Source organism: Lissotriton vulgaris, chromosome 4_1 (assembly GCF_964263255.1).
Source record: "Lissotriton vulgaris chromosome 4_1, aLisVul1.2, whole genome shotgun sequence".
NCBI lineage: Eukaryota > Metazoa > Chordata > Amphibia > Caudata > Salamandridae > Lissotriton > Lissotriton vulgaris.
The window spans coordinates 146391295-146463383 of record NC_141691.1 but is presented as its reverse complement, the minus strand read 5'-3'; positions in this window follow the sequence as shown (position 1 = coordinate 146463383).

The window sequence follows — 72089 nt, the reverse complement described above, 5'->3', positions numbered from 1 at the left end:
GTCATCTCTGGCTGATAACAGTGCTCTGGAGACCAAAAATGCTGCCCCTAAGAAACCAAGTAACACTCCAAACCAGGGCGGCACCAAAGTTAAGCCCTCTGTAACAGACCAAGCTCAGAAAACAACCAAAATTAACCCAACCCCTCAGGTTACATTGAGCGATTGCACCCCACAGGCCTCAAATCTTGATGCACCCGCCAGAGCCAAGGGCGCGGTTCGCAGAAATATCCATCTCCCTCCTGATGCTTGTCCCTATGTGGTTATTCTTACCGGCGTTACTGAAATCCCTCCATCAGAAGTAGAATCTTATCAGGCTCTAAAAAACAAAGTATGCCACTGGTTATCCAAAAACCATCCCCTTCCGCCAAACATACCAAGTAACATTTTAATGGTAGAGAGAACTCCGTGGGTGGGAGGTAACAGAAAAAATCTACAAGGGGACTGCGTAGTGGTCACCTTCGAGAATACGGAAGTTGTAGATTTTATATGTAGCAGTGGAGCCCCTAGATATCAGGCAAGCACTGCGACTGCTAGACCTCTTTCCTACTTCTATCCACCAGTAAATCAAGCCGATAACCGATGGAGCTGGTTAAAGGGACCACATGACTTTAAACCTAGGCAGAGATTCACCCCCCCATGGGAAATACAACCTCATGGATGGGAGGAGGGGGGGGACGCGGAATGGAATCTGGTAAGGAGAAGAAGAGGTAGACCGCGCCAAGGAGGTCCCTTTGTCGGCCCACATCACACCCAAGCTCACTATTACCACCAGTTTGTAAATGGGCAAGCCAATCTTTACCACTTTCCAATGGCTAATCGCTACGAATGTCTGTCAACCACAGATTGGGTTGACTGACAAACACAGGATTCCCCAATCGGTTGGAGCTATCAGATCACCTTTATTCAACCACGAAAGGATATTATTACGAAGGACCCGCAAAAATTAAATTTGTCTCCAATGTCTGACAAAGGCCCTGCTGCTGGCGAGACCAGGGGAACACTTACCCTGCCCAATCATGTCTCACCATACTGCAAAATTCTTACCTGGAATGTGGCGGGATTAACTGCTAAGGCTTCAGACCCCATATGGCAGGGGCTTGTAAAACAATACGACATCCTGGCCCTCCAAGAAACACAGGATACAACTACAAGCTTCTCATTGGATGGTTTTTGTAGCTTTTTTACTCCAGCAGTCTCGGGCGCAAGAGGGAGAGCCAAGGGTGGCCTACTCACATTGTGTTCTCTGAATTTGGTGGGGGTTTTTAAAAAATTTGATTCTGCACCCATGAACACGTTAGTTGTGGAGTGGACTATTTCGGATTCACATATTCTATTGCTTATTAATTTTTATAATTCCAAGGAGGTTTCCTTTGTAAATGAGCATCTGACCTCCCTGTTAGATTTCCTGTCAGTCTATAGACAAGATTGCACTTCCGTCCCAGAGATGGTTATCCTGGGTGATTTTAATATTCACCCCTGCGAGGGGGACTGTTATAATGATAGATATGGGGGATTACCGGCCGAAGGCATTCCCCGCTTTGAACATACGAAGGAGGGTGAGGGCCTTGACACCTTCCTTGCGAATTTAAATCTATTCGAACCAGACCAGGGAAAAAACGAGCCTAGAGCGCCTACTTTCATCGGGAGAGACGCTAACACCGTCATAGACTATATTTTTGTATCAACAGGGGTCTTAGTTAAGGCACGTGAGTATAGGGTTGTAACTGCTAGCTTTAGCGATCATCACCCTGTCCTCCTAATGCTGGACCTAGACTGCTTCCGGACTGGTAGAACGACAGGTGTGGCAGCTTCTAGAGATCTGTCGACTAAGGACCAGGGAAGGCGACTAAAATGGGAGAAGATTGTTCCCGACCAATTCTTCCAAATATTAGCACAAGAGACTGAGGCAAACATGGCAGTTTGCTTAGATCCAACCTCCCTGGGCTCTGACGTAGTGGCCGCCTATGTGGATATATGTGCAAGGATTTCTAAGAACCTGGAGTCAAGGTCTGGTGCGCAAGGCAGTAAGAAAATCCATAAATGGTTTAACAAGGAATGCTCGCTAAAGCACAGTGCCTTGTTGAAAGCACTAAAACAGAGACCCAGAGATAGGTCATTAGTGGCAAACCTAAGAAAAGAATATAAAACTGCAGTTATCAAACGCAAGACCCAAATTAAGGAGGAAGCCTGGGACAGTTTACTAGCCATCGATGTATTGAGAGACAGCAAAAAGTTTTGGGCCATTGTTAACCAGCCTTTTTTTCCGAGGATGGGAAAACTGACATGGACTGTGCGATTGAAGACGATAGATGGCTTTGCCACTTCAAACAGATTTATTAATCCACGGTACCAATTTCCCCAGTTAGTGCCCACATTCCAACCAACTTGGTTATGGAATTCAACACCACTGAGGTAGAAAGGGCGATAAAAAACACAAGTAAACATAAGGCCCCAGAACCAGATGGGGTTCCTGCCGATCTCTACATTCAGTATCCGCAATTCTGGTCAAAAATATTAACAAATGTCTTTAATGCGATACCCTCAGCTGGTTTCCCTTCTTCCTGGTCCACCTCCATTATTGTTCCCATTTTTAAGAAGGGGAACAGGGGGGACCCTGCCTGCTATAGGCCAATCTCCTTGTTGGACTCTGCCGTTAAGATCTTGGGCAGAGTCATCTTCCAAAGACTTGGGGATTGGCTTGAGGAGAGCGGGGTTCTCTCTGATTTGCAGTATGGTTTTAGAGCACATAGGGGGACCATGGACCAAAGCTTAAACCTTCACCTTATTATCAGTAAATACACTGTGGTGAAGGGGGGGCTTCTTTATTTAGGTTTCATGGACTTATCTTCTGCTTTTGATTTGGTTAATCGTTCAAAACTTTGGATTATTTTACGAGATCTGGGTTTGGACACCACTTTGGTTAATTTTTTGCACGACCTCCATCAAAATTTGTTTGCCTCTGTCAGGGTAACAAGGGAAGGAAGATGTACTGCGAAGTTCAGGTCAGGGAGAGGGGTTAGACAAGGCTGCATTCTGGCCCCTCTCCTTTTCACACATTACATCAACTCCCTGGGGAAATCCCTGAACTCCGCTACTTTGGACGTGCCGCGTATGGATGGGTCACCTATCCCGGTCCTCCTATACGCGGACGATGCCGTCCTCATAGCTCGCACAGGCACGGGCCTGCAAAGACTATTAGATCACTTCGGAGGATTTATGGAAGCCCTGGATCTAAAGATTAATACAGCAAAATCTCATGTCATGGTCACGGGTTCACGGAAGAAAAACATGAAGCTTAGAACCTTTAGTTGCAACAATTCTTCAATCTCGAGGGTACCATTCTTTTGTTATTTAGGTGTCACCTTTGACGAAAGAGGAACTTGGGGTGCCCAGCTGAAACTAAAGGAAAACGGAGTTAGTAGATCTACCACAGCTCTCATGCATTTTTCCAAAAGACTTGGTTCGAGACCTATGGAGGCCATGACTCGCATCTATAGATCCAAATGTGTGGCAATTGCATCTTACGGGGCAGATATTTGGGGCTATGTCTCAGCCCCAGGTATCCAAATTATAGAAAATAACTTTATACGAGCCCTGTTGTTACTCCCGAAATCATCTCCCACATATTCAATCCATAATGAAATGGGCTTGGGATACATCACTGACCTCCTAAAAATGTCTCCATTGTTATGCTGGATTAAAACTTGGACAAATGAGGAGATAACATTGAATCACCGCATTCTCAAAGACTGTATGGCTCTGGATAAAGCGGACAGCATACCCTGGTTGGCGTATATTAGAGCGGCATGCGCGAGGCTAGGGCGTCCGGACATGTACTCTTTACCACAGAGCCTCAAAAAAGAGGATGTAGGGTGGGTCAAGCAGCATTTTCGAAATGTGTTGGAGACAGAGAGGGAAGCGGTTGAGCTTAGCAAGCCAATGGTGAGGTCAATATACCAACTTTCGTCGTCCATGGCTATGGAACCCTATCTAAAATATGTAACCAAACCATACCACCGTTTTCTTTTAATAAGGTTCAGGTTCAACCTGATACATCTTGTGCTTGGCTCCTATACAAAGTGGGGTACTCCAGAAAATACCCCACCCTGCACCTGTGACTGCTTTTCCACACAGGATACTCTTCATTTAGTTATGCTTTGCGAACATTACCTGGTGGCCCGCAAAAAATTCCTGTTCCCAATTCTGAAAGACTTAAACTTTGCCCAGGTGAGGCCGGCCCTCTTATACCTCCAGATGCTTAATTCGGTGCAGGTCACATATGGTGTAGCTTGTTTTCTGGTAGCAGCTGCCAGACTAAATAAAACAAAACTCTCTCAGATAAACAACCACCAAATCTGACACTTTTTGGTAATATATGTTCTGGGGTAATGTGTTAAACATACTGGATAGTGGTGCTTTAGGCGTTTTTTAGGTTGTTTAGTATCCATTCTCTATATCTACTGTAGGAAGGTACATCCTGACTATGGTTGCCCCCAACTTTTTGCCCTGTGTTTTAGCTGATTCTTGACATAGTCGACCTGGGACCCTGCCAATCAGGACCCCAGGCCTACTGCTCTCTCTGTAAAATGGATTCCATGTACCTTAGGTACATCTCCAATTGGTACTGGGCCACCTTATCAGACCCTGTAACTCAGGGCATAGGTGTACCCAGGGCCTACCAGGGGCTGAAGCATGTATTATGCCACCCCTGGCTGGCCTCCTAAATTTGACACAACTGGCTGCATGACAGCTGGGGCAAAGTCGTGTAATCACCCTTTGCTGTAGATATAGTATACCTATATCTAACCCTAAAAATGGGCACACAGATTCCTATCAGTCACTCCTATGGCAGGCCTTGACAATCCTGAAGGCAGAGTGCTTGGAATCGTGTGAGATGGTGCTCTGGCATGAGCTGGGCCTGTCTGCAGCTTGCGGAACCAAGTCCTAATAGCTGTTCCATGATAACGCATACCATATACTCTTAAGTGCATTATAATCTTCGCGGTTAAATGCTATCTTTGGTATTGCTTTATCAAAACATGTCGAGTAAGGTGTCATACGAATTGGAATACTAACCCCTCGCCAATTCTGGCGACGGGGTTAGCATTCCACCCTTCTAGAGGGACACGACATGTATGTAACTGTGAACCCCGGTTAAAGTTAAGCGAAGCCTCAGCTCCACAAAATGGATGCTGCCACCACAGACACGAGTCTGACCTCCTGCTGCTGGGAGTCCTTCCAGCGAGGAGAGCTTGGACAAAGGGTTTCCTGTCCGGGGCGGTGCTAGCACCATCCCAGACAGGGTTTTGTGTATCCTGGGTAGGCAGGGCTTTACAGGAAGGTGACTGCTGAGTGTCACCCCGGTGCTCACTACGCATAGGCCGGTCAGAACCAGTTCCAGGGGCACACCAGCCCCTGGCCTGGGGAAAGTCCGGCATGGGAGAGGGGTGTAACCACCCCCCTCCTAGTCCCACCCATAGGCAGGACCTAGTCACCGGGTCAGCCCCTTTTCTTAGTATAAAGATAGGAGCGGGCCCCCTGTTCAAATTAGATCATCTTTGGAATCAAGACACGACTTTCTTCGAAAGGACTTCAAGATTTCTTCTTCAAGATTCTCCCTTGTGGCTAAGGAGTAGTCACCCTGCATCCGCAGGCACCATCTAAAGAACACCGCGGTCTGCTGCAAGTCCTTCCTCAGGAATCCGACGACACAGCTCGACGAGACCCGGCTTCCCTAGCACCTCTGACCTCTACTCACCTCTACAGCCAAGCTGAGAACCGTGAGTGCGACGAGACCTCGAGGGACCGGCTATCGCCAAGACTGCACGACTTCTTTACAGCACGCCCGCCGAGTGACCCTCTGGTGAGTGCTTTGGGGTCCGAGAAGCCCCGACCCTGAGCAGCTCCAGCACCGAAGTACAGCCTCCCAGCATCTCCACGATCTGCGTGGGGCCCTTCTGCTTTTTGCTGCTCACCGCTACTAGCCCGCTGGCTTGTGGCCTTCTTAACGACATCACTGCTGCTGGTCTGGTTGCTCCAGACTGGCCCTTGCTCCCTTCCAAGAGAGGAGCACCCCGGACCCTCCTGGTCCACTCCAGACGCCATTTTAAGTCCACCGCGTGGGCTTGAATTAGCCAAGGCTTTGTTGCCCAATCCTGGGTCCAGCGACGCCGACAGCTTCATCCATCGTGGGACAGCTCGCTCCTCCATCCTGGTCGCCGACAACGCCTCCTGGTCCGTGAGATCTGCAGAGCACAGCGTCGCCCACTCACCTAGTCGAGATGACTACCATCCGGTGCCCTCCTGGTGCCACCTGACTACTGGCTAGTAGTCACGAACTTGGTCCCCTCTGCTTTCAGGTGTCATCTGTCTTCAAGATCCAGGCTTGGATCACTTCGAACACTCTTCACTGGTCGCCTGCCAGCATCTTTCTTCCAGGCTCCTGGTCCGTCTACGAGGATTCCCGACGTCTTTAGAGACCTATGCAGCTGCAGCCCCTGGGCTAGGTAACTTCGGCATTTCGGTGCCCCAGCATAGCCTCACTATCCAAGGGTCAGAATCCACTTTCGTTTTCCTCCTACCAGGTCGGGTTCGCCCGAGAACCCTAACTTTGTCTTTACTAGCTACCATAGACTTTGTCCCGCATCCCGCGTGAGAGTGCACACTCTGCACCCGAGTCCCCTGGGTCTCCTAGAAGTAATCTAACGATTCTATAGTCAAGTCCTAGCGATTCCAAAGCCTATTAGTACTGTACTTACCTGCTAGTAATCCCGCATTCCACCTTCAGAGTATATGGTTTTCCGTGCCCCTCAGGCATTTGTATATACTGTGCTAACTTAAGTATTTTCGTAAGAGTTTTGTGTTGTGCTTAGTACCCTGTCCTCATAAAGAGTACAGGGCTGTTGTGATTTTAATAAATACACTGTTTATTTTCATAACGCTTGTGTGGTGTCCTTTCACTTGGTGTTCAAGGGGTATATGTGTGGTATAACAGCTGGCTTAACACGCCCTCTCGAGTCTTTAGCCTTAGACTGCTCGTATCCACGCTACTAGGATAGCTGGCTTGTGTGGCCCAGGCATGTCTCATTCCTTTCAGCCCTGTCCTACCTAATACACAAATACCTGTCTGGGGTGTGTGAGAAGTTGGCCTGATATGCAGTGCTCACTATTCTAGTGATCACTGTGTATCATACCAAACGACCCTTATTGATGATTGGTTGTAAGTCAACCTTATAGACCAGCTATCCTAGTAGCGTGGACAAATGCAGTCTTTAGGCTAAACTCTAGAGGGCGTGTTAAGCCAGCTATTATACCATCACATATACCCCTTGAACACCAAGTGAAAGGACACCACACAAGTTGTTATGAAAATAAAAGGATATTTATTTATAACAAGTCTACCCTGATCTCTTTATGAGTCAGGGAGCTAAGCACACAACAAAACTCTTAAGAAAATACTTTAAGTCGCACAATTTACACAAATGCCCGAGGGGCACGAAAAACCATATACACTAAAAGTGGAATGCGAAATACTAGCAGGTAAATAACAAGATTCAGAGGCTTCAGGATCGCTAGGACTACACTACTGAACCCTAAGGTTAGGAGCAGGAGGCCTAGGGAGATCGGGTGCAGAGTGTGCACTCTCACGCGGGATGCGGGACAAAGTCTATGGAGGCTAGTATCTCTAAAGTCACTGTTTCCGGACGAATCCGACTAGGTAGACTAAAAACGAAACAGGATCTGGACACTTAGGTAGTGAACCTACGTTGGAGCACCGAAATGCTCGGGTTACCTAGCCCAGGGGCCGCGGCTGCATAGGGTTCAAAAGACGTCGGGAATCCTCGTTGTAGTCTATGGAGCCTGAAAGAAGAAGTTGCTGGCAGGCGACCAGTGAAGATGTTCGGAGTGATCCAAGCCTGGATCGATGATGTAGATGACCTGAAAGCAGAGGGGACTCCGTTCTTAATCACTAGCCAGTGATTGTGTGGGCACCAGGATGGCACCGGATGAAGTCACCCCGACCAGGTGAGTGGGCGACACTGGACTCTGCTGTCCCTCAGACCAGGAGGCGTTGTCGGCGGCCAGGCTGGAGGTGCGAGTTGTCCCACGAAGGTGTCTGCTGTCGGCGATGCTGGAAGCAGGATGGGAGCAACAAGCCTTGGCAAAGGCAAGCCCACGCGGTGGAGTCAAGATGGCGTCTGGAGTGGACCAGGAGGGTCCGGGGTGCTCCTCTTTTGGGAGGGAGCAAGGGCCAGTCTGGAGCAACCAGACCAGTGGTGAAATCGTCGTGGTGCGTCATCAGGAGGGCCACTAGCCAGCAGGCAAGTGACCGGACAACGCGGTGAGCAGCAAAGACCAGAAGGGCCCCACGCAGATCTCGTGGATGCTGGGGGGGCTGGACTTCGGTGCTGGAGCTGCTCAGGGTTAGGGTTTCTCCAACCCCAAAGCACTCACTCGAGGATTCCTCGGCGGACGTGCTGGTTAAGCGTCGTGCAGTTTTGACGATGGCCGGTCCCTCAGGTCTCGTCACACCCACGAATCTCAGCTGGGCTGATGATGCAGGTAGAGGTCAGAGATGCCAGGGAATCCGGGTCTCGTCGAGCTGGGCAGTCTTGATCCGGAGGATGGACTTACAGCAAACCGCGATGCTTAGATGGTGCCTTCGGGTGCAGGGTGCAGTGTGGCTACTCCTTAGCCACAAGGGAGAGTCTTCAGAAGGTATCAAGAGCTCCTTTCGTGGAAATTAGTTCAAGATTCAGAATTATCTAATTTGGGAAGGGGGCCCGCTCCTACCTTTATTCTAAGAAAACGGGCTGGCACGCGACTAGGTCCTGCCCATGGGTGGAACCAGGAGGGGGGTGGTTACACCCCTCTCCCTTGTCCGTACTTTCCCCAGCTCAGGGGCTGGTGTGCCCCTGGAACTGGTTCAAGCCGGCATATGCACAGTGAGCACCGGGGTGCCACTTGCAGTCACCTTCCTCTCAACCCTGCCTACCTGGGAAACACAAAACCCTGTCTGGGATGGTGCTAGCACCGCCCCTGACAGGAAACCCTTTGTCTAAGCTCTCCTCGCTGGAAGGACTCCCAGCAGCAGGAGGTCAGACTTGTGTCTGTGGTGGCAGCATCCATTTTGTGATGCTGAGGCTCGAGTTAGCTTTAACCGGGGTTCTCAGTTACATACATGTCGTGTCCCTCTAGAAGGGTGGAATGCTAACCCCGTCGCCAGAATTGGCGAGGGGTTAGTATTCCAATTCGTATGACACCTTACTTGACATGTTTTGATAAAGCGATACCAAAGATAGCAAATTACCGCGAGGATTATAATGCACTTAAGAGTATATGGTACGTGTTATCATGGAACAGCTATTAGGACTTGGTTCCGCAAGCTGCAATATGGCTCAGCTCATGCCAGAGCACCATCTCACATAATTCCAAGCACTCTGCCTTCAGGATTGATAAGGCCTGCCATAGGAGTGACTGATAGGAATACATGTGTCCATTTTAGGGTTAGATATAGGAATACTATATCTAAAGCAAAGGGTGTTTACAAAACCTTGCCCCAGCTGTCGTGCAGCCAGTTGTGTCGGATTTGGGTGGCCAGCCAGGGGTGGCATAATACATGCTGCAGCCCCTGGTAGGCCCTGGGTACACCTATGCCCTGGGTACCTAAGGTACACTGTACAGGGACTGATAAGGTGACTCAGTATCCAATTAGATATGTACCTAAGGTACATGGAATCCATTTTACAGAGAGAGCAGTAGGCCTGGGGCCCTGAATAGCAGGGTCCCAGGTCAACAAAGTCGAAAAACCAGCAAAACACCAGGCAAAAAGTTGGGGGTAACCATAGTCAGATATCCACCTTCCTACATATGTTAGTTAATAAATAACTGTTTATTTTCATAACAACCTGTGTGGTGTCCTTTTCATTTGGTATTCAAAGGTTATATGTGGTAAAACAGCTGGCTTCACATGCCATTCAGAGTTTAGCCTAAAGACTGCTTTTGTCCACGCTACTAGGATAGCTGATCTATAAGGTTGACTTACAACCAATCACCATAAGGGTTGTTTGGACTGATACAAGGTGATCACTAGAACTAGTGAGCATCATATATCTGGCCAACTTCTCACAATGGTGCTCTGGCATGAGCTGAGCCCGTTTGCAGCTTGCGGAACCAAGTCCTAATAGCTGTTCCATGATAACGCTATACCATATACTCTTAAGTCCATTATGAACCTCGCTGTCAAATGCTAACTTTGGTATAGCATTATCAAAACATGCTGAGCAAGGTGTCATACGAATTGGAATACTACCCCCTCGCCAATTCTGGTGACGGGGTTAGCATTCTACCCTTCTAGAGGGACACGACATGTATGTAACTGTGAACCCCGGTTAAAGTTAACTCGAGCCTCAGCATCACAAAATGGATGCTGCCACCACAGACACAAGTCTGACCTCCTGCTGCTGGGAGTCCTTCCAGCGAGGGAGGCTCGGACAAAGGGTTTCCTGCCTTGGGAGGTGCTAGCACCACCCCAGACAGGATTTTGTGTATTAGGTAGGACAGGGCTGAAAGGAATGAGACATGCCTGGGGCACACAAGGTGTCCCTGTGCATACACCGGTCAGAACCAGTTCCTGGGGCACTCCAGCCTCAGAGCTGGCGCAAGACCGGACAAAGAAAGGGGGTGTAACCACCCCCCCTTCCTGGTCCCACCCAGAGGAGGGACCTAGTCGTAGTGCAGCCCCCATTAGCTGAATAAAGGTAGGAGCTTGTCCCATTCCAGATTAGATTAATCTTGACAACTTCCACGAAGAACTCTTGACCTTCGCCCTCCTGATTATCAGAAGACTGAACAATCTCCCCTATGGTCAGGGAGTGACCATCCTGCTCTGCAGGCACCATCAAGCTCCTGTGCGGTTTGCTGCAAGTCCTTCCTTCCTGGAACCCGACCACCCAGCTCGACGAAACCCAGACCTCCAGACTCCTCTGACCTCTACCCACATCCACAGCACAGCTGGGACCCGTGGGTGCGACAAGCAACTTGGAGACGGCCATCTTGAAGAAACCTGCACAGCGCTTCCAGCACGACCGCCGAGGGATCCTTGAGTGAATGCACTGGGGTCTGAGAAGCCCCACACCGACGCAGCTCCTGCATCAAAGACCAGCCCCCCTGCATCCACGTGATCTGCGTGTTGCCCTTTTGCCTGGTTGCCGCTTTTCCTGTTGCCTGGTCACTTGCCGGCTGGCTAGTGACCTCTGAGACGACGACCTGAAGATTTCACCACTGCTGGTCTGGTCCCCCAGACTGGCCCTTGCTTCCTTGTAAAAGAGAAGCACCCCGGACCCTCCTGGTCCGCACCAGACGCCATCTTTGTTCCACCGCGTGGCTTGCACTTGCCCAGGCCTGTTGACCAGATCGACGATCCAACACCGCCAACAGCAGCAGACTACGTGGGACAGCTCGTGCCTCCAGCCTGGTCGTAAAGAACAGCTCCTGGTCCGCGCAGCTACAGAGAGAAGTGTCCCTTCTTCCACCTGAATGCGGCGACAGCATCTGGTTCCCTCCTGGTTCCAGCACAGTCACTGGCTAGTGACCGAGACTCTGTCCCCTTCCCTTTCAGGACTTCTTCCTAGTTCCATCCTTGGAACCACCGGACTCCTCCATCTGGCCGCCTGCCAGCAACTACTTGTTTCAGGCATCATCAGGATCAACGCAGCAAACCCGACACCACTTCAGCCTTATGCAGCCTGTGGGTTAGGTAACTAAAGCTTCTAGGTGCCTAAGTCTGTGTTCACTATCCTAGTGTCCAGGTTCACTGTTGTTTTTCCTCCATCCGGCCGGGTTCGTCCGGAATCCGTACCTCTTTAAACTGTAGTATCCATAGACGTTGGTACGCATCTCGCGTGAGTTTTTCCACTCTGCACGTGAGTCCCGTGGGCCTCCTGCTCCTTACTTACCTAGTTTGTAGCGTAGTCCCAGCGATCCTCCAGCCTCTGGATCTCCTTACAGCATTTCCTTTCCTCGCATTCCATTGTTTCTAGTATATGGTTTGTCGTACCCCTAAGGCACACGTGTAAACATTGTGCTAACTCGTATTTCTTTCTTAGTATTGTCATGTGCTTAGGCCTCTGACCTCATAAAGAGTTCAGAGATGTATGTTAGTTAATAAATACTTGTTTATTTTCATACCAACCTGTGTGGTGTCCTTTCACTTGGTATTCAAGGGGTTATATGTGGTAAAACAGCTGGCTTCACATGCCAAAAGAGTTTAGCCTAAAGACTGCTTTTGTCCATGCTACCATTAGGATAGCTGGTCTATAAGGTTGACTTACAACCAATCACCATAAGGGTTGTTTGGACTGATACAAGGTGATCACTAGAACTAGTGAGCATCATATATCAGGCCAACTTCTCACACTACGCAAAAGTTTCCGGATCCAGTCTGACGCCTGGGGATATTCTAAGGTAAGGAATCTATCACTAACTAATGTCTCTTACAGATATATTGTTACGCAAGTAGTAACTTGTGCTTTAGGAAACTTCCGGTTGAGCTAGGAGGAAACAACTGGAGACTTAGACACTTGGATAGTCAATACCCTTGAGAGTACTCGTGTTACCTCACCCACGGACGCCGGGGGCATAGGTGTGAAGATGTGTTGGGTTTTGTCGTTGGAGCCTATGGAGCCCTGCAGAAAGATACTGCTGGCGACCAGGAGGAAGATGTCCGGGTGGATCCAAGCATGGATCGAGGATGAAGAGGACCTGAAAGCAGAGGGGACAGAATCTGGGTCACTAGCCAGTGACCGGGTGGAACCAGGAAGGAACCAGACGACGTCGAGGAGCAATCAGGTGCTGTCTTGAAGCTAGTCTTGATAGCCACGTGGACCAGGGGGCGTCGCCGACGATCATGTGCTGGAGACGGGCTGTCCCACGAAGGATCTCGCAGATGGAGGGGTCGACTTCCGGATTGGAGTAGACAAGCCTTGGCAAAGGCAACCCACGCAGGATACAACAAAGGCTGCTGGTGCAGATCAGCAAGGTCTGGGGTGCCTCGCCTTTGCAGGGAAGCAAGGGCTAGTCTGGAGCAACCAGACCAGCGATGTGTTTCAAAAGGATTGTCGTCACAGAGGCTACTAGCCAACGGGCCAGCAACCGGACAACGCGTCGAGCAGAACAAAAGCAGAAGGGCCCCACGCAGAACTTGTGGAGTGTGGGGGGCTGATCTTCATCGCAGATGGAGCTCGGGATCGGGGCTTCTCAATCCCCAGTGTACAGCTTCGAGGGTACCTCAGGAGCTGCACAGGTAGCAATTTGCAGGCTTTTCAAGATGTCCGGTCCCACGTGTCTCATCGCCTCCACGGATCTCAGCTATTCTGCAGTCGTGTAGAGAGGGTCAGAGAGGTCTGGAAGTCTAGGTCTTGTCAGGCTCTGTGCTCGGGTTCCGGCGGGAATGCCAACAAAGCAAGCCGTTGATTTTCTGGATGATGCCTGGTTGCCCAGGGTGGTCACTCCTTGGCCACAAGTGAGTTTCTTTAGTCTTCAGCTTCAGCAGAATGTCGAAGGTCCAGAGTTTCGTTTCGGGTTTCAGTCAGGATCTAATCTAAAGTCTCAGGACTCAGCTCCTACCTTTATACAACTAAAAGGGGCTGGATTACTGACTAGGTCCCTCCTGTGGGTGGGACCAGGAAGGGGGGTGGTTACACCCCCTCTCCTTTGTCCAGTTTCGCGCCAGAGCTGGGGCTGGAGTGCCCCAGCAACCGGTTTGAACTGGGGTATGCAGGAAGCACCTAGTGTGCCCCAGGCAGTGTCTCATTCTATTCAGCCGTCCCTGTCCCAATACACAAAGTCCTGTCTGGGGTGGTGCTCGCACCTCCCCAGGCAGGAAACCTATTGTCCAAATCTCTGTGACTGGAAGGACTCCAAGCAGCAGGAGGTGAGACTTGTGTCGATGGCAGCAGCGTCCATTTTGTGACGCTGGGGCTCTGGTTAACTTTAACTGGGATAGTCAGCAACAACATGTCTTCTCCCTCTAGAAGGGTGGAATGCTACCCCCGTCGCCAGAATTGGCGAGGGGGTAGTATTCCAAAGCGTATGACACCTTACACAACATGTTTGGATAAAGCCAAACCAAAGTTAGCATTAACCGCAAGGATTATAATGCACTTAAGTGTAGGAAGGTGGACATCTGACTATGGTTACCCCCAACTTTTTGGCTAGTGTTTAGCTGGTTTTCGACTTAGTTGACCTGGGACCCTGCTATTCAGGACCCCAGGCCCTCTGCTCTCTCTGTTAAAATGGACTCCATGTACTCTAGGTTCATACCAATTGGAACATGGATCACCTTGCGAGCCCCTGTACAGTGTACCCTAGATACCCAGGGCATAGGTGCATCCAAGGCCTACGAGGGGCTGCAGCACGTATTGTGCCACCCCTGGCCTGTCCTTACTATTTGACACAACTGGCTGATTAGCAGGCCCACAGCCATATCTAAGTCGAAAACCAGTAAAGCAAAGCAAAAAGTGGGGGTGACCATAGGAAGCAGACCCTACTCTCCTACACTAGGTACATCACATTTCCGTAGTCTAGTCTTGTTGTGACGAGAGCATGGGTCAGGGTTTTCCTAGCCGCCGTAGGTAGAATGTCTGGGGTTTTCCTTAATATTTTAAGGATTCCGAAACACCTGCCTGCAACTCTCTTGATCTGAGTCTCAAAGGAAAGTTTGGAGTCTATCCATAATCCCAAGTACTTTACCTCCGTTTTAGGGGTGGGGACCAGTCCTAAGATTGTTGGCCACCAGGCTGAAGACCAAATTGATTGTGTGTTCCCTACTTTCAGTATTTCCGATTTGTTGCCATTCAGTCTCAGGCAATAATCTATCATCCACCCGGTCAGTTCTTTCAAACAGTCTGCAAAGCTGCTGGCAGCTGATGCCGAATTCGGGGCCAGGGTCACCACTAACTACGTGTTGTCTGCGTATGACAATATTGTGACACCATGTTTTTCTACACGCCCGGCAACGGGGGCGACATATAGATCGAACAGGATAAGGCTCAAGATTGGACCCTATGGCTCCCCTTGTGCTAAATTAATGTGTTTAGCAGTATACGCAGATTGTGACACTTAAGCTCCGGCCACGCAGGTAAGAAACCAGCCAGTCCAGGGCAGCACCATCCACACACTCCCGCTCCTCCCCCCTCCTCTTCTCAGTTGGTGCACTACCAGCTCATGTGACACCATATCAAAGGCTGTGCTAAGGTCCAAAAGGACCAGCGGAGTAGTCAGCCCTTCATCCACTCTCTTACGTACTGTTTCTATAGCATAGAGCAATGCCATCTCTGGGATGTAGTAATTTGTATTTCTTTGTGTTCCCCCAGATTTACCACGTTTTCAGTTATTCTTGAAAGGTAAGGGAGCAAAGAGACTGGTCGCAAGTTCTCCAGTAGATTCCCATCAGCTGTAGTTTTTTTTTCCAGTGGGCGAACAATTGCTCACTTCCACATATTAGGTACCCGCCCTTCCCGAAAGAAGGTTACTAACAACTGTTGGATTTAGGGTAGTATAACCTCTGGTCCTCTGCAGATCACCTTTGATGTAGATGGGTCTTTTTTGGAGCCTGAGCTTATGCTTAGCGCTACCTTTTCCAACTCTTCTAGAGAATGCAGAGAAAATTGTGAAGTACTGTTTTCCCCCCAACTCCTGCGTTTGTTCATTGGGGTTTACATAGCCATTTCGCGCCTCGTCGGGAAGGTGTCATAGATTTTAGATACTTTTTCGGCGAAAAAGTTAGAAATTTGATTGCATAACTCATCCGAACAAGAAGCCGGTGCTACTGTTCTTTCTAGTGAGGATAGCTCTTTAAAGATACAAAAATGTTCCCAGGATGAGTTGTCTGCTATCTCAATTCTTTCTATCTGAAAGAAACAGGTTAGTATTAGATTCCTTACCTTAGAATATTCCCAGGCGTCAAACTGGATCCAGAAACCTTTGCATAGCAGTATCCTTGCGTGTCGGTAGGCGTCGTCTGCGGCTCCGTGTCCGTTGTTGGCGCCGGGATGACTTCGCCGGAGTACTTAGACGCCGCCCTTACGCGCTGACGTCAGTTCTTCTTTTTTCCGCACCAGCAAGCGCAGTTCCGGAGAAAGTTGTACCCTTAGTCAATTTTTGACCAACTTTTTCATCATTGATCATTTGATCATTTTTCGAAGTCTATCTACTCCGACGGTGCCGGTAGGGATGTCCGGGTTCAAACCCTGCGCTGACTGCAACCGACTGATGTCGGTTACCGACCCCCATCGCCGGTGCCTTCACTGTCTGGGCCCCGACCACGACGACAAGTCCTGCTCCGACTGCTGGGCCCTGACGTCCAAAGCGAGACTAGAGCGGTCCCGCAAGCGACACGAGCTCCGGCAGTCGGCCCCGCGCCGCTCGAGGTCCCGGTCCGCAAGGAAGTCTAGGGACCGGTCGCGGGGTCGGAGTCATCATAGCTCGGGGAGTTGTCACCAGTCTTCGGGCTCAAAGTCCTCAGGTAAGAGGCACAAGAAGTCGAAGAGGCGTCATCGCTCTTCTGACTCCCCCCAACGCTAGTGCGACGCAGGTTCGGGCAACACCGCCCCTGCGGCTCCGAGCCTGCTCCATACCCGCCGGTCCCTGGGCAGAACGCGACGCCGGAGGAGATGAGGTCACTCACTCCTCCGTCGAGTTCCGCGGAGCCTTCGGGCCAAGCAGCCCCGACTGGGTCCCCATGCGGGCCGGGTGCTTCGGCCCCGGTGCCGTTGGGTGCTTCGGCCCCGCGCCGTCTGCCACTTCCGTCCCGATGCCGCAGGGTCCAGCCGGATTCGGCTCCCGATCCGGGTCGTCGCCGGTCGGCCTCACGACCTCGCCGGCGCCGGCCCCCAGGGTGTCGCCTCCGGCGCTGTCCCAGAAGGACATCATCCCTGGTCCTGCCCTCGATTCGGGTTCGGCGTCGGAGCGGCGCCGCTCTCGACGCAGGTGGGTGATTTCTATTTCTATGACCCGGCCCCATCTTTTGACCCTGAGTATCAGGAGATGGTTGGCGAGGAGGATTGGGAGGGGTCCGAGGACCCTCTGGCACATGAGTGCCAGTCTTCTCAGGACTGGACAGGTGAGCTTGGGGATGCCAGTGGTCTGGACACTTCGCCCGACACTGGTTTTGTCTCCCCTCCTACCGTGGCTACGGAGGAGGGGGCTGCCTATAGTGTGGTGCTGACGCAGGCTGCCAAGGCCTTGGGCCTTGAGCTCCCCGTTGCGGCCGTGAGGACTAACTTCCTCACTGAGGTCCTTAAACCGCAAGCAAGCCGTTTAATGAGGCCTTGTCAGACGTTCTTCTGGGCACTTGGTCCAAGCCCGCTACAGGTCCGCCTGTAGATAGGAACGTGGCCAGGCGCCACCGCCTGGCTCCGGGCGACCCTTGCTTCCTGTCCACCCACCCCACCCCCGAGAGCCTGGTCATCCAGGCCTCTAACTCCCAGACCGCATTCCCGACGGCTCCCCCCGATCGGGAATCCAAGAGGTATGAGCAATACGGGAAAAAGGTATTCTCCTCCCTGAGTTTGGGGTTGCGGTCAGTCAACACCGCGTGCCTCTTGGGCAGTTACACCCACTCTCTGTGGGACACGGTCGCGGACGTGCTGCCACAATGTCCGGAGGGGGTCCGGACTAAACTCGCCCAAGCCCTTGCGGAGGGTCAAGATGCGGCACGGTATTCCATCCAGTGTGGGCTGGATACCACGGACTCACTGGGCAAAGCGATCTCAAAGACGGTGGCGATTCGTGGCCACGCCTGGTAGAGGTCCGCCAACTTTTCGGCTGATGTCCAAAACACCCTTATGGACATGCCGTTTGATGGCCGTCAACTCTTTGGTGACAAGGCAGACCATGCGCTTGAGAGCATCTGAAAGAGACACTTTAGTGATAGATTTCTTACCTTAGAATATCCCCAGGCGTCAGACTGGATCCGGAACCTTTTGCGTAGCAATACCCCTGCGCGTCGGTAGGTGTCATCCGCGGCTCTGCGTCAGCCGTCGGCGTCGTAAATGCCGGAATGACGTTGTCTGAGTACTTAGACGCCGCCCTCGCGCGCTGACGTCAGTTCTTTTTTCCGCGCGAGCTAGCGCAGATCCGGAGAAGCTCTACCCCTTAGTCACTTTTTGACTAAACTTTTTTGATCTGTTTTTCTCAAGTCGATCGACTCCTACGGTGCCGGTAGACATGCCCGGGTTCAAATCCTGCTCCAAGTGTAGCTGATTGATGTCGGTTACCGACCCCCATCGCTGGTGTCTTCAGTGTCTGGGCCTCGACCACGACGACCGAACCTGCTCCGACTGCCGGGCCCTGACGTACAAGGCTAGGCGGGAGCGGTCCTGCAATCGGCTCAAGCTCCGGCAGTCGGCCCCACGCCGTACGAGGTCCCGGTCCCACAGGAGGTCCATCTTAGCTCCGAGAGTCTGCATCGGTCGTTGGGATCCAGATCCTCAGGTAAGAGGCATGAGAGGTCGGAACGGCATCATCGCTCTTCCGACCCACCATGACGCTCGTGCGACGCGGCCAGGGGTTCGGGTGACTCCACCTGCGCAGCCCCGACAGAGTCGCAGGCGCCACATCCTGCCCCACACCTTCCGGTCCCTGGGCACGATGCAACGCCTGAGGAGGTAGAGCGGTACCGCATGGCCATGAGGTCCCTCCCTCTTCCGCCAGGTTCCGCTGTGTCTTCGGGCCCAGCGGTCCCCGCTGGGGCGCCAAGCGGGTTGGGTGCTTCGGCCCCGACGCCGCCTGGTGCTTCGGCCCCGACGCACTCGGCGACTTCGGTCAAGGCACCGCAGGCCCCCACAGGGTCCGCTTCCGGATCGCCGGTCGATCTCACGACCTCACTGACGCCGGCCCCTGGGGTGTCACCCCCGGCGACGCCGTTCCCAATCCTACCCTCGATTCGGTTCCGGCGCCAGAAACGCGCCGCTGCGCGCCGCTCTCGACATCGTATGGAGACTTTTACTGTGAGAAGCTGGCCTGATATATGATGCTCACTAGTTCTAGTGATCACGTTGTATCAGTCCAAACAACCCTTATGGTGATTGGTTGCAAGTCAACCTTATAGGCCAGCTATCCTAATGGTTGCATAGATAAAGCAGTCTTAGGCTAAACACTTTTGGCATGTGAAGCCAGCTATTTTACCACATATAACCCCTTGAATACCAAATGAAAGGACACCACACAGGTAGTTATGAAAATAAACAAGATATTTATTAACTAACATACACCTCTGAACTCTTTATGAGATCAGAGGGCTAAGCACATGCAAGACTCTTTAAGAAGAATACGTTTAAGTTGCACATGTACAATGTTGCCCTAGGGGCACAACAAACCATATACTAAGTAAGTGGAATGTGAAAGTCGATAGAAGGAATGGAGCTGTCCAGAGGCTGTAGGATCGCTGGGACCACACTACCCTAACCCTAGGTAAGTAATAGGAGGCCCACGGAACGCGGGTGCAGAGTGTGAACTCAAACGCGAGATCCGTAACAACGTCTATGGACAGTACAGTTCAAGTAAAAGGTGAGTACGGACAATCCTGACTAGTTAGGACTAAAACGACTGTGGAACTGGACACTAGGAGAATCAATCTACCCTTGAGCACCGAAATGCTCGTGTTACCTCACCCACAGGCTGCGGGTGCATAGGTGCAAAGTCGTGTCGGGTTCCGGCGTTGAAGTCTATGGAGCCTGGAAGAAAAGATGCTGCAGGTGACCAGGAGGAAGATGTCCGGTGTGATCCAAGGGTGGATCAATGAAGAGGAGAATCTGAAAGCAGAGGGGACAATGTTCAAAGTCACTAGCCAGTGACTGGAGTGGAACCAGATGTCCTCGTCGCGATCAGGTTAAGAGTGGACGCTTGTCTCTGCAGCCACGTGGACCAGGTGGTGTCTTCGACGACCAGGATGGAGGCACGAGCTGTCCCACGCAGGCTCTCGCTGTCAGCGGTGTCGGATCCGGATTTGGAGTCAACAGGCCTTGGCAAAGGCAACCCACGCGGTGAGTGGAAACGGCATCTGGAGTGGACCAGGAGGGTCCGGGGGGCTTCTCCTTTGCAGGGAAGCAGGGGCCAGTCTGGAGCAACCAGACCAGCAGATTGGATTTCAAGGTTTGTCGTCTAGGAGGTCACTAGCCAGCCGGCAAGTGTCCAGACAACGCGTTGAGCAGCAAACAGGCAGAAGGGCCCCACGCAGATCTCGTGGATGCAGGAGGGCTGGTCTTCGGTGCAGGAGCTGCTCCGGGTCGGGGTCGGGGTGTGAGAAGTTGGCCTGATATGTAGTGCTCACTATTCTAGTGATCACTGTGTATCATTCCAAACGACCCTTATTGATGATTGGTTGTAAGTCAACCTTATAGACCCCCTATCCTAGTAGCATGGACAAGAGCAGTCTTTAGGCTAAACTCTAGAGGGCGTGTTAAGCCAGCTGTTATACCATCACATATACCCCTTGAACACCAAGTGAAAGGACACCACACAAGTTGTTATGAAAATAAACAGATATTTATTTATAACACAACAGCCCTGGACTCTTTATGAGGACAGGGTGCTAAGCACAATACAAAACTCTTAAAGAAATACTGAAAGTCGCACAATTTACTTAAATGCCCGAGGGGCACGAAAAAACATATACTATGGAAGTGGAATGCGAAATTACTAGCAGGTAAGTACTACTCTCAGAGACTTTAGAAACGCTAGGCCCACAATGCTGAACCCTTAGATTAGAAGCAGGAGGCCTAGGGACGTCGTGTGCAGAGTGGGAACTCTCACGCGTAATGCGGGACAAAGTCTCTGGATACTAGTGAATGCAAAGTTAGTGTTCTCGGGCGGACCCGACTAGGTAGGTCAAACACGAAAGTGGATCTAGACACTTAGAGAGTTGGACTACGCTGGAGCACCGTGGTACTCGGTTTACCTAGCCCAGGGGCTGCGGCTGCATAGGGTTCAAGTGTCGTCGGGTTTCTTCGTTGACGAACCAGGAGCCTGAAAGAAGAAGTTGCTGGCAGGCGACCAGTGAAGATGGATGATGTGATCCAAGCCTGGATCGGTGATGGAGACGACCTGTAAGCAGAGGGGACCAAGTTCTGAATCACTAGCCAGTGATTAGATGGGCACCAGGATGGCACCGAATGAAGTCACCTCGACCAGGTGAGTGGGCGACGCTGGGCTCTGTAGTCTCACGGACCAGGAGGCGTTGTCGGCGACCAGGATGGAGGTGCGAGCTGTCCCACGAAGGTATCTGCTGTCGGCGATGCTGGACCCAGGATTGGGGCAACAACTCTTGGCAAATGCAAGCCCACGCGGTGGACTCAAAATGGCGTCGGGAGTGGACCAGGAGGGTCCGGGGTGCTCATCTGTTGGAGGGGAGCAAGGGCCAGTCTGGAGCAACCAGACCAGCGATGGAAATGTCGTAGTTCGTCGTCAAGAGGGCTACAAGCCAGCAGGCAAGTGGCCGGACAACGCGGTGAGCAGCAAAGAGCAGAAGGGCCCCACGCAGATCTCGTGGATGCTGGGGGGCTGGACTTTGGTGCTGGAGCTGCTCAGGGTTAGGGCTTCTCGGACCCCAAAGCACTCACTCAAGAATCCCTAGGCGGTCGTGCTGGATAAGCGTAGTGCAGTTCTGAAGATGGCCGGTCCCTCGAGGTCTCGTCACACCCACGAATCTCAGCTGGGCTGATGATGCAGGTAGAGGCCAGAGGTGGCAGGGAAGCCGGGTCTCGTCGTGCTGGTCGGTCTGGTTCCGGAGGAAGGACGTGCAGCAAACCGCAGGTTACTTAGTTGGTGCCCGCTGATGCAGGGTGACTACTCCTTAGTCACAAGGGAGAAATCTTGAGAAGAAGTCTTGAGTTCCTTTCGTAGAAAGTAGTTTCAGGATTCAAAGATGATCTAATTTGGAAGGGTCCCCGCTCCCACCTTTATACTAAGAAAGGGGCTGGTACGCGACTAGGTCCTGCCCATGGGTGGGACCAGGAAGGGGGGTGGTTACACCCCTCTCCCATGCCGGACTTTCCCCAGCTCAGGGGCTGGTGTGCCCCTGGAACTGGTTCAAGCCGGCCTATGCATAGTGAGCACCGGGGTGCCACTTGCAGTCACCTTCCTATTCAGCCCTGCCTACCCAGGATACACAAAACCCTGTCTGGGATGGTGCTAGCACCGCCCCTGACAGGAAACCCTTTGTCCAAGCTCTCCTCGCTGGAAGGACTCCCAGCAGCAGGAGGTCAGACTTGTGTCTGTGGTGGCAGCATCCATTTTGTGATGCTGAGGCTCGAGTTAACTTTAACCGGGGTTCACAGTTACACACATGTCGTGTCCCTCTAGAAGGGTGGAATGCTAACTGTGAGAAGTTGGCCTGATATATAATGTTCACTATTCTAGTGAACACTTTGTATCAGTCCAAACAACCCTTATTGATGATTGGTTGTAAGTCAACCTTATAGACCAGCTATCCTAGTAGCATGGATACGAGCAGTCTAAGGCTAAAGACTCGAGAGGGCGAGTTAAGCCAGCTGTTATACCACACATGTACCCCTTGAACACCCAGTGAAAGGACACCACACAAGTGTTATGAAAATAAACAGTGTATTTATTAAAATCACAACAGCCCTGTACTCTTTATGAGGACAGGGTACTAAGCACAAAACAAAACTCTTACGAAAATACTTAAGTTAGCACAGTATATACAAATGCCCGAGGGGCACGGAAAACCATATACTCTGAAAGTGGAATGCGAAATTACTAGCAGGTAAGTACAGTACTAATAGGCTTTGGAATCGCTAGGTCTTGACTATAGAATCTTCAGATTACTTCTAGGAGGCCTAGGGGACTCGGGTGCAGAGTGTGCACTCTCACGCGGGATGCGGGACAAAGTCTATGGTAGCTAGATTTCAGAAAGTTAGTGTTCTCGGGCGAACCCGACCTGGTAGGAGGAAAACGAAAGTGGATCCTGACCCTTGGATAGTGAGGCTATGCTGGGGCACCGAACTGCCGAAGTTACCTAGCCCAGGGGCTGCAGCTGCATATGTCTCAAAAGACGTCGGGAATCCTCGTAGACGGACCAGGAGCCTAGAAGAAAGATGCTGGCAGGCGACCAGTGAAGAGAGTTCGAAGTGATCCAAGCCTGGATCTCGAAGATGGATGACACCTGAAAGCAGAGGGGACCAAGTTCGTGACTACTAGCCAGTAGTCAGGTGGCACCAGGAGGGCACCGGATGGTAGTCACCTCGACTAGGTGAGTGGGTGACGCTGTGCTCTGCAGATCTCACGGACCAGGAGGCGTTGTCGGTGACCAGGATGGAGGAGCGAGCTGTCCCACGATGGATGAAGCTGTCGGCGTCGCTGGACCCAGGATTGGGCAACAAAGCCTTGGCAAATTCAAGCCCACGCGGTGGACTCAAAATGGCGTCTGGAGTGGACCAGGAGGGTCCGGGGTGCTTCTCTTGAAGAAGGAAGCAAGGGCCAGTCTGGAGCAACCAGACCAGCAGCAGTGATGTCGTCGGGCGTCGTTAAGAAGGCCACAAGCCAGCCGGCTAGTAGCCAAACAACGCGGTGAGCAGCAAAAAGCAGAAGGGCCCCACGCAGATCGTGGAGATGCTGGAGGGCTGATCCTCGGTGCTGGAGCTGCTCAGGGTTGGGGCTTCTTGGACCCCAAAGCACTCACCAGTGGAAGACTCGGTGGGCTTGTTGCAAAGAAGTCATGCAGTCTTGGCGATCGTCGGTCCCTCGAGGTCTCGTCGCACTCACGGTTCTCAGCTTGGCTGTAGAGGTGAGTAGAGGTCAGAGGTGCCAGGGAAGCCGGGTCTCGTCGAGCTGTGTCGTCGGATTCCGGAGGAAGGACTTGCAGCAGGCCGCAGTGTTCTTAGGATGGTGCCTGCGGATGCAGGGTGACTACTCCTTAGCCACAAGGGAGAATCTTGAAGAAGAAATCTTGATGTCCTTTCGCAGAAAGTCGTGTCTTGATTCCAAAGATGATCTAATTTGAGCAGGGGGCCCGCTCCTATCTTTGTACTAAAAAAGGGGGCTGACCCGGTGACTAGGTCCTGCCTATGGGTGGGACTAGGAGGGGGGTGGTTACACCCCTCTCCCATGCTGGACTTTCCCCAGGCCAGGGGCTGGTGTGCCCCTGGAACTGGTTCTGACCGGCCTATGCGTAGTGAGCACCGGGGTGCCACTCAGCAGTCACCTTCCTGTAAAGCCCTGCCTACCCAGGATACACAAAACCCTGTCTGGGACGGTGCTAGCACCGCCCTCGACAGGAAACCCTTTGTCCAGGCTCCCCTCGCTGGAAGGACTCCCAGCTGCAGGGGGTCAGACTCGTGTCTGTGGTGGCAGCATCCATTTTGTGGAGCTGAGGCTTCAGTTAACTTTAACCGGGGTTCACAGTTACATACATGTCGTGTCCCTCTAGAAGGGTGGAATGCTAACCCCGTCGCCAGAATTGGCGAGGGGTTAGTATTCCAATTCGTATGACACCTTACTCGACATGTTTTGATAAAGCAATACCACAGATAGCATTAAACCGCGAGGATTATAATGCACTTAAGAGTATATGGTATGCGATATCATGGAACAGCTATTAGGACTTGGTTCCGCAAGCTGCAGACAGGCTCAGCTCATGCCAGAGCACCATCTCACACGATTCCAAGCACTCTGCCTTCAGGATTGTCAAGGCCTGTCATAGGAGTGACTGATAGGAATCTGTGTGTCCATTTTAGAGTTAGACATAGGTATACTATATCTAAAGCAAAGGGTGATTACACCACCTTGCCCCAGGTGTCGGGCAGCCAGTTGTGTCAGATTTAGGTGGCCAGCCAGGGGTGGCATAATACATGCTGCAGCCCCTGGTAGGCCCTGGGTACACCTATGCCCTGAGTTACAGGGTTTGATAAGGTGGCCCAGTACCAATTGGTAAATGCACCTAAGGTACACGTGTCAATTTAGTGAGAGAACAGCTAGGCTGTGGGTCTGATTAGCAGGCCCACATCCAGGGAAGTCGTAAACCAGTGAAGCAAAAAGCAAAAATCTGGGGTGATCATAGGATTGCAGACCCTACTCTCCTACACAAGTATTAAGAATATAATATTCTCCCTAAATGAAGATGCCACTTAATACTCATACTTGAAGAGATACCGCCACTGTGTCACTGACCAACACTTTCCACATTGTTTCGCAGCTCGGGACTACATTTCCCAGCAGCCCAAGGAAACACCATGCCCGTCACACCATGCGGAAGAAGAGCAACGCAAAGACCGAATTAATTTAATTCCTAATCTGAAAGAGACTATTAACTATAAATTCCTTACCTTTAGGATTACCCTCAGGCGCAGACTGGATCCAGAGAATTTCTCTCTTAGCAGTAGCCCTAGGCGTCAGAAGGTGGCGCTGTGGTTGTCGGGATAATGTTGCAGTGCCTACTTAGACGCCGCCCCTGCACGCTAATGTCAGTTCTTTCTTTTTCCACGCCAGCCTAGCGCAGATCCGGAGAGAGCTTACCGCTTTAGTAATTTTTGGACTAAGCTTTTTTTTACTTTTGTCGACTTCTTTTTTCAAGTCATTGACTCTTGGTGTGCAAAGGATATCCCATCAGCAGACCAGCTTCATGCCCTACAAGGTCTGTCACAAACTGATGTCGATGAGAGACCCGCAACTCTTGTGCCTTTTGTGTCTGGAGCATGACCACGACCCAAAGTCATCCTCCTTCGCTCTAAGGCTCCATCTCCGGTGCCTGATTCAGGGACAACTACATGCCTTCCAACGTTTCCAGGAACCAGGGCATCCCATGCCCAGCGTCCTACATTCTATGAAGCCCTCCACTGCATCATTGGGCAACCCGACTCCGCTGGCGTGCCTTCAGGCCCTGGGGAATCTGTTGGGGCCCTGGGCCAGGGCCAGATGGCCTCACTTGATACAGACCTGGATCCAGATCGATGCCGGTCGATGCCGGTCGACCTTCCCCACTGCCGAACCAGGCGACGATACCCCCGGAGTCGGCTGTGCCCCTGGCTGACACCATCCTCACCCCCGAGATGGACCCAGAGCCGGACCAACTTCGGCCGACTTCAAATCTGACACCGGGGGGTACTTTTGTTCCCTTGTTAATCCCAGGTGTTCCCTGTCACCCTAAAGGTGGTGATGAGGACTAGTAGTTGTCGTTGGACCCTTTGGCAAACCAGCTGGAAGAACTGGACTGGAGAGAGGACTTTGGTGATGCCGGTGGTCTGGACATTTCACCAGACCTTGGCATGCTTTCTCTCCCTACCGTTGCTACAGTGGAGGTATCGTCTGATGATGTGGTGGTGCGCAGAGCTCCTCACAGTGGCAGTTAGGACTTATCTCCTGACCGAGGTGCTTCAACCTGAGGCAACTTCCTTTTAACCCCTCTTGCCTACAACGAAGCCCTCACGGACGTCCTTCTGGACACTTGGTCCAAGCCCAGCACAGGGGCCCTTTTTAAACGGACGATTGCCCGCCAGCAGTGCCCGGTTCCGGGTGATCCATTTTTGCTCACCCAACACCCTTCCCCAAGAGCTTGGTGGTCCAAGCTCCTACTTCCAGGGGTGCTTTTCCTTCTGCTCCCCTAGACAGGGAATCCAAGAAGCTGGATCATCTTGGCAAGTGCTGCCTCAGTGACCATGGGAGGCCCGTGCCATTCTCTCACAGGCTGTGGCAGATGGGAGAGACGCAGCAAAATACACTATTTGCTGTGGACTGAATACCACCGACTCACTGGGCAGAACAATTGCCATGTCGGTAGCCCTTTAGCGCTACGCATGGTTGAGGATGTCTGGCTTTTCGGGTGATGTCCATGCCACTCTACTGGATATGCACTTCGATGGCCATCACCTTTTTGGTGACAAGACAGACTCTGCGCTGGAGCGCTTTAAGGATTCTCGAGCTATGGCCAGACCCTTAGGCCTTGCAGCATCCTCCCATCCACCACAGTCTGCCTTTCACCCCTTTCCTGGCTATGGAAGGGGCACCCACCCCCCCCCCCCACATCTGGTCCAGTCTAGCCACCGGTCAACTCAAGCTGCCCAGCCTATACGTGGCCGCGGATGTGGAAGCCAGGACCGTGCGGGTCTGGGAGCCAGCGGGAAGGCCATTCCACCCTTTCCCCCCCTGCAGCAGCCTCCAAACCCTCCTAGTCTGACCTTTCAGGCTCATTGGCAGCCAATGGGTGCAGGATTCGCCATCACCTCTCCCACTGGCAAACCATCACTTCAGACAGGTGGGTTTTGCAGATAGTCCAAAGGGGCTACACCCTACCCTTCGAGACTACCCCTCCTTCCATGCCACCATTTTTCGATAGCATGCCGGAGGATCATTTGGTGCTTCTCCGCCAAGAAGTTTGAGCTCTCTTGGCCAAGGGAGCTATTGAAAGTGTCCCTGCACCAGAAGTAGGTTGTGGTTGCTATTCCACCTACTGTCTGGTGCCCAAGAAGGACAAAGGCCTGCGTCCTATCCTAGACCTCAGGGCCTTCAACCGCTTCCTCTGGAAAGAGAAGTTCAAAATGCTCACGTTGACTCAGGTCCTGTCTGCCCTCGACCCTGGGGACTGGAAGGTGGTGTTGGTCTTGCAGGACGCCTATTTCCATAATCCCGTCCGGCCAGCCCACAGACGCTACCTGTGGTTCACGATAGGCCACGAGCATTTTCAGTTCACTGTGCTCCCATTTGGCCTTATCAGTGCTCCTCGGGTTTCCACAAAAGAGATGGCAGTGGTCGCAGCTCATCTGCGCAGATCAGCGGTTCCATTCTAACCCTAACTCGACGACTGGCTGATGAAGGCAGGTTCGCCCCAGGCTGTCGTCTCCTACCTCCAGATTACAGCGGACCCCCAACATTCACTGGGGTTCACTATCAACGTGCCAAACTCACACCTGACTCCCTCTCAGACGCCCCTTTGATCGGAGCTGTGTTTTATTGACACAGTGCGATTTTGGGCCTATCCTCCTGTACAGCGAGTCCGGGATATTTGGGCTGTGATACCGATGTTTCAGCCTCATCCCGGATTTTGGTGAGAATGACCCTGAGGCTGCTGGGCCTCGTGGCCTCCTGTATCCTGCTGGTGGATAATGTCAGGTGGCATATGCTTGCTGTGCAGTAGGACTTGAAGTTCCAGTGGGCGCAGCATCAGAGGAATCTTTCCGACTACATCCAGATCTTGGAGGGAACTGCGCAACAACTGCAGTGGTCGTTAACAAACCAGGATTTGGTCAGAGGAATTTCCCTCTCCCTTACCCAACCAGACCTCACGGTGGTGACCGATGTATTACTCCTGGGATGGGGCGGCCACCTGGGAGAGGCAGAGATCAGAGGAGCCTGGTCTCTGGTGGAGTCCGTCTTTCATATCAACTTGTTGGATCTCCGGGCGATTCGCTTGGCACTGAAGGCATTCCTACCCCTTCCTCAAGGGGAAGGCAGTGCAAGTGCTCCCAGACAACACCACTGCCATGTGGTACTGCACCAAACATGGTGGGTGGAGCCGTGGACCCTTTGTCAGGAGGCTCTTCGCCTTTGGACTTGGCTGGAACATCAGGGCATGACCCTGGGGGTTCAACACCTGGCAGATTCTTTGAACGGATGAGCAGACAAACTCAGCCGTCGGTGCCAGGTGGATCACGAATGGCGTCTTCACTCAGAGGTGCTGCAAGGTCTCTTTCAGCAATGGGGAGAGCCTTGGTTAGATCTGTTCGCCACCGAATAGAACGTGCATTGTCATCAGTTCTGCAAGTTGGAGTTTTCAAGGCAGCACTCGCTCGGCGATGTCTTTTCGTTGCGAGTGGAGTTGCGGCCTCCTGTTTGCCTTTCCGCCTGTACCACTACTGCCCTGAGTGCTAAAGAAGATCAAGCATGACCGGAACCCAAGTCATTCTTCTGGCTCCGAACTGGGCATGAAGAGTCTGGTACCCCGAACTCCTGAGCATGGCCATCGATCCTCCGATCAGACTGCCTCTTTGGGAGGATCTTCTGTTGCAGCAGCAGGGGACGGTCCTCCACCCGAACCTGTCCAGCCTCCACCTCCTTCTGTGGAGATTGAGCGGTAACAGTTGACAGCTTTTGACCTTCCACTCGAAATCTGTAATGTCATCTTGGCAGCCAGATGTCCCTTCCACTAAAACCGTATGCACCTGTCGATGGAACAGGTTTATGGCATGGTGCACGCAAAGGCTGTGGATCCCCTTTCCTCCCCTCTTTCTGGAGTTCTTTTGTTTCTTCTTTCTTTGGCCCAGAAGGGCTCTATCTGGGCACTCTTAAAGACTATCTGGCAGCCATTTCTGCTTTTCTTCGTCTACCGGATCAGCCCTCTTTGTTCAAGTCCCTTATTGTTAATAGGTTCTTTAAGGGCATTATTCACCTCTTTCCTCCATCTCCATTCATAATTCCCCAGTGGGACTTGAATCTGGTCTTGACTTACCTTACGTATGCTCCTTTTGAGCCTCTTCACAACTGTCTGCTTAGGCTTCTTACTCTGAAGACTACTTACCTTGGGCCATCACCTCTGCTCGCACAGTAAGCAAGCTTCAGGCTCTTTCTTCTAAGCCCCCTTTCTTCTCTGTGAATCCGGACAAAGTGGTGCTTAGGACGAGACCCTCATTCCTTCCTAAAGTTGTTACTCCTTTTCACATAGGACAAACTGTCACTCTGCCCACCTTTTTCCCACCTGCACACCCTTCTAAGGTGGAGGAGAGACTACACCTTATGGAACCTAAACATGCGCTGACCTCCTACCTTGACCGCACTAGAGATTTCTGGGTGGACGATCAAGTCTTTGTCGGATATGTGGGTGCCAAAAATGCCCATGCTGTCCAAAAGTGTACCATCTCCAGAAGCGTTGTCCTTCGTATAAAGATTTGTTATGATTTAGCAAAAAAGGAACCTCCAGTGGGGCTCCGGGCGCATTCCAATAGAGCTACGGCAGCAACTACTGCTTTGTCACTTGGAGTCCTACTTGTCGACATCTGCCAGGCGGTCATGTGGGCATCTATGCACATGTTCACCAGGCATTACTGCCTGGATAGTCAAGTCCGGAGGGACGGCTACTTTTCCTGTTTTGTCCTCCTTGACTTTCTGGTGTGAATTGGTTTGCAGACCCTCCTCCATGGTTGGTATTGCTGAGGTATCTATTCTAAAGGTAAGGAATCTATAACTAATAGTCTCTTTCAGATGAACACGTTAATTACCTTTGGGAACGATGTATCAGTATGAGACATTTATTATTTATAGATTCCTTACCGCCCCACCCATCCTCCCGCTCTGCGAACTGACTTTTAGAAATAGGGACTCCCTTGCAGGACCCTAGTTGTGGCGCACCAGTGGTCAGTGTCTTTCATGGCTCTGCGCTTTTGACGTGGAAAGTCGTGTCAGAACTGACGTCCGCGTGCAGGGGCGGTGTAGACACTGCAACATAATCCCGGCGACCACGACTCCGACGACGGACGTGAAGTCGACTAACTCACATGGGTGCTGCTAAGAGAAAAATTCTCCGGATCCATTCTGATGCATGGATGTAAATCTAAAGGTAAGGAATCTATAACTAATAAATGTCTCTTACAGATACATTGTTACCGAAGGTAAGTAACTTTAAAAGCAGTTTTGACCAGAAACCAGCCACATACAAGGCCTAGGGAAACCTAGTAGATCAATGGAAGTACGACTTCCCTTGATGAAGTAAGTCTCGGGGCATATTTTAAATAGAGCCGTCACGGACGGCATAGCTAACCAGAGAATTACTAATATAACCGTCATTATATTTATTTTGTTAGTGTGTGACTACAGGGATTGCTTCCCATACCCCCGACCCCCCCCCCCCCACGCCTCATGGAGCATAATTAGTCCACGCATTATGTAGGGCACAGAATATCCCTTCATAGGACACTTAAGTATGCATGAAACCACTGTTAGTCATGTTTCAACTCAACTCAACTCAAATAATCTTTATTTGGTTTCGAGAAATAAAACCATAAAAGAAAAATACATTAAAAATCATACAAAAACAATATTTAAGAAAAATCACATATCTACATTTCAAGGTCAACAACTGTCATTGCCCAAGCAGACTGAAATATCCTAACATGCACGTTTCATATGAAAACAGTATTTTTGCAAGAGTCAATATGATACCAAAACCACAACCGCATGTAGACCAGCCATTACATTAAAAAATATAATACCAAAATATATAAGTCCAGCCTATGAGCCTATACCTCTCATTGTAAAGTGCCTTGTGCATATGTAAACAAGTATCACAGATTGCTAATGCGGTCCTGGGGCATAATTTCATGAATTCTCATCACATATTAGGTTTATATAAAGAAGGTTTCAAAATGTCCTATGCATGATCCCAATCAGGGAGATTTGCAATTTCGCTGCATATATGGAGGCTATTTGCTAATTTTCTGACTACATTTCTAAGATGAACAGCAGCAAAACAAATGTGTAGACCACCATACAGATATGATCGGAAAGAAACAGTTAGTTATAGATTTCTTACCTTAGAATTACCCCCAGGCGTGGGACTGGATCTGGAAAGTTTTTCGTCAGCAGTACCCCTGGGCGTCGAAAGATGGCATTGGAAGCTACTTAGACGCCACCCTCACGCTCTGACGTCGGTTCTTTCTTTTTCCGCGCCAGCCAGCCAAAACCGTTTTTGGGTCTATGATTCCTGGTGCACAATCGGGATGCTTGAAGGCTTGAAGGTTTCAAGGCTTGAAGTTCCTGTAGCCGTAGTTCCGTGTGCCTGTTTTGCGTGGAGCGCAACCACGACCCCAAGTCGTGCTCCGACTGCCGGACCATGAACTGGAAGTCTTTGCAGGAGCGGTCCCGAAAACTTCTCGAGACCGGCAGTCGGCTCTGCGCTGTTTGAGGTCCCGGTCACGTGGGGGGGTCGAGGGACCGGTCGCGCAGCCACCATCATTCTTCTTTGCACTCTGGGTCAGGTAAGTCGAAGCACAAGAAGAAGTCGAAGAAGCATAGTCGTTCTTCGACTTGTCCCCATCCGTTGGCCGACGCAACGAGGGATGCGAGTGATGCCCCTCTCGCCGCTCTGCATACAGATCCTGAAGGGTCGACTCCCGCTTTCCATCTCTTCCCGGGACCTGGAGTGACACCTGCCCAGCTTCGTAAATTTTATGAAGCGATTCATGCCATCTTTGGGTAGCCCGACTCCCCCGGCGCACCATCGGGCCCCGCGGACTCGGCTGGGGGCTTCGGTCCCGGCACATCAAGGTCTCCTTGGATCCAAGCTTGGATCCAGATCGGCCCTTGTTGCACCTCCCCCAGCACCGATTCCACCAGCACCACGGCCGCAGCCGGTGTCGGCTATGTCCCCAGGCGACTACGACCCCGGCCTCCACCTCGAAGTAGACGCGGAGCCGGACCAGCGTCGAAAGGTACTTTTGTGCCCTTGTTCTGTCCTGGTTCTTTTAGACCATATTGGCAGCCAGAAGAGGGTGAGGAGGACTGGAAGGGGTCTGGAGACCCTCTAAATAACCAGTTAGGCTATGAACCGGACTGAAGAGGGGAACTTGGGGAAGCCAGTGGTCTGGAAACCTCACCATACCTTAGCATGTTGTCTCCTCCTACCGTGGCTAAGGAGGAGGGAGCGTTTTACGCCCTGGTGTTGCGTATGGCGGTCGAGGCTCTCAGCCTCGAGCTACCTACGGTGGCAGTCAGGACTATCCTCCTGATAGAGGTGCTAAAACTGGCAGCAAGCTCTTCAGAGCCCCTGCTACCGTTTAATGAAGCCCTCACTCACATCCTTTTGGGCACCTGGTCCAGGCAGAACACAGGGGCTCCTGTGAATAGGATGACTGCCCAACGCCACCACCCGGCTCTGGGCGACCCATATTTCCTCTCCCAACACCCCGAAGGACTGGGTTTTCTCTAAGACCCAGTGGTGCCAGGGATAACACCTAAAACCTTCGTAGGTAACCTGTTCCGGCGTACAAATGACAGAGACACGGGACACTTCCTTCGGCGTCAAAGATTCGAGGTTTATTACTGCAGGGAACACAGAAGTCACGAGAAGTACATAGCATGTAGATTCACGGAGACTGCTTCAAATTGTATCTGTGGATCGCTCTTCTTATACAGTTTTCAAGCATAGGATAACATGGTACACAAAGGTTTACAACTTGGTTCCCATCGTAAAAGTCATAAGGGGTCGCTTTCATGTATTCAGGGCCCGGAACATAATTACAGTAACATTTGGCGGTTCCCAACTGTAAAAGTACATCTTCCCACCATTAGTACATTCCAATCAGCAGTAAATGAATCGAGGAAGAGACAGAAACAGGTGCAGAGGAAGACGAGAACAGTGAACAGATCGAAAAGGGTGTAAAAGGGGTGGCATCGGGAAACACGAGTTGCAGGCATCAAAGGGGACGTGCCTAATGAATGCACAACTGAGACAATAGACCGGCACGGCAAGATGAGCCTCGAGCGGGGCCATCTGCCTTACAGTGTCATCCCCCTCATCATAAAGACACCCTCAAAGGAACACGCGTCTTCCGTAAGAGTTTGGGAATCCCAGGGTCGCGAAGCGGACAGCGTCCGTTCGCTGGCTACTTGAGGGCAAGAAACAAAATGGATGCCGTATCTAAGATGGAACCCGTGGGCTCAGATGAAGAAACCCACGAAACAAACGTACGGTTTAGGTTAGCACAGCGTAAACGCGTACACCCACTAAACTCGTCATTTGCGGTTCATAGATACCAGACTCGACCATTTTCGTGCAAGTCGAAAACACCACTTACAATTGTCACGGAACCTCAGACGCTCCTTTTGCCCTCATGTAGGCAGGCACTAGTCGGAATCATAATCAATCTCGATATTCATCAGACCATCTAGATGCTGCTGCAACATAATTCTATCCATCAGAGTTCCTTTGGTAACAGGCGGCTGCCTTATACTACGTCGTAGCACAGAGGCCACATAAAGCAGGACCACACTGCACACAAAGGCAACACGTGAACAAGAATGCTACAACAACCCCGATGATCATCAGAATTTTCCAACCCCAAGTCGACATCAGGCCCCAAAACCAACCGAGTAACGTCCAATCCCCTACGTCCACGTGTATGGACTCAGAGATCTTATGCAACTTCGAGATGCCTTGATAGACAGTCGGAGCGTTGTCTGGAATGAATACACAACAACTCGAATGGATCACTCTACATACTCCACCTCGATCTGCTAAGACAACGTCTAAAACCATACGATTGTGTAACGTCATCAGCCTATCCGCCTGAAGCTCTGCTGTAATATTACCAAGGGCACTGGCAGTGATGTTAGCTGTCGATTCCACCACTCGAGTCAATTGTCTCAGGTTCCTACTATTGATCATAGGCCCCCAAAACGGCAAGAAACCCTTGAAAAAGTCTCCTGCCTCTTGACCGGCAGTGTCCTCTTTGCTAATCACGCCCCTCACAACTCTGGTCTTGTGGTAATCGGAGGCGACTGTAAAAGTCGGTGGCAACAAGTTTGCAATATAACAGGTGCCCGCAAAGTCAAGGGGAAACCATGTATATGCACGGTCGTAACAGACAAAGTACGTACCCTTGGCAGTTAAGAGAACAGGGGAAGAGAGCATTGGTAAGACATACGTCTCAGAGCAAGCACTCTCTCCAAGGTGAGCCCTCTGGTTTCGGCCACGGCCTTTTAGACAGAAATTACCAAGGTGGGGTACGACCCATATTGGAGACGAGCTCCTAAGCTGTCTTTCGCCCACGAGCGCACTATACTCAACCTCACTGAGATCCCTATAGGCTCGCACCTCCTCCTCTGGGATGAGCGACGGCTCATAGATATCCCTATCTAAATCAGCAATCGCTATTGCCAAAGACTTATGGTACGGACCGGACCAAAGTGTGGAGAACGTGGCTCTCGATTGGGGTAAGAATCTAGTGCGCTTCGAAACATTGTTTGGAATGCTCGAGCTGAACCCTGGGAACTATAAGGAAGGACCAAGTACGGAATTCCCTTATCGGTGGTATGTGGCATTAACCCCCACACCCAACAATTGGTAGTGTTCATCACCAACTGATGTTGATGAAGGAGCTGAATGAAGGAATTATTCATGAATTCCGCACGTCTAGCCTGCTCGTGTTGGGGTAAGAAGTGGAAGGAATGAGGAGAAACAGTGGTAGTAAGTTTAGGTTCAGGAGAAGGGGTAGGTGAGGCAGAAGGCAACAATGACTGTATCATGTAATACACCCCACCCACCAATAACGAAGAAACAGTTAAGAATAGAAGGAACACCTGAAACATGAAGCATTTTGTGTGTGCAATTCTGCGCAACTCGAATCTTTTAGCCTGAGCCTTTTCCATTTCTTACAGCCTCGAGAAAGCCATCCTCTAAAACCGTCCGCTACGTTCTTGACGCACTTCGTTCTGTGTAGCAGTAGTCAATCCCCAGGAGTTCCCAGGAATCGACGGCCTCTGACCTAGTGTCAAGACCTACTAACCAGAAGGAAGTACCCGCGCGGCCCTACGGTTCACCCGGATGTAAGGTATCTTTAATCAATAATATATACAAAACCTGCTAGCTGTGGAAGCAAAAACACATATATGGAAAAAGACTCAAAATTTTCAAAATTACAATTTGGCAAGTGTGTTCAAAACTGGAGAGCGGCAATGGGGTAACGTGGATGTCAGGGGAGAAAGCAAATATTCTTATTTTATTAGTTTTTAGGGTTGGAACGGAGAAAATATCGGCTTCTCCCAGGACGTGTCTGTTCGTCAAACAATTGGTCCGATGATGAGACAGAGTTCTGTTGACCAGTCAATTGTTCAGATCTTGAGTTTTGTGATGACAAATGTTCAACAATATCGTTCTGCTGCACTGAGGTATCTCCGACAGGCTGAGCGTCGCTGAAAGGGACAAAGTTCGGAACAGTTTCGACTTCAGACGATGCGATGCCCCTCCTCACCCACGAGTCTGCTGGTAAAGGTATAGGTACCTTTTTGGTATGGGTGGCATGTACCCAGTTCTTACGCCCTTCCAAACGAACAGCAGTCCTCGTGGCAAGGAGCACTTGGTAGGGTCCGGTAAAACGAGGCTCAAGGTTGTGCTTCCGGCTGAAATTCCTCGTCACAACCCAGTCTCCAGGCTGTAGCTGGTGGCCTGGACCCTCCGTCTGGGTCGGCAGTGCTTCAAAGACCTGTTGGTGAATTAACCTCAGTTTAGCAGTCAGATCATGAAGATAATCGATCAACATTGGATACTCAAGATCAGAGAACACACTGGGTCTAGGGACCCCCCAAACATTTGCAGGGCGGCCGAACACAATCTCATAGGGACTGAGCCCTACTCGGGAGTGTACAGTCGCCCTGGTTGACAGAAGAGCTAAGGGCAAAGCGTCAGGCCACGAGAGACCAGTCGTAGCCTGAATCTTCGCTAGTTTCAATTTAAGGGTGCCATTATACCCTTCAACCAAACCTGCTGACTGGGGATGATTGGGGCTGTGGAATTTTTGTGTAATTCCAAGGCCCTTACACACATTCTTCATTACACTCCCCACAAACTCACTTCCGTTATCAGACCATACAATTCGAGGCATTCCATACCGAGGAAAATATTCCTTCAGTAGGATTTTTGCAGTGGACAGAGCAGTGTTGTCTTTGAGAGGGTAGGCTTCGATCCATCGGGAGAATGCGCAAACCACCACTAAAACGTACTTCAGGTTATTGCATCGCTCCATATGGATGAAGTCTAGCTGAATCACCTCAAAGGGACATGAAGGGGGAGCAAAATGGCCAGGGGGTGTAGGAGTTCCCTTACCAGGATTGTACAGCATACATACCATACAATTCTTGACCAATCTCTCAGCACACTTAGTGATACCATCATTCTTCCATACAGGGGACAACAACTTGCAGATACCTTTCGCACTAATATGTGCCAGACCATGTGCCATCGTCACAACAGCTAGCACATACGCATCCGGCAACATCCACCTCTTATGTTCCGACAGATCAATCCAGCAGCCATTCGCATCCAACTTTCCCGTGCTCTCTTTCCACTTCGTCTTTTCAGTCTCGGTGGCCTCATTCTGAATCGCTTTCACACTCTCAATAGTGTCCTCACACATACCAGTTTCTACAGGCCACCTTACCAAACTCGTCACGTACATTCTAGTGCTAAGGTTCCGGGCAGTCTCCTTAGCAATCTCATCCGCAAACGCATTGCCACGACCAACATCATCCGTCACCTTACGGTGTGCACTACATTTAATAATCGCCACCTGCTTGGGCAATGTAAGTGCATCCAAAAGATCATTCACGAGCTGTCCGTGCTGAATCTTCGTACCATGCGATGTCATGAAACCTCTCTTTCTCCACAAACGTCCAAAACTGTGCGCAACACCAAACGCATACTGGCTATCCGTAAACACATTCACCTGTTTCCCTTTCGACAACACACAAGCTCTAGTCAAGGCAATCAGCTCTGCCGCCTGTGCAGAATTCTGATTCAATCTCGCAGTCTCCACAACCGTACTCAACGTCACCACAGCATACGCAGTCGTCACATCACCATTCGGCAACTTAAAACACGACCCATCCACATACAGGGTCCCATCGGGATCTTCCAACGGAGTATTTTTCAAATGAACACAACCTTTTGTTTCCTCCTCAGTTCGTAAGTAGCAGTCGTGAGGCGCTACTTCGTCTGACTCCATACTGATTGGCAACAAAGTCGCCGGGTTCAGGACATTACAGCGCTTTATTTGAATGTGACTTGCCAAAAGCGTCAACTCATACCCAGACAACTTTGCACTCGTCAGGTGTTGGGTTTTCGTACGATTCAAAAGAGTGTCAACTGCATGCGGAACCATCACCGTAAGCATATTATCCATGACCAATCCTGCAGATTGTCGGATGGACACCGCAGCTGCCGCTGTTGCTCTCAAACAACTCGGCAATGCTCTAGCTACTGGGTCCAAGGTCGAGGAAAAATATGCACATGGACGCTGCTTACCACCGAATTGGTGCGTTAGGACACTCAACGCACAACCTTCCCTCTCATGAACATATAGTGTAAACGGCTTACTGTAGTCAGGGGTACCTAACACAGGGGCCGAACACAACGCGTCATGCAGTTCAGAAAAACTTTTCTGACATTCTTCCGTCCATGGTAAAGGAGTTGGAACATCCTTGCACGTAAGAGCCACCAATGGTTTCGCTAGCAATGAAAAATTTGGAATCCATTGCCTGCAGTATGACGTGATACCTAAAAAGGCACGTACATCTCTCTGAGTTGTTGGCACAGTCATACGAGCAATTGCTGCAATTCTCTCTGGGGTCAACCTTCTTCCCTCCTTTGGCAATAAGTGACCTAGGTAGGTTACTTCTTGACAACAATATTGCAGTTTAGAAGGTGACACCTTGTGATGTAAGTCACAGAGATGCTGCAACAACGACACCGTAGCAATTCTGCAAATGTCCTGAGTATCCGCAGCCACCAATAAGTCATCGACATATTGGATCAAGGCCGCACCGGCCGGCAACATAAACGCATCAAGTTGGCTCTTTAAGGCTTGGCTGTATATCGATGGACTCTCACAGTAGCCCTGAGGAGCGCGTTTAAACCTAAAGCTGCGGCCACCAAGAGAGAAACCGAAGAGGTCCCTACTCTCCTCAGCAATCGGAATGCTGAAGACAGCATTCTTCAGATCGATCACTGAGAACCAAGTTGCAGAGGCTGGAATCAGAGTCAGTAGAGCCGTAATGTCAGGCACCACAGGGAACTGAGGAATCACAATTTTGTTCACCTCCCGTAAATCGATAACAAAACGATAAACAGGGGGTTTTGATGGATCAGTGCGTTTCAGAATGGGCAGCACAGGGCTATTGCACACGTTTCCCCGAGTCTCCTCGATAACATCTTTCTCAATTAAATCGTAGATTATTGCTAACAGCGCTCGCTCACCATCAAGAGAAATACGATACTGGGGAATACGTGGCAAACGCACATTAGATTTCAGATGAACAACATAAGGGGAGATATCAAGCAGGCCCACGTCATTGGGACCTGTTGCCCACAAAGATGCAGGAAGAGAACTCAATTCCGGTAGGAGCTTGTCGATGGACAAATACATAGGAGAGATCACTTTCTCACCCAATGTAAGCTTTACTCCCGCAGGAGAACAGTACAAAGTCGCATACAGAAGTTTCAGCAAATCCAGGCCCAAGAGATTTTCACCACAACCAGTAGTCAAAATCAAAGGAGCTTTCAGCTCACGTGGCCCAATTGCAAGGGGCAAAGGGCGTGAAACCGGATTGCTAACAGGGGCGCCAGAGAATCCAACGGAAACATTTGTTAAGCCAGACAAAGGTGCGCCAGGGAGTTTCGAATGCATGATGGAACTTTTCGCTGCACCAGTGTCCAACAGAAAAGGCTCAACGACGCCCGAGGTGGCAACTGCGACGTAAGGCCCTCTCTGATCAACCGGAACTGATACTACTCCCTCTACTTGTCTATGGCTGTCCTAGTAATTACCGTCGTCAGTGTTCTGATCGACGTAATAATCGTCTACATTGTACTGAGCAGATCTGCTTTGCGATGATCCACGCTGATCGAAACAATTATTAGAATCGGAAGAATTATTGGAACGATCATTTTGAGCACCGCGACCTCTACCACGTGATGCTTGTTGGGGACCACTACGACCTCCTCTAGATGAATTACCACTATTTCGCTCACTCAAGACTGGACAATCGAATTTCAAATGACCCTCGTTCCTACAATAGGCACACTGATTGTACCCCAACGTAGATCTCTGCGAAGAGGAGTCATTACGCGATTGCGACCTATTCGATTGAGACTGCGATCGATTCCGCTGTTGCGAATCATTCTGATTCGAACGTGGAGGATACGCTTGTTGCAACAACACTTTAGTCTTGAGCTCTTTTGTCTTTTTATCGGCACGATCGTTTTCCTCTTTCTCTCTATTCTCATAATATTGGGCCGTGGCCAATATCTGAGCAGAAGTGGAAACAGCCCACGCACTTTCTGAATTCCTTAATTTGTTGCTTAAGTCCGGCAACAAATTTGATACAAACTTGTCCACAAACAACCTCTGACCTCCTTCAGTGCCCATATCCTGACCACTATGATCAATGAATGCCTCCTCAAATCTCGTAAAGAAATCAGAGACACTCTCATCCTTCTTTTGCTTGCAAGCGGACAACTTGTCCCAATTCACCTTCATAGCTGGCATAAGCGTTTTCATAAGAGTATTATTCTCTGAGGGAGATTAGCAATCAGCTGTTCGGGCTTAGCCCCACCAACTTGCAAGGCATCTGCAGCAAGAAGCGCAGCCCAGTCACCGCCTAATTCTGCTGCATGATCTTGCTGACGAATCTTTGCCCATACCGGTTGCGGTACGACATTGCCAAACAACATATCAATGTCGGCAAGATTCATTATCGTAGCATCCACGAGTTGCGACAATTCTTTATAGTACCCTGCAGGGTTTTTGCGAGGGTCAGGCAAAGATTGCTTTACCTGTAAAACTTCTGATCGTTTCCACGGAAGATGTATCCACACTCTCTGAAAGTGTGGCGGAACAATAGGAACAGCCTGTGCATCACCAGGCATCCACACTGGTGGGACTTCGCGCATGGGATACTGACCAGGCACCGCTGGCGGTTCCTCAATGTCTTCTACAAACAATGCTCGAGGCATTATACAAGGACGGAAAGATAGCAACTGCTCGACAGCACGTCGAACATTGCTACCCACTATCATTCCGCTTGCAAACTGAAGCTGAAGATTAGTTAGAGCAGTCAATACATCATCAGATGCGTCAACCGATATTTGATCACGCAAAAGCTTGCACATCTCCTCAAACACAAACCTCTGTGTCGGTACGTTGAACTGAGAGACCGTATCAAGCACCACACGTGGAGGATTTCTAAGGGGATATTTCATCCAACCCATCGCCATATTATATAGGCAGTCACGTTCCCTACTACCGGGAAGCTGACTTCGTCTTTGGGGACCATCAGAACCAGCGGACTCAAGAATCGGTCCAAGAGAATTGAAAAAGTTAGCAGCAACAGAAGGGACACGACGTCCAGTAGATGGGGTATTAGGGTAACACAACGGGGTAACAAGAGAAGTATCAGAAGCAGAGGGAACAGCAGGATTAACCAGAACAGTAGGAGCAGCGGGAACAGGAGTATGAGGAAGTACAAGCGGAGGAGCAGTAGGGACGGGAGCAGGTAGAGGAGCAGGAACAATTGGAGGAACAGGAGCAGGTTGGGGAACAGGGACAGGAACAGGGGGAATCACAGGAACTGCGGTACCCTGTGCATACGGAGGTGGTGATTTCAAGAGATAGGACAACAAGGGGTCCTCTGCTACTTCCTCCTTCTTATCCGTACCCGTCGGTAAAGCGGGGTAGCACTTATCTATAGTCATGCGCTGCAATCTATCGAAAACTTCCTTTTCCTTTTCCTCCTTATCTCGCTGGAACTGCTCTGCGTTTCTTACCGTAGTAACAATACCTTCTCTCTTATTACGTTTGATCTGCTTGATTTCTTTCTGCTTGGCTTCTTTGCGCCACAACCGGAAGGAATCAAACATGGCCTGCCTTGCTTTTCTCTGGAACAATTTAGCTTCAAGATTATCTAAAATCGGAGTCTCAAAACTACCATGAGGTGGCCAACTAAGGACACCGTCTTTCTTAGTGTATCGAACCCAACACTCATTGAATGTAATTGGACCTAAACCGTGTCGGCTGTACAACTCATAAGTTGGAGTTCCAATCGGAGGTATCGGACACGAGTCCTCCAATCGGGAATCCGCACCACAACTTCTAAAGCAACTGAACAAAGTACTACGGCCAGGCATCGTGCACACTAACCGAGTTTCACAAACGTCAAGGGTTATAGGATTATAATATCCCCACAAAGAGCAAAACCCTCGGTTTTTGGCGACTGCAGGCGTCAAATATCACAACAAAGAACAAAGTACCAAGAACCACAAATGCAATGGAACCATGCAACAACTAAGCACCCACAACAAAGGACTCTGGGAGCGACCCACAAATACTTAACTCAAAGATCAATGGCGTCGCCAGGAAGGCCCGTCAATCGTCTCGCTGTACCAAGGTCTACGCCAGGCGCCAAAACAGGTCTACAGTCAGGGCAGCAGTCCGTCGCAGCCGTCAGGAGGCGGGGATCTTCGCGGGAAAAGTCGTCGGCCACTTGTTTCGACAACAGGATCGATGAAGCGGGGTGCACCTTCCCTCAGAGATTTCACACGAAGTTCCTCACGATCGTCGGGCTTGGACCAGTACCACTGATGCAGCCCCACGTTGGGCGCCAACTGAAGGACTGGGTTTTCTCTAAGACCCAGCGGTGCCAGGGATAACACCTAAAACCTTCGTAGGTAACCTGTTCCGGCGTACAAATGACAGAGACACGGGACACTTCCTTCGGCGTCAAAGATTCGAGGTTTATTACTGCAGGGAACACAGAAGTCACGAGAAGTACATAGCATGTAGATTCACGGAGACTGCTTCAAATTGTATCTGTGGATCGCTCTTCTTATACAGTTTTCAAGCATAGGATAACATGGTACACAAAGGTTTACAACTTGGTTCCCATCGTAAAAGTCATCGGGTCGCTTTCATGTATTCAGGGCCCGGAACATAATTACAGTAACATTTGGCGGTTCCCAACTGTAAAAGTACATCTTCCCACCATTAGTACATTCCAATCAGCAGTAAACGAATCGAGGAAGAGACAGAAACAGGTGCAGAGGAAGACGAGAACAGTGAACAGATCGAAAAGGGTGTAAAAGGGGTGGCATCGGGAAACACGAGTTGCAGGCATCAAAGGGGACGTGCCTAATGAATGCACAACTGAGACAATAGACCGGCACGGCAAGATGAGCCTCGAGCGGGGCTATCTGCCTTACAGTGTCATCCCCCTCATCATAAAGACACCCTCAAAGGAACACGCGTCTTCCGTAAGAGTTTGGGAATCCCAGGGTCGCGAAGCGGACAGCGTCCGTTCGCTGGCTACTTGAGGGCAAGAAACAAAATGGATGCCGTATCTAAGATGGAACCCGTGGGCTCAGATGAAAAAACCCACGAAACAAACGAACGGTTTAGGTTAGCACAGCGTAAACGCGTACACCCACTAAACTCGTCATTTGCGGTTCATAGATACCAGACTCGACCATTTTCGTTCAAGTCGAAAACACCACTTACTATTGTCACGGAACCTCAACCCCACCCCTGAGAGCTTGGTGGTCCAAGCTTCTACCTCAAAAGGCGCATTCCCTAACACACCACCTGATAGGGAATCCAAAAAGCTGGACCATCTTGGGAAGAAGATATTTTCTTCCTCCAGTTTGGGACTGCTGTCGGTAAACACTGCATGTCTGTTGGGCCGTTAGAGCCACTCTTTGTGGGATACGGTGATGCAAGTGCTGCCTCAGTGCCTGGAGGAGGTCCGGGCCGTGCTCTCCCGTGCAGTTGCCAAGGGGAGAGATGCAGCTAAGTTTAGCATCCGCTGTGGGCTGGTTACCACCGACTCACTAGGTAGAACGATTTCCACGTCATTAGCCCCTCAATGCTACTTCTGGTTGAGGTCGACTGGTTTTTCAGGGGATGTCCAATCCACTCCTATGGACATACACTGTGATGGCGTTGCCTTTTCGGCGACAAGGCAGACAACACGCTAGAGAGCTTTAAGGACTCTTGGCTATGCCAGGTGCTTGGGCCTCTCCACCACCGGCCCTGCGCAGTTTGCCTTTCATCCCTTTCGTGCTATGGAAGGGGTGCCCCTCCACATCCCGCCCAGAGCAACAGGCCAGGCCAGCTGTTCAGCCACTGCGTGGCTAGGGACATGGGAACCACCACTGTGGTTCTGGGGGCCAGCGGGCGGACCAGTCCACCACAGCCCCCTCTGCTGCAGCCTCCAAACCCTCCTAGTCCGACCTTTCGGGGCCACCAATCGCCAGTGGACGGCAGGATTCACCATCACCTCCCCACTTGCGCACCATCACATCGGACAGGTGGGTTTTGCAAATAGTCCAAAAGGGCTACTTCCTCCCCTTCGAGTTTACCCCTCCACCCATGCCACCTCAGTACCATTGCATGTCAGAAGATCTGGCCCTTCTCCAACAGGAAGTTTTGGCACTCTTGGCCAAGGGTGCCATTGAGCGAGTTCCTGTCCCAAAAGTAGGTTGTGGTTATTATTCCCACTACTTTCTGCTGCCCAAGAAGGATAAAGGTCTGCGTCCTATCTTGGATCTCAGGGACGTCAAGTTCAAAAAGTTGACATTAGCTCAGGTCCTGTCTGCCCTTCACCCTGGAGACCGGATGGTAGCATTGGACCTACAGGACGCTTACTTTCACATCCCTGTCCTGCCAGCCCACCGGTTTTATCTACGGTTCACGGTGGCCCACGAGCACTTTCAGTTTACCGAGCTCCCCTTTGGCGTTACCAGCGCCCCTCGAGTGTCCACAAAAGTGAAGGCTGTGGTCGCAGCTCATCTGCGCAGATCAGAGGTTCCAGTCTTCCCCTATCTTGACGATTGGCTGTTGAAGGCGGGCTTGCCCCAGGCTGTCGTCTCCCACCTCCAGACTACAGTAGACCTCCAGCATTCGCTGGGGTTCACTATCAACGTACCAAAATATAAGCTCCTTTTGATTAATTACAAGAAGGCTATTCTCTTAGCCAAAACTTTGTATTTTTCGGAAAGAATATCTCAATCAGCCAACAAACCAAAGGAAATCTTTTCCATAGTCCGCAACTTAGTCGCCTCGGACAGAGTCAACTCCAACCCTGACCCCTCCCAAGCTCTTTGTTTGTCTCTTAACAACTTCTTTTTAGAGAAGATCGCGAAGATCAAATCCAACGTTCCTTCACCTAACTCACTCATTGTTTCCTCTCCCTCCCTTTCACTTCCCCCGCCCTCTTCGCTCCTTGATCAGTTTCCACCCATCTCTCTAAACTCCTTTTTGGCACTACTTCAGAAAGTGAAGTCAGGTTCCCCAGCTGAATGTGCTCCAGCTCACATTCTGAGAGAGCTTTTCACTCACCGTCCTGATCCCCTTCTTTCGCATCTTAACTCTTCTATTTCCTCAGGTCTAGTTCCGAAATTTTTCAAATCCGCGATAGTTCGCCCCATCTTAAAAAAGCCTGGTGCAGACCCCTCCCTTCCTTCCAACTTCAGACCTATTTCCCTTCTTCCCTACCTTGGTAAGATATTGGAGAGCCACATTACCTCTTATCTCTCCTCCTTCATTGAGGATAACCATCTCTTGGCTTCCCACCAAGCGGGTTTCCGCCCAGTTCACTCTACTGAGTCAGTGGTCCTGTCCGTCCTAGACGAGCTCAAGAGCAAGGCGGATTCCAACCTGCCTCAAGCTTTGGTGCTGCTTGATCTGTCCACTGCGTTCGACACGGTCGACCATTCCATCCTTCTCGACCGGGTCAGCGCAGCGGGCGTTCAGGGTACCGCGCTCTCTTGGCTCGCCTCCTTTCTTAATGGACGGACTCAGGCTGTCCATCTGTCTGGCCACATTGCCCCTACCCGCTTGATCCCCTGTGGGGTTCCCCAAGGTTCCTCCCTTTCCCTCCTTCTCTTTAATCTTTACAATCGTCCCCTTATTCTTTCTCTCCTTGACATGGGGGTCTCCGTATACAACTATGCGGATGACCTCCAGCTTGTTTTTGACCTTTCCTCTCCTTTGCACTCCCTACCTAAATTTCACTCCACTCTTGTTTTTATCTCGGAGTGGATGAATTGTAACCAACTCAAGCTCAATCTGGACAAGACGGAGTTGGTCCTGACTGGCCGTTCCATCTCCCCCCCATCTTTGGCCCTTCGCCCATACCATCGGCCTCTGCAAAGACCATGGGCATTAAAGTCAGTGGGGACATCTCCATGCATGCCCAGATTAGCTCCGTTGTTTCTTCTTGTTTTCTTTCCCTCCGTATTATCCGGAAAGTGTCCCGCTTCTTCTCCACCGATGCCCTCAAACTTATCATGCTAGCAATGATTCTTTCCCGTCTTGATTACTGGAACAGTCTCTACGCGGGCATCCCGGCTTACGAACTGCGCCGATTGCAGGCCATTCAGAACCAAGCTGCTCGAATCATTCATCGCCTGCCCAAATCTTCTCACATCACGCCTGTCCTGAAATCCCTTCACTGGCTTCCCATCTACCAAAGATCTCTTTTTAAGATGGGTTGCCTGGCTTTCATGGCCCGCATTCGTATGGCCCCAGCCTTCATCAATTCACTCATCATCCCCTACACTCCCACCCGTGCCCTCCGTTCTTCCAGCCAATTCCTCCTCAATGTCCCGCGATTTCGCAGATCTAAAACGGGAGGCACCAGATTCTCTGTACTGGCTTCCCGTTTCTGGAATAGCCTCCCTCTGTCAATTAGGTCTATCCCAACCTACCCCCAATTCCGTAAAGCCCTCAAGAGACATCTGTTCTCCATAGCGTAATCCGGCTGAATTACTTCTCAGTATTTCCATCTGCCTTAGCCTTCTACTTCAGTGCCAGGAAGCCGCTTGGTTGCAGTGCGCTTTATTAAGAAACTTCTTCATGTCATTTCATTTAATTTCAAAGTCACACCTGACTCCCTCTCAGACGCCCCTTCGATCGGAGCTGTGTTTTTTTGACGCAGTTTTGGGTCTATGCTCCTGAGCAGCGACTTTGGGATATTCAGGCTATACTGCTGATCTTTCAGCCTCTCCCGGGTTTTGGTCAGGATGACCCTGCGGCTACTGGGCCTGATGGCCTCCTGCATCCTGCTGGAGGACCATGCCAGATGGTATATGTGGGCTCTGAAGTTCCAGTCAGGGGAACCTGACCGATTGCATCCAGATCTCAGAGGGCACTGTACATCAATTGCAGTGGTAACTTACAAACCAGGATTGGGTCAATGGCAGATCCCTCTCTCTTCCCCAACCAGAATTCACAGTGGTGACTGATGCATCACTTCTGGGATGGGGCGGCCACCTGGGGGAGCAGAGATCAGAGGCCTCTGGTCTCCGGCAGAGTCTGGGCTCCACATCAACCTTCTGGAGCTTTGGGCGATTCGTCTTGAACTCAAAGCATTCCTTCCCGCTGTCCGGGGAAGAGTAGAGCAGGTGTTCACTGTCAACACCACCACCATGTGGTAATGCAACAAACAAGGTGGGGTGGGGTTGTGGATCCTATGTCTAGAGACCCTCTGCCTCTGGACATGGCTGGAACATCAGGGCATTTCCCTGGTGGTTCAACACCTGGCAGGTTCCCTGAATGCCAGGGCGGACAAACTCAGCAGCAGATGCATGATGGATCACGAATGGCGTCTTCACTCTGAGATGGTGCAAGAGCTCTTTCAACAGTGGGGAGAGCCTTGGTTAGATCTATGCGCCACCGAAAAGAACGTGCAGGAAGTGATATTCTCTACCGACTAACCCGGTTTCCTGGCAGCCGACGGACACCACTTTTTTCTGCGGCTCCCGCCACCCGATTGGGGGTGAACGCGTGTAATTCCGCTACCTGAGGAATAAGCCTCTATACCAAGAGGCGCTCCGGCATTTAGAGGCTTAATTACTTTAAGGCTTTTCATTGTATCTGTCCTGATGATGGACCCTGTGATTTTTTAAGGGCCCGAAACGCCGTCGACTTTAAATGCACTGAAACCGAACTGTGATTACTATTGGATGTCAAGTGCACGGTTGTAATACTCTGTACAATTGTATTGTTGATAGAGTAACTTGTTTCGCCTTACAAAGCCCTTCTTTGCTGTTTATATCAACCCTATGTACGTCGGCCACTTGTTTCGACAACAGGATCGATGAAGCGGGGTGCACCTTCCCTCAGAGATTTCACACGAAGTTCCTCACGATCGTCGGGCTTGGACCAGTACCACTGATGCAGCCAACTGAAGGACTGGGTTTTCTCTAAGACCCAGCGGTGCCAGGGATAACACCTAAAACCTTCGTAGGTAACCTGTTCCGGCGTACAAATGACAGAGACACGGGACACTTCCTTCGGCGTCAAAGATTCGAGGTTTATTACTGCAGGGAACACAGAAGTCACGAGAAGTACATAGCATGTAGATTCACGGAGACTGCTTCAAATTGTATCTGTGGATCGCTCTTCTTATACAGTTTTCAAGCATAGGATAACATGGTACACAAAGGTTTACAACTTGGTTCCCATCGTAAAAGTCATAAGGGGTCGCTTTCATGTATTCAGGGCCCGGAACATAATTACAGTAACATTTGGCGGTTCCCAACTGTAAAAGTACATCTTCCCACCATTAGTACATTCCAATCAGCAGTAAACGAATCGAGGAAGAGACAGAAACAGGTGCAGATTAAGACGAGAACAGTGAACAGATCGAAAAGGGTGTAAAAGGGGTGGCATCGGGAAACACGAGTTGCAGGCATCAAAGGGGACGTGCCTAATGAATGCACAACTGAGACAATAGACCGGCACGGCAAGATGAGCCTCGAGCGGGGCTATCTGCCTTACAGTGTCATCCCCCTCATCATAAAGACACCCTCAAAGGAACACGCGTCTTCCGTAAGAGTTTGGGAATCCCAGGGTCGCGAAGCGGACAGCGTCCGTTCGCTGGCTACTTGAGGGCAAGAAACAAAATGGATGCCGTATCTAAGATGGAACCCGTGGGCTCAGATGAAAAAACCCACGAAACAAACGAACGGTTTAAGTTAGCACAGCGTAAACGCGTACACCCACTAAACTCGTCATTTGCGGTTCATAGATACCAGACTCGACCATTTTCGTGCAAGTCGAAAACACCACTTACTATTGTCACGGAACCTCAACCCCACCCCTGAGAGCTTGGTGGTCCAAGCTTCTAACTCAAAAGGCGCATTCCCTAACACACCACCTGATAGGGAATCCAAAAAGCTGGACCATCTTGGGAAGAAGATATTTTCTTCCTCCAGTTTGGGACTGCTGTCGGTAAACACTGCATGTCTGTTGGGCCGTTAGAGCCACTCTTTGTGGGATACGGTGATGCAAGTGCTGCCTCAGTGCCTGGAGGAGGTCCGGGCCGTGCTCTCCCGTGCAGTTGCCAAGGGGAGAGATGCAGCTAAGTTTAGCATCCGCTGTGGGCTGGTTACCACCGACTCACTAGGTAGAACGATTTCCACGTCATTAGCCCCTCAATGCTACTTCTGGTTGAGGTCGACTGGTTTTTCAGGGGATGTCCAATCCACTCTTATGGACATACACTGTGATGGCGTTGCCTTTTCGGCGACAAGGCAGACAACACGCTAGAGAGCTTTAAGGACTCTTGGCTATGCCAGGTGCTTGGGCCTCTCCACCACCGGCCCTGCGCAGTTTGCCTTTCATCCCTTTCGTGCTATGGAAGGGGTGCCCCTCCACATCCCGCCCAGAGCAACAGGCCAGGCCAGCTGTTCAGCCACTGCGTGGCTAGGGACATGGGAACCACCACTATGGTTCTGGGGGCCAGCGGGCGGACCAGTCCACCACAGCCCCCTCTGCTGCAGCCTCCAAACCCTCCTAGTCCGACCTTTCGGGGCCACCAATCGCCAGTGGACGGCAGGATTCACCATCACCTCCCCACTTGCGCACCATCACATCGGACAGGTGGGTTTTGCAAATAGTCCAAAAGGGCTACTTCCTCCCCTTCGAGTTTACCCCTCCACCCATGCCACCTCAGTACCATTGCATGTCAGAAGATCTGGCCCTTCTCCAACAGGAAGTTTTGGCACTCTTGGCCAAGGGTGCCATTGAGCGAGTTCCTGTCCCAAAAGTAGGTTGTGGTTATTATTCCCACTACTTTCTGCTGCCCAAGAAGGATAAAGGTCTGCGTCCTATCTTGGATCTCAGGGACGTCAAGTTCAAAAAGTTGACATTAGCTCAGGTCCTGTCTGCCCTTCACCCTGGAGACCGGATGGTAGCATTGGACCTACAGGACGCTTACTTTCACATCCCTGTCCTGCCAGCCCACCGGTTTTATCTACGGTTCACGGTGGCCCACGAGCACTTTCAGTTTACCGAGCTCCCCTTTGGCGTTACCAGCGCCCCTCGAGTGTCCACAAAAGTGAAGGCTGTGGTCGCAGCTCATCTGCGCAGATCAGAGGTTCCAGTCTTCCCCTATCTTGACGACTGGCTGTTGAAGGCGGGCTTGCCCCAGGCTGTCGTCTCCCACCTCCAGACTACAGTAGACCTCCAGCATTCGCTGGGGTTCACTATCAACGTACCAAAATATAAGCTCCTTTTGATTAATTACAAGAAGGCTATTCTCTTAGCCAAAACTTTGTATTTTTCGGAAAGAATATCTCAATCAGCCAACAAACCAAAGGAAATCTTTTCCATAGTCCGCAACTTAGTCGCCTCGGACAGAGTCAACTCCAACCCTGACCCCTCCCAAGCTCTTTGTTTGTCTCTTAACAACTTCTTTTTAGAGAAGATCGCGAAGATCAAATCCAACGTTCCTTCACCTAACTCACTCATTGTTTCCTCTCCCTCCCTTTCACTTCCCCCGCCCTCTTCGCTCCTTGATCAGTTTCCACCCATCTCTCTAAACTCCTTTTTGGCACTACTTCAGAAAGTGAAGTCAGGTTCCCCAGCTGAATGTGCTCCAGCTCACATTCTGAGAGAGCTTTTCACTCATCGTCCTGATCCCCTTCTTTCGCATCTTAACTCTTCTATTTCCTCAGGTCTAGTTCCGAAATTTTTCAAATCCGCGATAGTTCGCCCCATCTTAAAAAAGCCTGGTGCAGACCCCTCCCTTCCTTCCAACTTCAGACCTATTTCCCTTCTTCCCTACCTTGGTAAGATATTGGAGAGCCACATTACCTCTTGTCTCTCCTCCTTCATTGAGGATAACCATCTCTTGGCTTCCCACCAAGCGGGTTTCCGCCCAGTTCACTCTACTGAGTCAGTGGTCCTGTCCGTCCTAGACGAGCTCAAGAGCAAGGCGGATTCCAACCTGCCTCAAGCTTTGGTGCTGCTTGATCTGTCCACTGCGTTCGACACGGTCGACCATTCCATCCTTCTCGACCGGGTCAGCGCAGCGGGCGTTCAGGGTACCGCGCTCTCTTGGCTCGCCTCCTTTCTTAATGGACGGACTCAGGCTGTCCATCTGTCTGGCCACATTGCCCCTACCCGCTTGATCCCCTGTGGGGTTCCCCAAGGTTCCTCCCTTTCCCTCCTTCTCTTTAATCTTTACATTCGTCCCCTTATTCTTTCTCTCCTTGACATGGGGGTCTCCGTATACAACTATGCGGATGACCTCCAGCTTGTTTTTGACCTTTCCTCTCCTTTGCACTCCCTACCTAAATTTCACTCCACTCTTGTTTTTATCTCGGAGTGGATGAATTGTAACCAACTCAAGCTCAATCTGGACAAGACGGAGTTGGTCCTGACTGGCCGTTCCATCTCCCCCCCATCTTTGGCCCTTCGCCCATACCATCGGCCTCTGCAAAGACCATGGGCATTAAAGTCAGTGGGGACATCTCCATGCATGACCAGATTAGCTCCGTTGTTTCTTCTTGTTTTCTTTCCCTCCGTATTATCCGGAAAGTGTCCCGCTTCTTCTCCACCGATGCCCTCAAACTTATCATGCTAGCAATGATTCTTTCCCGTCTTGATTACTGGAACAGTCTCTACGCGGGCATCCCGGCTTACGAACTGCGCCGATTGCAGGCCATTCAGAACCAAGCTGCTCGAATCATTCATCGCCTGCCCAAATCTTCTCACATCACGCCTGTCCTGAAATCCCTTCACTGGCTTCCCATCTACCAAAGATCTCTTTTTAAGATGGGTTGCCTGGCTTTCATGGCCCGCATTCGTATGGCCCCAGCCTTCATCAATTCACTCATCATCCCCTACACTCCCACCCGTGCCCTCCGTTCTTCCAGCCAATTCCTCCTCAATGTCCCGCGGTTTCGCAGATCTAAAACGGGAGGCACCAGATTCTCTGTACTGGCTTCCCGTTTCTGGAATAGCCTCCCTCTGTCAATTAGGTCTATCCCAACCTACCCCCAATTCCGTAAAGCCCTCAAGAGACATCTGTTCTCCATAGCGTAATCCGGCTGAATTACTTCTCAGTATTTCCATCTGCCTTAGCCTTCTACTTCAGTGCCAGGAAGCCGCTTGGTTGCAGTGCGCTTTATTAAGAAACTTCTTCATGTCATTTCATTTAATTTCAAAGTCACACCTGACTCCCTCTCAGACGCCCCTTCGATCGGAGCTGTGTTTTTTTGACGCAGTTTTGGGTCTATGCTCCTGAGCAGCGACTTTGGGATATTCAGGCTATACTGCTGATCTTTCAGCCTCTCCCGGGTTTTGGTCAGGATGACCCTGCGGCTACTGGGCCTGATGGCCTCCTGCATCCTGCTGGAGGACCATGCCAGATGGTATATGTGGGCTCTGAAGTTCCAGTCAGGGGAACCTGACCGATTGCATCCAGATCTCAGAGGGCACTGTACATCAATTGCAGTGGTAACTTACAAACCAGGATTGGGTCAATGGCAGATCCCTCTCTCTTCCCCAACCAGAATTCACAGTGGTGACTGATGCATCACTTCTGGGATGGGGCGGCCACCTGGGGGAGCAGAGATCAGAGGCCTCTGGTCTCCGGCAGAGTCTGGGCTCCACATCAACCTTCTGGAGCTTTGGGCGATTCGTCTTGAACTCAAAGCATTCCTTCCCGCTGTCCGGGGAAGAGTAGAGCAGGTGTTCACTGTCAACACCACCACCATGTGGTAATGCAACAAACAAGGTGGGGTGGGGTTGTGGATCCTATGTCTAGAGACCCTCTGCCTCTGGACATGGCTGGAACATCAGGGCATTTCCCTGGTGGTTCAACACCTGGCAGGTTCCCTGAATGCCAGGGCGGACAAACTCAGCAGCAGATGCATGATGGATCACGAATGGCGTCTTCACTCTGAGATGGTGCAAGAGCTCTTTCAACAGTGGGGAGAGCCTTGGTTAGATCTATGCGCCACCGAAAAGAACGTGCAGGAAGTGATATTCTCTACCGACTAACCCGGTTTCCTGGCAGCCGACGGACACCACTTTTTTCTGCGGCTCCCGCCACCCGATTGGGGGTGAACGCGTGTAATTCCGCTACCTGAGGAATAAGCCTCTATACCAAGAGGCGTTCCGGCATTTAGAGGCTTAATTACTTTAAGGCTTTTCATTGTATCTGTCCTGATGATGGACCCTGTGATTTTTTAAGGGCCCGAAACGCCGTCGACTTTAAATGCACTGAAACCGAACTGTGATTACTATTGGATGTCAAGTGCACGGTTGTAATACTCTGTACAATTGTATTGTTGATAGAGTAACTTGTTTCGCCTTACAAAGCCCTTCTTTGCTGTTTATATCAACCCTATGTACCTGCTCTGTTAGTACTGGACACAGGCTTTTGGTCCACACTGGTTGATTGTCGGAAGGTATTTCGTGTGATTTGAATACATGAATTCTGAGTAAAATCTCTGAAAGACCACTGTCCGGCTGGACATGTCTTTCTAAAAATATAGATTGACTCTGTCTATATTTCATTTTGTGTTGGAATTTCTCAATGTTGGGGGCCAATGTTGTTTGATAAAAATATGCTCCCCGAGGTCCCTGCTGACTAATATTGGGGTCCCTTGTTGTTGTTGAATTAGCTATCCTAATGGTAGCATTGACAAAGCAGTCTTTAGGCTAAACTCTTTTGGCATGTGAAGCCAGCTGTTTAACCACATATAACCCCTTGAATACCAAGTGAAAGGACACCACACAGGTTGTTATGAAATAAACAAGTATTTATTAACTAACATACACCTCTGAACTCTTTATGAGGTCAGAGGGCTAAGCACATGACAAACTCTTAGGAAAAATATGTTTAAGTTGCACGATTTACAATGGTGCCCTAGGGGCACGACAAACCATATACTAAGTAAGTGGAAAGTGAAATTCAATCAAAGGAATGGAGCTGTCCAGAGGCTGTAGGATCGCTGGGACCAAGGTATACTAACTTGAGGTAATACTAGGAGGCCCACGGAACGCGTGTGCAGAGTGTGAACTCACACGCGAGATGCGTACAAACGTCTATGGACAGTACAGTTTTAAGAAAAGGTCAGTACGGACGTCCCTGACTAGATAGGACCAAAACGACGGTGGAACTGGACACTAGGAGAGTCAAGCTCCCCTTGAGCACCGAAATGCTCGTGTTACCTCACCCACGGGCTGCGGGTGCATAGGTGCCAAGTCGTGTCGGGTTCCGGCGTTGACGTCTATGGAGCCTGGAGGAAAAGATGCTGCAGGCGGTCAGGAGGAAGATGTCCGGTGTGACCCAAGGGTGGATCAGTGAAGAGAAGAACCTGAAAGCAGAGGAGACAATGTTCAAAGTCACTAGCCAGTGACTGGAGTGGAACCAGATGTCATCGTCGCGATCAGGTGAAGGTGGACGCTTGTCTCTGCAGCCACGTGGACCAGGTGGTGTCTTCGACGACCAGGATGGAGGCACGAGCTGTCTAATGCAGGCTCTCGCTGTCGGCGGTGTCGTCTCTGGATTTGGGTTCAACAGGCCTTGGCAAAGGCAACCCACGCGGTGAGTGCAAACAGCGTCTGGAGTGGACCAGGAGGGTCCGGGGTGCTCCTCTTTTGGAAGGGAGCAAAGGCCAGTCTGGAGCAACCAGACCAGCAGCAAAGTTGTCGGAGTTCATCGTCTAGGAGGTCACTAGCCAGCCGGCAAGTGACCAGACAACGCGTCGAGCAGCAAACAGGCAGAAGGGCCCCACGCAGATCTCGTGGATGCTGGAGGGCTGATCTTCGGTGCAGGAGCTGCTCGGGGTCGGGACTTCTCAGTCCCCAAAGCACTTGGACGAGGATGCCTCTGAAGTCGTGCTGGAGGGAAGTGCTGCTTCTTTCAAGATGGCCGGTCCCACGTGTCTCGTCGCACCCACGGGTCTCAGCTCTGCTGCAGATGTGGGTTGAGGTCGGAGAGATCTGGGAATCTGGGTCTCGTTGGGCTCTGAAGTCTGGATCCTTGCAGAAAGACGACAAAGGGAAGCCGCTATACGCTGATGGTGCCTGCTTGTGCAGGGTGGACACTCCTTGCCCACAAGGGAGATTTCTTCCGTCTTCTGTGGAGCAGAACGTCGAAGTCCAGAGTTTCTTCTTGTGAAGTTGATCAGGATAATCTAATTTGGAATGGGACCAGCTCCTACCTTTATTCAGCTAAAGGGGGCTGCACTACAACTAGGTCCCTCTTCTGGGTGGGACCAGGAAGAGGGGTGGTTACACCCCCTTTCCTTTGTCCGGTCTTGCCCCAGCTCGGGGCTGGAGTGCCCCAGGAACTGGTTTGGACCGGTGTATGCACAGGGACACCTTGTGTGCCCCAGGCATGTCTCATTCCTTTCAGCCCTGTCCTACCTAATACACAAAATCCTGTCTGGGGTGGTGCTAGCACCTCCCAAGGCAGGAAACCCTTTGTCCGAGCCTCCCTCGCTGGAAGGACTCCCAGCAGCAGGAGGTCAGACTTGTGTCTGTGGTGGCAGCATCCATTTTGTGATGCTGAGGCTCGAGTTAACTTTAACCGGGGTTCACAGTTACATACATGTCGTGTCCCTCTAGAAGGGTGGAATGCTACCCCCGTCGCCAGAATTGGCGAGGGGGTAGTATTCCAATTCGTATGAAACCTTACTCGACATGTTTTGATAATGCTATACCAAAGTTAGCATTTGACCGCGAGGATCATAATGCACTTAAGAGTATATGGTATAGCGTTATCATGGAACAGCTATTAGGACTTGGTTCCGCAAGCTGCAAACAGGCTCAGCTCATGCCAGAGCACCATCTCACATAATTCCAAGCACTCTGCCTTCAGGATTGATAAGGCCTGCCATAGGAGTGACTGATAGGAGGATATGTGTCCATTTTAGGGTTTGATATAGGGATACTATATCTAAAGCAAGGGGTGATTACCCCACCTTGCCCCAGCTGATTAATCAGCCAGTTGTGTCAGATATGAATGGCCAGCCAGGGGTGGCATAATACATGCTGCAGCCCCTGGTAGGCCCTGGGTGCACCTATGCCCTGGGTACCTAAGGTACACTGTACAGGGACTGATAAGGTGACTCAGTATCCAATTAGATATGTACCTAGAGTACATGGAAACCATTTTACAGAGAGAGCAGTGGGCCTGGGGTCCTGAATAGCAGGGCCCCAGGTCAACTAAGTCGCAAAACCAGCAAAACACCAGGCAAAAAGTTGGGGGCAACCATAGTCAGATATCCACCTTCCTACAGTATACACCTGTAGATAGAACAAATTTGTGGCATGGTGCAAAGGCTGTGGATCCCCTTTCTGCCTCTCTTTCTGAGGTTCTCTTGTTCTTCCTTTCTTTGGCCCAGGAGGGCTCTGCCCTGGGCACTATTAAGGGCTACCTCTTGGCCATTTCAGCCTTTCTTAGGCTTCCTGATCAGCCTTCTCTTTTCAAGTCCCCTGTAGTAAATTGCTTCCTTAAGGGCATTACTCATCTTTTTCCTCCTGTTCTCTTTGTAATGCCCCAGTGGGACTTGATCTTGGTTCTTACGTATCGTATGTGCGCTCCCTTTGAGCCGCTACATAACTATCCTCTCAGGCTTCTGACTTTAAAAACTGCCTTTCTGGTGGCATCACCTCTGCACGCAGGGTGAGTGCGCTCCAAGCTCTTTCTTCAAAGCCTCCTTTTCTGACTGTTCATCCGGACAAGGTTGTCCTTAGAGCTCGTCCATCCTTCCTACCCAAAGTGGTTGCTCCTTTCCATATTGGACAGACCATCACTTTACCCACCTTCTTTCCGTCTCCGCATCCTTCCAAAGAGGACGAGAGGCTCCACCATCTGGATCCCAAACGTGCGCTTTCATTTTATTTGGATCACACAAAGCAATTTCGGGTGGATGACCAGCTGTTTGTTGGCTTAGTGGGCGCCGAAAAAGGTCAGGCTGTGCACAAACGGACCATCTCTAGATGGGTCATTTTGTGCATCAAGGCTTGCTATTCCTTGGCAAAGAAGGAGCCTCCAGGAGGGTTACGGGCCCATTACACCAGGGCGACAGCAGCTACCACTGCTTTGAGTTGTGGAGTCACCCTCAAGGACATCTGTCAGGCAGCTACGTGGGCATCGCTGCACATGTTCACTAGAAACTAATGCCTTGACAGCTTAGTCTGTAGAGACATCATCTTTAGCCGTTCTGTTCTCCAGGACTTTCTGGTGTGGTCTTGGTTCGCAGACCCACCTCTGGGGTTGGTATTGCTGGGGTATCTATTCCAAGGTAAGGAATCTATAACTAACTGTTTCTTTCAGATGAACAAGTAACTTACCTTCGGTCACGATGTATCTGTAAGAAACATAGGTTAGTTATAGATTCCTTACCGCAGCACCCATATTCAACATTCTGCAAACTGACTTCTAGGGTTAAGGATTTTCTTTCAAGTCCCTAGTTTTGTGCACCAGTTGTCAATGTCATGCATGGCTCTGAGCTTCTGCCGTGGAATGTTGTGTACAGAACTGACGTCGGTGCACGAGGGTGGCGTCTAAGTAGCTACTGCGACGTCATCTTGGCAACCACTACGCCAACGGCAAATACGGATCCAACCGATGCCACCTTTCGACATGCTGGGTTACTTCTGATGGAAAGTTTTCCGGATACAGTCTGACGCCTTCGGGTAATTCTAAGGTAAAGAATCTATAACTAACCTATGTTTCTTACAGATATATCGTTACCGAAGGTAAGTATCTTGTTCTTCTTTCTGTCGTAGCTTTAAGTAAAAGAGAGCTGGTCTACACCTTCTAATATTCAAGAGTTTAAGTAACAGGATTATAAATGCTTCCCTGGGCACAATCTATAATGTACAGAAGAAGAGGAATGATGTCTGGTTAGAGGATGAGTCACAGGGGCAAGGTTCCAGTTGGGCGTCAGTGTACCCAAAAGGTGGACTATGCCAAACTGCATCCATTCTTTGTTGTGCCCAGGAGTGGGGTAGACTGTGAGCGACGGTTGCTCTTCTCCCAAGGAGGGGTGTTCTCCAGCACTTGCCTGCAAGAGCGCCCAGGACCAAAGCTCCTCCAACTATTTACGCATCATCGTGCATAAAAGACATCTGGCGCCCCGCGGCGCTGCGTAAGCCTCACTGCATCCATTCTTTGTTGTGCCTTGCTTAGGAGTGGGGGAGACTGCGGGTGATGGTTGCTCTTCTCCCCAGCCCAGGACCACAGCTCCCACAACTCTTTGCGCATCAGCACACATAAAAGACATATGACGCCCGCGGCGCGGGACGCGCCCGGGCAAGGGCGGGCCCATCCACACCCGTCGGAGCCTGGGCTGGGCCACCCCCCCCCTAACTTCGGTGCAATCGACAGGTATTGTCCAACTTTATTGGAAGTATGTAAAAAAAAAAAAGGGCCTTGGGGCTAAAAATACAGGAGGGGTGGCTTCGACACTGGACTCATTTCTGATTAGAGCGGCAAGTGTTCTGAGACTCACCTCTTTCCTTCGGGGGTAACTCTTGGTAGATCAAATGAGGTTTTAGAGTCCACGCAACCACCTTCATTATTGTCAGCGTCAATGGATCTTCCACCACGCCAACATGGATCTAGCTCCCCAATCTCCATCACGCAGGTAACATCAAGGAAGGGGCCAGAAATTTTGCCTGCAAATGTGTCCTATAAGGAACTTACTCCAAAACCATCGGCCAAGCGCTCTAGAACAGGAGGCACTCTAAATGTTAAGCAAAAACAACCCAAAAACACCCGTGCTACTAGACTTAAAGTTCCCAAAACAAGGGCGACCAAAAAACACTCTACAACATCAGCCCCTACAGTGTTGGATAGTACATCATTATTTCAAGTACCCCCAGATGAGTCTTTTTGGAATGATGTGACTAAGAGGCTGACAGCTCTAATGGATCCTATCTTAATTAAATTGTCCCATATTGAAAATAGGCTGGTTGACTTAGAGACCCAGAATCAGTTATTGATCTCTCAATCCCCCTCGTTAACAGGCGCTATTCAAGAAACACCTAGAGGCAGTATCTCTATTCAATCAACTCGGGGCTTGGAACAGTCTACATCTGCAAAAACCCCAATCTTACTGGTTGCTAGTGTCAAAATTCCGGTGGTTCCCTCAATAGGTATTCCTCATACGAACATAACGCGGGACACTCAAAATATGCAAGAGGAGAATGAAAGGGCTTTTTTTGCGGCAGGTACCTGTAGACCAAGAGGAACTGGGAGGTTTTCAACAGGTAATACTACCCTGTGAGACTTATGCAGGAACAGTAGCCAATCAACCGCACCAATCTCTTCATCTTCCACCAGCAGCAGCACCATTGGTACTTGTTTTGGCGAATGTAACTCCTCTGCGCGAAATTCAGAGTGAATCCACAAGACAGCTAATGGATAAATGCCTCCATTGGCTGACTGCTAATCTCAAGGGTTCGCAAATAAGGAGTCAAACTGTCCACTAAAATTAGCATGGCCAGGAGAGAGGATTGGGTGGGCCATACAAGAAAATCTTCTATTGGTGATTGTGTGATTATCAATTTTACTGATGCTTATATGGGCTCTTTTCTTTCAGGCAACCTCTATAGATTTTCCCCAAGGATTTCGCAGATTATTCCCTTACCCTAGGACCATTTTTATAACCATAGTGAAAAGCCACATAGGGGTTACAGCAACAATGGAATCTCAGTATTCGCAGGTCTGAAAGATAATGTAGACTGTACTACCAGCTCAGGGGCAAGGTTGCAGAATAGATGTACACCCCTTTTAGGGTTAGAGTCATGTATTTGACTAAACTCCCCTCCTGCTCTATCCGGGAGAGAATCTATTTCAGCTTCCTCGGGGCCAAAATTACAGCCAAGACCATTTTTCTGGGGTTTATAGCTTTCCTACCCCAGCAATTCCATCGATCACGAGGAGGGCAAGGGGGGGGGCTACTTACCCTAATTGCAAATACTACACCTTATCAACTTAGGCAGGTGGGTTCCACCAACAGCCACTTTCAAATATTCCAGATTGTCAATAGAAAGGAGGACACTTGGTTAATTATTAATTATTACAATAATGAGTTTGGGAGTAATATGAAGAGAGTTGTAGACACACTAGCAAGTGAGTTAGAGAGATATTTGGCAACTAAGAGTAGGGGGTTTCATGAATTTGATATGGGCAGGGGACTTTAACATCCATCTTTGTAAATATAAAGGAACTAAGGTATGTGGCTTGGAGGACTCCTATGGTAACCCTTTTTGTCATTTTATACATAATGATATGGAGAATTTTTAAATATGTTACTATATAAGTGGGACTTGTTCATAATAAATGAAGTAAAAGAAGGAGAACTAGGGAGCACCTTCATAAGGGGAATGCAAGAGTCTTTGATTTACTTTGTTTTATCCTCGGCCTTGTCAAAAGGAATCATGACGCACAAGGGTACACAATTTTCCTGCCATAGTGATAAAGCCATTCTTTGTATTAAATTAAGTATCCTCTGTGAGAAGTTGGCCTGATATATGATGCTCACTAGTTCTAGTGATCACCTTGTATCAGTCCAAACAACCCTTATGGTGATTGTTTGTAAGTCAACCTTATAGACCAGCTATCCTAATGGTAGCATGGTAGCATGGACAAAGCAGACTTAGGCTTAACTCTTTTGGCATGTGAAGCCAGCTTTTTTACCACATATAACCCCTTGAATACCAAGTGAAAGGACACCACACAGGTTGTTATGAAAATAAACAATATATTTATTAATAACAAACACTTCTGAACTCTTTATGAGATCAGAGGGCTAAGCACATGACAAGTCGCTTAGGAAAAATACGTTTAAGTTGCACGAATTACAATGGTGCCCTAGGGGCACGAGAAACCATATACTAAACAAGTGGTATAATGAAATCGATGGAAAGAATGGAGCTGTCCAGAGGCTGGATGATCGCTGGGACTACACTTACCTTAGGTAAGTAATAGGAGGCCCACGGGACACATGTGCTGAGTGTGAACTCACACGCGAGATTCGTAACAAAGTCAATGGACAGTACAAATTACGAAAAGATAAGTATTAGACAGTTCCGACTAGCTAGGACTAAAACGACTGGAAATCTGGACACTAGGAGAGTCAATCTACCCTTGAGCACCGAAATGCTCTTGTTACCTCACCCACGGGCTGCGGGTGCATAGGTGTCAAAGTGTGTTGGGTTTCCGTGTTGAAGTCTATGGAGCCTTGAAGAAAGATGCTGCAGGCGACCAGGAGGAAGCTGTACGGAGTGATCCAAGGGTGGATCAAGGAAGATGAAGACCTGAAAGCAGAGGAGACAATGTTCACAGTCACTAGCCAGTGACTGGTGTGGAACCAGGAAGGAATCAGATGCTGTCGTCGCGATCAGGTGAAGAGTGAACGCTTGACTCTGCAGCCACGTGGACCAGGAGGTGTCTCCGACGACCAGGATGGAGGCACGAGCTGTCCCACGCAGGCTCTTGCTGTCGGCGGTGTTGGTTCCGGATTCGGCGTCAACAGGCCTCGGCAAAGGAAACCCACGCGGTGAGTGGAAAAGGCGTCTGGTGCGGACCAGGAGGGTAACAGGGACGGGATCTGCACGCGTCGCGTCAATTCCTTCCCACATCGAGGGAAGGAATTGACGCGACTTGACGCGACACGTGCAGATCCCGTCCCTGTTACCCGCTTGCAACTAACCCTCCAGCAATTTACATATGGCGAACTGTCCCAAGCCGGTTCATAACTCCTTGACAAAGGGCTAAGAAGCCCGAAAAGCATCGGAGCGGTTAAATACTTGATGAAGAAGTATTAAGTATCAAAAACATGGTTTGTTTAATCAATACATTTAATATGATGGTACAATATTGAATGGCATCAGGTCTCAAACTTTGATAAATAAACAACTTAAAGCAACGATCAATGTAATTCACATGGAGTCTTCTTAGAAGAACTAAAGGTGAGCCCAAGGCATGGATGTACTCACAGTTGATGTGTACACAACTTTATTGTATTTCATAAACGTACGTGGACGGATACGTTACCTGCAGGAGCACCCAACCGTCCCAAACACAACCCATACTATATCACAATTCAGCAAAATTCATTCAATTACGCGGTGCACCGAGCCAACCTCTTTTGATTGAAACCTAACATTTCCACATGAGTCCTATACTCCACTTCTGACCATAAAAAGGGATTCCAAATCATTGCCCAACAGACAGTCCACTGGGAGGTCTGAACTAACTACAACCCTTTTGAGGCCAGTTACCCCTCCCCAGGAGAAGTTAACAACTGCCATACTGTGATTGGTAGTGACATTGCTAGCATTGGTCACTAGGTAGTCTGAACCTAGTATTACCTGATCAGGGCCCACAAAGTTTGGTGTCACCATGGTGACACTGGCACAAGTGTCCCTGTAGGCCTGGGCCGTTTTTCCATTGATTAAAGGCGTTTGTCTGTATTTGCCCAGAGTACTGGGACTTACAGTAGGGGTCAAATCCATGTACCCACTACAAACAAGAACAGCCTGAGTAGGTATTCTGACTAGGTCAGAACCCACCTCAGTTCCCAGGGTTAACCCAACTATAGCCTTGGGGGGTACACTACCACTCCTAACTGTACTAGGGGGTGCAGGTGCCTTAGGGGCAGTAGTGGTAGGAGCTGTGCCTTTCTTGGTGCACTTACTAAACCAGTGAGTTTTACTTTTACAGTATTGGCACCATGGTTTCCTTGGAACATCAGCCTTCTTCTTTTTGGGAATTCTGGGACCCACCCTCCTTAGATTGTTGGAGCCCTGTTGAAGACTTCTGGTCATTTTGTGTTCTCATTATTACCCTTCTGGTGTGCTTTCTTCTGGCCACTGTGAGAAGTTGGCCTGATATTCAGTGTTCACTATTCTAGTGATCACTATGTATCAGTCCAAACAACCCTTATGGTGATTGGTTGTAAGTCAACCTTATAGACCAGCTATCCTAGTAGCATGGATATGAGCAGTCTTCAGGCTAAACTCTAGAGGGCGTGTTAAGCCAGCTGTTATACCATCACATATACCCCTTGAACACCAAGTGAAAGGACACCACACAAGTGTTATGAAAATAAACAGTGTATTTATTTAGATCACAACAGCCCTGTACTCTTTATGAGGACAGGGTACTAAGCACACAACAAAACTCTTACGAAAATACTTTAAGTTGCACAATTTACACAAATGCCCGAGGGGCACGGAAAACCATATACTATGGAAGTGGGATGCGAAATTACTAGCAGGTAAGTACTGGACTAATAGGCTTTGGAATCGCTAGGACTACGTTACTGAACCTTCAGATTACTAATAGGAGGCCTAGGGGACTCGGGTGCAGAGTGTGCACTCTCACGCGGGATGCGGGACAAAGTCTATGGAGGCTAGTAAAAGCAAAGCTAGTGTTCTCGGGCGAACCCGATAAGGTAGGTCGAAAACGAAAGTGGATCTGGACCCTTGGATAGTGAGGCTATGCTGGGGCACCGGAATGCCGAAGTTACCTAGCCCAGGGGCTGCGGCTGCATAGGTCTGAAAAGACATCGGGAATCCTCGTTGACGAACCAGGAGCCTGAAAGAAGGAGTTGCTGGCAGGCGACCAGTGAAGATTGTTCGATGGATCCAAGCCTGGATCGAAGATGGAAGACACCTGTAAGCAGAGGGGACCAAGTCCTGAATCACTAGCCAGTGATCAGATGGGCACCAGGATGGCACCGGATGGAGTCACCTCGACCAGGTGAGTGGGCGACGCTGGGCTCTGCAGTCTCACCGACCAGGAGGCGTTGTCGGCGACCAGGATGGAGGTGCGAGCTGTCCCACGATGGTTGATGCTGTCGACGTCGCTGGACCCAGGATTGGGGCAACAAGTCTTGGCAAATTCAAGCCCACGCGGTGGACCTAAAATGGCATCTGGAGTGGACCAGGAGGGTCCGGGGTGCTCCTTTTTGGAAGGGAGCAAGGGCCAGTCTGGAGCAACCAGACTAGCAGTGGTGATGTCGTCGGTCGTCGTCGGGAAGGCCACAAGCCAGCGGGCTAGTAGCCAGACAACGCAGTGAGCAGCCAAAAAGCAGAAGGGCCCCACGCAGTTCTCATGGATGCTGGGGGGCTGGTCTTTGGTGCTGGAGCTGCTCAGGGTCGGGGCTTCTCGGACCCCAAAGCACTCACCAGAGGATCCCCCGGCGGTCGTGCTGGATAGAAGTCGTGCAGTTCTGATGATGGCCGGTCCCTCGAGGTCTCGTCGCACCTACGGTTCTCAGCTTAGCTGTAGAGGTAGGTAGAGGTCAGAGGTGCCAGGGAAGCCGGGTCCCGCCGTGCTGGTCAGTTGGATTCCGGAGGAAGGACGTGCACCAAACCGCAGTGTTCTTAGATGGTGCCTGCGGATGCAGCGTGACTACTCCTTAGCCACAAGGGAGAAATCTTGAGAAGAAGTCGAGAGTTCCTTTCGTAGAAAGTAGTTTCTTGATTCAAAGATGATCTAATTTGGAAGGGTCCCCGCTCCTGCCTTTATCCTAAAGAAAGGGGTGGGTACGTGACTAGTGTGAGAAGGTGGCCTGATATGCAGTGGTCACTATTCTAGTGCCCACTATGTATCAGTCCAGCAACCCTTATTGATGATTGGTTGTAAGTCAACCTTATAGACCAGCTATCCTAGTAGCATGGATACGAGCAGTCTAAGGCTAAAGACTCGAGAGGGCGTGTTAAGCCAGCTGTTTACCACACATATACCCCTTGAATACCCAGTGAAAGGACACCACACAAGTGTTATGAAAATAAACAGTTATTTATTAAAGATCACAACAGCCCTGTACTCTTTATGAGGACAGGGTACTAAGCACAAACCAAAACTCTTACAAAAATACTTAAGTTAGCACAGTATATACAAATGCCCGAGGGGCACGGAAAACCATATACTCTAAAAGTGGAATGTGAAATTCCTAGCAGGTAAGTACAATACTAATAGCTTTTGGAATCGCTAGGACTTGACTAGGGAATCGTTAGATTACGACTAGGAGGCCTAGGGGACTCGGGTGCAGTGTGTGCACTCTCACGCGAGATGCGGACAAAAGTCTATGGTAGCTAGGAAATAGAAAGTTAGTGTTCTCGGGCGAACCCGACCTGGTAGGGAGAAAACGAAGATAGATTCTGACCCTTGGATAGTGAGGCTATGCTGGGGCACCGAAATGCCGAAGTTACCTAGCCCAGGGGCTGCAGCTGCATAGGTCTGAAAAGACGTCGGGAATCCTCGTAGACGGACCAGGAGCCGGAAGAAAAGATGCTGGCCGGTGACCAGTGAAGAAAGTTCAGTTGGATCCAAGCCTGGATCTCGAAGATGGATGACACCTGAAAGCAGAGGGGACCAAGTTCGAGACTACTAGCCAGTAGTCAGTGGGCACCAGGAGGGCACCGGATGGTAGCCACCTCGACAAGGTGAGTGGGTGACGCTGTAGCTCGAAGATCTCACGGACCAGGAGGCGTTGTCGGCGACCAGGATGGAGGATCGAGCTGTCCCACGAAGATAGAAGCTGTCGGCGTCGCTGGACCCAGGATTGGGCAACAAAGCCTTGGCAAATTCAAGCCCACGCGGTGGACCTAAAATGGCGTCTGGAGTGGACCAGGAGGGTCCGGGGTGCCTCTCTCGAAGAAGGAAGCAAGGGCCAGCCTGGAGCAACCAGACCAGCAGCAGAGATGTCGTCGGGCGTCGTTCGGAAGGCCACAAGCCAGCCGGCTAGTAGCCAAACAACGCGTTGCACAGCAAACAGCAGAAGGGCCCCACGCAGATCGTGAAGATGCAGGGAGGCTGACCTTGGGTGCTGGAGCTGCGCAGGGTCGGGGCTTCTCGGACCCCAAAGCACTCACCAGTGGAGGACACGGTGGGCTTGCAGTAAAGATGTCGTGCAGTCTTGGCGATCGTCGGTCCCTCGAGGTCTCGTCGCACTCACGGTTCTCAGCTTGGCTGTAGAGGTGAGTAGAGGTCAGAGGTGCCAGGGAAGCCGGGTCTCGTCGAGCTGGGTCGTCGGATTCGTGATGAAGGACTTGCAGCAGACCGCAGTGTTCTTTAGGATGGTGCCCGCTTGATGCAGGGTGACTACTCCTTAGCCACAAGGGAGAATCTTGAAGAAGAAATCGTGAAGTCCTTTCGAAGAAAGTGGTATCTTGATTCCAAAGATGATCTAATTTGAACAGGGGGCCCGCTCCTATCTTTATTCTAAAAAAGGGGGCTGACCCGGTGACTAGGTCCTGCCTATGGGTGGGACCAGGAGGGGGGTGGTTACACCCCTCTCCCCTGCCGGACTTCCCCAGGCCAGGGGCTGGTGTGCCCCTGGAACTGGTTCTGACTGGCCTATGCGTAGTGAGCACCGGGGTGCCACTCAGCAGTCACCTTCCTGAAAAGCCCTGCCTACCCAGGATACACAAAACCATGTCTGGGACGGTGCTAGCACCGCCCCTGACAGGAAACCCTTTGTCCAGGCTCCCCTCACTGGGAGGACTCCCAGCTGCAGGGGGTCAGACTCGTGTCTGTGGTGGCAGCATCCATTTTGTGGAGCTGAGGCTTTGCTTAACTTTAACCGGGGTTCACAGTTACATACATGTCGTGTCCCTCTAGAAGGGTGGAATGCTAACCCCGTCGCCAGAATTGGCGAGGGGTTAGTATTCCAATTCGTATGACACCTTACTCGACATGTTTTGATAAAGCAATACCAAAGATAGCATTTAACCGCGAGGATTATAATGCACTTAAGAGTATATGGTATGCGATATCATGGAACAGCTATTAGGACTTGATTCCGCAAGCTGCAGACAGGCTCAGCTCATGCCAGAGCACCATCTCACACGATTCCAAGCACTCTGCCTTCAGGATTGTCAAGGCCTGCCATAGGAGTGACTGATAGGAATCTGTGTGTCCATTTTTAGGGTTAGGTATAGGTATACTACACCTACAGCAAAGGGTGATTACACGACTTTGCCCCAGCTGTCATGCAGCCAGTTGTGTCAAATTTAGGAGGCCAGCCAGGGGTGGCATAATACATGCTGCAGCCCCTGGCAGCCCTGGGTACACCCATGCCCTGAGTTACAGGGTCTGATAGGGTGGCCCAGTACCAATTGGAAATGCACCTAGGGTACATGGAATCCATTTTAAAGAGAGAGCAGTAGGCCTGGGGTCCTGATTGGCAGGGTCCCAGGTCGACTATGTCCAAAACCAGCTAAAACACAGGGCAAAAAGTTGGGGGCAACCATAGTCAGGATGTACCTTCCTACAACTAGGTCCTGCCCTAGGGGTGGGACCAGGAAGGGGGGTGGTTACACCCCTCTCCCATGCCGGACTTTCCCCAGCTCAGGGGCTGGTGTGCCCCTGGAACTGGTTCTAGCCGGCAGATGCGTAGTGAGCACCGGGGTGCCACTTGCAGTCACCTTCCTGTAAAGCCCTGCCTACCCAGGATACACAAAACCCTGTCTGGGATGGTGCTAGCACCGCCCCTGACAGGAAACCCTTTGTCCAAGCTCTCCTCGCTGGAAGGGCTCCCAGCAGCAGGAGGTCAGACTTGTGTCTGTGGTGGCAGCCTCCATTTTGTGATGCTGAGGCTCGAGTTAACTTTAACCGGGGTTCACAGTTACACACATGTCGTGTCCCTCTAGAAGGGTGGAATGCTAACCCCGTCGCCAGAATTGGCGAGGGGTTAGTATTCCAATTCGTATGACACCTTACTCGACATGTTTTGATAAAGCGATACCAGAGTTGGCATATAACCACGAGGATTATAATGCACTTAAGAGTATATGGTATGCGTTATCATGGAACAGCTATTAGGACTTGGTTCCGCAAGCTGCAAACGGGCTCAGCTCATGCCAGAGCACCATCTCACAGGATTCCAAGCACTCTGCCTTCAGGATTGTTAAGGCCTGCCATAGGAGTGACTGATAGGAATACGAGTGTCCATTTTAGGGTTAGATATAGGTATACTATATCTACAGCAAGGGGTGATTACACCACCTTGCCCAGCTGTCGTGCAGCCAGTTGTGTCAGATTTAGATGGCCAGCCAGGGGTGGCATAATACATGCTGCAGCCCCTGGTAGGCCCTGGGTACACCTATGCCCTGAGTTACAGGGTCTGATAAGGTGGCCCAGTACCAATTGGATATGTACCTAAGGTACATGGAATCCATTTTAGAGAGAGAGCAGTAGGCCTGGGGTCCTGATTGGCAGGACCCCAGGTCAACTAAGTCGGAAAACCAGCAAAACACCAGGCAAAAAGTTGGGGGCAACCATAGTCAGGTATCCACCTTCCTACAGCCACCACCCTGGTTCTCGTTCTGCTGCTTGACCCTTGTCCTGACCCATCTGTCTGCCTTCTTTCCCAATTCTTGGGGAGAGGTCAGGTCTGAGTCAATAAGGTGCTGATGCAACAACTGGTTCTGACAATTATTTAAGATTTGCTCTCACATAATTAGATTATACAATCCTGTGTAACCAGTAACTTTACTTCCCATTAACCAGCCTTCCAAAGCCTTAGTGGCACAATCAACAAAGTCAGTCCAATCCTGAGACTGAGTTTTTTGGGTGTCTCTGAACATCAACCTGTACTGTTCAGTTGTTAAGCCAAACCCATCAATCAGTGCATTTTTCAGGACTTGGTAATCATTAGCATCCTCAGCTCTAACAGTGAGGAGCTTATCTCTACCTTTACCTTCAAAGGAGAGCCACAAAATAGCTGCCCACTGACTCTGGGGTGCCTGCTGTACAGTGCAGGCTCTCTCCAAAGCAGTCATCCATTTGTGGATGTCATCTCCTACCTTATAGGAGGGCACTATTTTACTCAGGTGTCTATTATCAAAACTCCTGTCTTTATCTCTAGGGATAATGCTGCCACCAGTGGGTTCTAACCCACTCAATTTCTGCTCTCTGGCAAAGGCACGTTTCTCTTTTGCAAGGGCAAGTTCTTCCCTTTGGATCCTCAAATTCACTTCCTTCATCTTTGCTTCATGTTCTCTACTCTGAGGGGAAGTCATCCCTCTCTGAGAAGAGGCCTGAGAGACATGGGAGTGAACAGATCTGTTAGAGCCTCTGGAGTGAGACCTAGCTCGTCTGTTCCCAATTTTAGGCCTGCGTGTGGATGGGACTGGGGCTCCCCCAGCTCCATCCCCATGTAGGCTTAAGTTGGCCCTGGTAAGTCTACTGACTATAACTTGGCCATGGTCTACCTCTCCATCAGAGGAGTTCCCATCTTCCTCACAATCTACATCTTCTGTTTCAGGGAGGTTAGATTCAGGGTCACCTTCTAAGGGGGGTATGCTTCCAAACCCTAGGATCAGAGGGGTCTGGGTTAGAAGCCCTTCTAGCATCATATGTCTCTAAGAGACCTATCAGAAAAGGAAGGGTAGGATTAGAACCCTGTTTCAGTTTCCTGGAGGTACACAATTGTCTCATCTCCTGGAAGCTGAGGGCTGCATATCTTGAAATGACCTGTGGAGGGTCACTAGCCACAAGGGGAGCCACTGTGTTCTCTCCTGTGGTAGACATGCTTTCTAGTGAGGAGTAAGTGGTGCACTTACCTACAAATGGGTTTTCCTACTGATCCCTTGCTAAGAGTTGTAGTCAGGGTGTGCTACTCCCTTTCTACTACAGCAACTGGTTCAGTAGAACTCAAAGTATTTCTAAGCTTGTTATATGTACCTATGGTACCTTATGTGATCTTTCAAATGATATCTCAAGATTATATTTGGTAAAAACAACAGCCAGCTCAAATCCCAATAGCTGCACACCAATGTGAGAAGTTGGCCTGATATATGATGCTCACTAGTTCTAGTGATCACCTTGTATCAGTCCAAACAACCCTTATGGTGATTGGTTGTAAGTCAACCTTATAGACCAGCTATCCTAATGGTAGCATGGACAAAGCAGTCTTAGGCTAAACTCTTTTGGCATGTGAAGCCAGCTTTTTTTCCACATATAACCCCTTGAATACCAAGTGAAAGGACACCACACAGGTTGTTATGAAAATAAACAATATATGTATTAATACCAAACACCTCTGAACTCCTTATGAGATCAGAGGGCTAAGCACATGACAAGTCTCTTAGGAAAAATATGTTTAAGTTGCACGAATTACAATGGTGCCCTAGGGGCACGAGAAACCATATACTAAACAAGTGGTATAAGGAAATCGATGGAAGGAATGGAGCTGTCCAGAGGCTGGATGATCGCTGGGACTACACTACCCTAACCTTAGGTAAGTAATAGGAGGCCCACGGGACACATGTGCAGAGTGTGAACTCACACGCGAGATGCGTAACAAAGTCAATGGACAGTACAAATTACGAAAAGGTAAGTATTAGACAGTTCCGACTAGCTAGGACTAAAACGACTGGAAATCTGGACACTAGGAGAGTCAATCTACCCTTGAGCACCGAAATGCTCTTGTTACTTCACCCATGGGCTGCGGGTGCATAGGTGTCAAAGTGTGTCGGGTTTCCGCGTTGAAGTCTATGGAGCCTTGAAGAAAGATGCTGCAGGCGACCAGGAGGAAGCTGTCCGGAGTGATCCAAGGGTGGATCAAGGAAGATGAAGACCTGAAAGCAGAGGGGACAATGTTCACAGTCACTAGCCAGTGACTGGTGTGGAACCAGGAAGGAACCAGATGCTGTTGTCTCGATCAGGTGAAGAGTGAACGCTTGACTCTGCAGCCACGTGGACCAGGAGGTGTCTTCGACGACCAGGATGGAGGCACGAGCTGTCCCACGCAGGCTCCCACTGTCGGCGGTGTTGGTTCCGGATTCGGCGTCCACAGGCCTTGGCAAAGGAAACCCACGCGGTGAGTGGAAAAGGCGTCTGGTGCGGACCAGGAGGGTCCGGGGTGCTTCTCCTTTGCAGGGAAGCAAGGGCCAGTCTGGAGCAACTAGACCAGTGGTGTGGATTTCAAGGATCTTCGTCTAGGAGGCCACTAGCCAGCAGGCAAGTGACCAGACAAAGCGTCGAGCAGCAATCAAGCAAAAGGGCCCCACGCAGATCTCGTGGATGCTGGAGGGCTGATCTTCTGTGCAGGAGCTGCTCGGGGCTGGGGCTTTTCAATCCCCAAAGCACTTCATCGAGGATGCCTCTGAAGTCGTGCTGAAAGCGAAGTGCAGTTTCTTCAAGATGGCCGGTCCCATGTGTCTTGTCGCACCCACGGATCTCAGCTGTGCTGCAGATGTGAGTTGAGGTCGGAGAGGTCTGGAAGTCCAGGTCTCGTCGGGCTCTGAAGTCTGGATCCACTCGGGAAGACAACAAAGTGAACCGCTGGAACGCTTGATGGTGCCTGCTTGTGCAGGGTGGTCACTCCTTGGCCACAAGGGAGATTTCTTAAGTCTTCTGTGGAGCAGAACGTCGAAGTCCAGAGTTTCTTCTTGTAAAGTTTCAAGTCAGGATTAATCTAATTTGGAATGGGACCAGCTCCTACCTTTATTCTCCTAAAGGGGGCTCTACTATGACTAGGTCCCTCCTATGGGTGGGACCAGGAAGGGGGTGGTTGCACCCCCTATCCTTTGTCCCGTTTCGCGCCAGAGCTGGGGCTGGAGTGCCCCAGCAACTGGTTTGAACCGGTGTATGCACAGGGACACCTTGTGGGCCCCAGGCATGTCTCATTCCTTTCAGGCCTGTCCTACCCAATACACAAAATCCTGTCTGGGGTGGTGCTAGCACCTCCCAAGGCAGGAAACCCTTTGTCCAGGCCTCCCTCGCTGGAAGGACTCCCAGCAGCAGGAGGTCAGACTTGTGTCTGTGGTGGCAGCATCCATTTTGTGATGCTGAGGCTCGTGTTAACTTTAACCGGGGTTCACAGTCCCTCTAAAAGGGTGGAATGCTACCCCCGTCGCCAGAATTGGCGAGGGGGTAGTATTCCAATACGTATTACACCTTACTCGTCATGTTTTGATAATGCTATGCCAAAGTTAGCAATAACCGCGAGGATTATAATGCACTTAAGAGTATATGGTATAGCGTTATAATGGAAACAGCTAAAGGACTTGGTTCTGAAAGCTGCAGACAGGCTCAGCTCATGC